General features: G+C 45.1%; 2 protein-coding genes and 3 non-coding genes across 5 annotated transcripts in view; 1 reads left to right on the top strand and 4 right to left on the bottom strand.

Moving 5' to 3' along the window:
• The window catches only part of GTF2F2 (general transcription factor IIF subunit 2), a 268,355-nt gene extending 252,148 nt beyond the window's left edge, over positions 1-16,207 (top strand). The window contains exon 9 of the mRNA XM_068265221.1: positions 15,881-16,207. Coding sequence (XP_068121322.1) covers positions 15,881-16,000 — 120 coding nt within the window. The 3' untranslated portion in view covers positions 16,001-16,207. The remainder of the gene's footprint in view (positions 1-15,880) is intronic.
• A 25,327-nt stretch (positions 16,208-41,534) lies between these two features.
• Positions 41,535-67,514, bottom strand: TPT1 (tumor protein, translationally-controlled 1). Its single transcript, XM_068267759.1, has 6 exons — positions 67,394-67,514; positions 56,714-56,787; positions 49,390-49,577; positions 47,200-47,305; positions 45,587-45,703; positions 41,535-41,734 (listed from the first exon to the last, which is right to left on the bottom strand). The coding sequence occupies exons 1-6, from the start codon at positions 67,419-67,421 to the stop codon at positions 41,732-41,734; spliced, it is 516 nt and encodes a 171-aa protein (XP_068123860.1). The 5' UTR covers positions 67,422-67,514; the 3' UTR covers positions 41,535-41,731.
• LOC137555103 (small nucleolar RNA SNORA31) lies at positions 44,349-44,480 on the bottom strand. Its single transcript, XR_011027802.1, has one exon. It is a non-coding gene; the product is annotated as a small nucleolar RNA SNORA31 (small nucleolar RNA).
• Positions 45,960-46,091, bottom strand: LOC137555104 (small nucleolar RNA SNORA31). Its single transcript, XR_011027803.1, has one exon. It is a non-coding gene; the product is annotated as a small nucleolar RNA SNORA31 (small nucleolar RNA).
• On the bottom strand, positions 56,944-57,075 carry LOC137555105 (small nucleolar RNA SNORA31). Its single transcript, XR_011027804.1, has one exon. It is a non-coding gene; the product is annotated as a small nucleolar RNA SNORA31 (small nucleolar RNA).
• Positions 67,515-72,089: the final 4,575 nt, after the last annotated feature.

Genomic DNA, 72,089 nt, shown 5'->3' with positions numbered 1-72,089 from the left:
GAGTAGTCTTGAAACCAAATGTTGCAAAATGACCTGTGAAATCCTAAAGGTACTCATTGGACTTTGGGCCTTTAGCGTACTTGGGGTGTAAAAAAGTGCCACACATGTGGTACCGCCGTACTCAGGAGAAGTAGTATAATGTGTTTTGGGGTTTATTTTTACACATACCCATGCTAAGTGGGAGAAATATCTCTGTAAATGACAATTGTTTGATGTTTTTTACACACAATTGTCCATTTACATAGAAATTTCTCCCACCCAGCATGGGTATGTGTAAAAATACACCCCAAAACACATTATACTACTTTTCCTGAGTACGGCGGTACCACATGTGTGACACTTTTTTGCAGCCTAGGTGCGCTAAGGGGCCCAACGTCCTATTCACAGGTCATTTTGAGGCATTTGTTTTCTAGACTACTCCTCGCGGTTTAGGGCCCCTAAAATGCCAGGGCAGTATAGGAACCCCACAAGTGACCCCATTTTAGAAAGACACCCCAAGGTATTCCGTTAGGTGTATGGCGAGTTCATAGAAGATTTTATTTTTTGTCACAAGTTAGTGAAAAATGACACTTTGTGAAAAAAAACAATAAAAATCAATTTCCGCTAACTTTTGACAAACAATAAAATCTTCTATGAACTCGTCATACACCTAACAGAATACCTTGGGGTGTCTTTTTTTCTAAAATGGGGTCACTTGTGGGGTTCCTATACCGCCCTGGCATTTTACGGGCCCAAAACCGTGAGTAATCTGGAAACCAAATGTCTCAAAATGACTGTTCAGGGGTATAAGCATCTGCAAATTTTGATGACAGGTGGTCTATGAGGGGGCGAATTTTGTGGAACTGGTCATAAGCAGGGTGGCCTTTTAGATGACAGGTTGTATTGGGCCTGATCTGATGGATAGGAGTGCTAGGGGGGTGACAGGAGGTGATTGGTGGGTGTCTCAGGGGGTGGTTAGAGGGGAAAATAGATGCAATCAATGCACTGGGGAGGTGATCGGAAAGGGGTCTGAGGGGGATCTGAGGGTTTGGCCCAGTGATCAGGAGCCCACACGGGGCAAATTAGGGCCTGATCTGATGGGTAGGTGTGTTAGGGGGTGAAAGGAGGTGATTGATGGATGTCTCAAGGTGTGATTAGAGGGGGGAATAGATGCAAGCAATGCACTGGCGAGGTGATCAGGGCTGGGGTCTGAGAGCATTCTGAGGGTGTGGGCGGGTGATTGAGTGCCCTAGGGGCAGATAGGGGTCTAATCTGATAGGTAGCAGTGACAGGGGGTGATTGATGGGTAATTAGTGGGTGTTTAGGGTAGAGAACAGATGTAAACACTGCACTTGGGAGGTGATCGGACGTCGGATCTGCGGGCGATCTATTGGTGTGGGTGGGTGATCAGATTGCCCGCAAGGGGCAGGTTAGGGGCTGATTGATGGGTGGCAGTGACAGCGGGTGATTGATGGGTGGCAGTGACAGGGGGTGATTGATGGGTGGCAGTGACAGGGGGTGATTGATGGGTGATTGACAGGTAATCAGTGGGTTATTACAGGGGAGAACAGATGTAAATATTGCACTGGCGAATTGATAAGGGGGGGGGGGGGGGGGGTCTGAGGGCAATCTGAGCGTGTAGGCGGGTGATTGGGTGCCCGCAAGGGGCAGATTAGGGTCTGATCTGATGGGTAACAGTGACAGGTGGTGATAGGGGGTGATTGATGGGTGATTGATGGGTAATTAGTGGGTGTTTAGAGGCGAGAAGAGATGTAAACACTGCACTTGGGAGGTGATCTGATGTCGGATCTGCGGGCGATCTATTGGTGTGGGTGGGTGGTCAGATTGCCCGCAAGGGGCAGGTTAGGGGCTGATTGATGGGTGGCAGTGACAGGGGGTGATTGATGGGTGGCAGTGACAGGGGGTGATTGATGGGTGATTGACAGGTGATCAGTGGGTTATTACAGGGAAGGACAGATGTAAATAATGCCCTGGCGAATTGATAAGGGGGGGTCTGAGGGCAATCTGAGCGTGTAGGCGGGTGATTGGGTGCCCGCAAGGGGCAGATTAGGGTCTGATCTGATGGGTAACAGTGACAGGTGGTGATAGGGGATGATTGATGGGTGATTGATGGGTAATTAGTGGGTGTTTAGAGGAGAGAATAGATGTAAACACTGCGCTTGGGTGGTGATCTGATGTCGGATCTGCGGGCGATCTATTGGTGTTGGTGGGTGGTCAGATTGCCCGCAAGGGGCAGGTTAGGGGCTGATTGATGGGTGGCAGTGACAGGGGGTGATTGATGGGTGGCAGTGACAGGGGGTGATTGATGGGTGATTGACAGGTGATCAGTGGGTTATTACAGGGAAGGACAGATGTAAATAATGCCCTGGCGAATTGATAAGGGGGGGTCTGAGGGCAATCTGAGCGTGTAGGCGGGTGATTGGGTGCCCGCAAGGGGCAGATTAGGGTCTGATCTGATGGGTAACAGTGACAGGTGGTGATAGGGGGTGATTGATGGGTGATTGATGGGTAATTAGTGGGTGTTTAGAGGAGAGAATAGATGTAAACGCTGCGCTTGGGTGGTGATCTGATGTCGGATCTGCGGGCGATCTATTGGTGTGGGTGGGTGATCAGATTGCCCGCAAGGGGCAGGTTAGGGGCTGATTGATGGGTGGCAGTGACAGGGGGTGATTGATGGGTGATTGACAGGTGATTGACAGGTGATCAGGGGGGATAGATGCATACAGTACATGGGGTGGGGGGGGGTCTGGGGAGAATCTGAGGGGTGGGGGGGTGATGAGCAGGGGGCAGGGGGGGGATAAAAAAAACAAATAGCGTTGACAGATAGTGACAGGGAGTGATTGATGGGTGATTAGGGGGGTGATTGGGTGCAAACAGGGGTCTGGGGGGTGGGCAGGGGGGGGCGGAAATCAGTGTGCTTGGTGCAGACTAGGGTGGCTGCAGCCTGCCCTGGTGGTCCCTCGGACACTGGGACCACCAGGGCAGGAGGCAGCCTGTATAATACACTTTGTAAACATTACAAAGTGTATTATACACTTTGTATGCGGCGATCGTCGGGTTAACATCCCGCCGGCGCTTCCGTATGGCCGGCGGGATGTTGCGGCGGGTGAGCGGCGCCAGGCGGAGGCGGTGGATCGCGTCACTGATGACGCGATCGCTCCGCCCATGCCCCTACAAGGACCACCGCCATTTGTCTATACGGCGGTCCTTGCGGGGTGCACTTCCCGGCCGCCATTTGTATATACGGCAGTCGGGAAGTGGTTAAAGCTGCAGTGGCCTTAATTGAAAAAAATAGCCTGGTCACTAGGGGGGTGTAAGACTACGGTCCTCAAGTGTACCTGAGATAAAATAAAGACAAGCATTTATACTTATCTGGGGCTTCCTTTAGCCCCCCCCCCCCCCCACTTTCGTAGGCCTTGGACTCCCTCGTCGTCCCCCTGGGCAGCTCCACTGTCCTGCAGTCAGGTCTGAATTCCACAGTCGTGCTCCACTGTGCGGTCGCAGCCGAGCACGCCTACTGATCATTGTACCTGCACAGTTACAGTATTGGGGAACTGTGCATTGCAGAATGCTTCAGGCACTGAGAGTGTGATGGGGGGGTGTACAAGGCCAGGGCCACACATGCACAGTAGAGAGCAACTGGGAAATTCACAGGAGCTCACTGCGGGACGACAGAGTGGCCTACAGGGTGTTAGAGAAGCCCAGGTAAGAATAATTGCCTGTCCTTTATTTTATCTCAGGTGCTTGTCTAGTTGTGCTGCTGATCATCTGCCTCTGATATTCTTAGCCATAAGGCACGTACACACGCCATACTGTAGTAAACGACGGGTCCGTCAGACCCTCCTGCTGGGCAGACTTTCTGCCAACAGTAGCACGTGTGTACTCGCTGTCGGCAGACTGATGAGACAGATTCGCTTAGCAGATCTGTCAGAAACAGTCTTATCAGTCTGCCGACAGTGTGTACACACGTGCTACTGTCCGCAGAAAGTCCGCCCAGCGGGAGGGTCTGACGGACCCGTCGTTTGTTACAGTATGGCGTGTGTACGCGCCTATAGGCCCTGAACAAGAGTGCAGATCTGACTCAAGTCTGACTGGATCAGCTGCATTGTGATTCACGCTACTGACCAGAAAGATCAGCAGGACTGCCAGGCAACTGGTATTGTTGAAAAGGAAATAAATATGGCAGCCTCCACATCACTCTCACCTTGGGCTCCTTTTAAACAAACGGTCGGTGATAATGATCCTGTGACATGAGTGACGGTGCGTTAAGCTCCACTTCCCATTATCTGAGAGGGACTGAGAGAAGAGAGAAAAATTGCCGCCATACTAAAGCACCACAGAAATCTGTAAACATCTGCTTTTCAGCATTGTTAGCATGTCAACTTAATGTTATATTGATCAGCTACTCTTCAATGATGCATTCTAGATTGTACAGTCTTACCACTTTTATGTAATATGAGGGATCCAAAGTATAATTCATTCAGTTTACCCTTCTATTGCACAGATTTGGTAAGATTGTACAATCAAGATTGTATCATTGATGAGGACCTTATAGGGAACCCAAGGTGAGAGGGGTATGGAGGCAGCCATATTTATTTCCTTGTAAACAATGTCAGTTGCTGGGCAGCCCTGTTGATCTTCTGGCATGAGTAGAGTCTGAGTCAAAACCCTGGAACAAGCATATCATTAATCTAGTAAAACCTGAGTTGTCGGAGTACCTGATCTGCTGCATCCTTGTTCAGGGGCTATGGCTAAAAGTATTAGACACAGGATCAGGAGGACTACCAGGCAACTGGTATTGTTTAAAGGGAAGGTTCAGGGAGGGTGGGTAAAAAATAAAAATCAATTTCCACTTACCTGGGGCTTCCTCCAGCCCGTGGCAGGCAGGAGGTGCCCTCGCCGCCGCTCCGCAGGCTCCCGGTGGTCTCCGGTGGCCGACCCGACCTGGCCAGGTCGGCTGCCAGGTCGGGCTCTTCTGCGCTCCAAGGCCCGGAACTTCTGCGTCCCACGCCGGCGCTCTGACGTCATCGGACGTCCTCCGGGCTCTACTGCGCAGGCGCAGAACTACTGCGCAGGCGCAGTAGAGCCCGGAGGACGTCCGATGACTTCAGCGCGCCGGCGTGGGACGCAGAAGTTCCGGGCCTTGGAGCGCAGAAGAGCCCGACCTGGCAGCCGGCCTGGCCAGGTCGGGTCGGCCACCGAAGACCACCGGGAGCCTGCGGAGCGGCGGCAAGGGCACCTCCTGCCTGCCACGGGCTGGAGGAAGCCCCAGGTAAGTGGAAATTGATTTTTATTTTTTACCCACCCTCCCTGAACCTTTCCTTTAAAAGGAAACAAATATGTCAGCCTCCATATCTCTCTCACCTCAGGTATCCTTTAAGAGTTAAAAGACCACTACCTCTTCCTCTGTAATTAACGTGCTGTCTACACCACCTACTCTATGCCTCATGCCAACCACCTCACTGTCCTTGCCTGTGATCTGTTACCTGTAGGGCTGCACTGTATCTAACACCCCCTTGCCAGCAAGCCTGTGTGATCCCAGCATTTTCTCTGTCATTTCGTAGCTACTGCTTGGCATACATTGCCATTTGATTTGTATTCAGCTGGTCTCTTGCTTTTTCTGTTGCCGATGCTCTCAAATGCTGGATTTGATGGCTCTAGAGAATTTCCATCAAAATTCCCCAATGCCCTTTCCTGCCTGCTATGTAATGCCGAGCGCCTGATCTTAATAGCAAAGGAATACATATCACTTTCCAATGTTTCCTTTTGAAAGGGGATTTAACTTTTTTTTTCCTGGAGCCCAGTCTCTTACAGCATAAATATAAGCAATCATTTTTTCAAGTACTATTTAAAGTAACAGATATCCAATTACAAATGATTTATTATACTTCAAAATCACTGTTTATCAATAGGTTTGCTGAAAATATACACATTTTTTGTATTAGATTCAGTCAGATTGAAACTCCTAGTTGTAGATACCTCTGACTTGAGATTTCCTGTAATTTTCATAATTTTGTCTTGATTTTTGAAATCAAGCAGTTCCTACTGCTTTCAGCATTTGTATGAATGCCTATGGAGTGTACTGTGGATCTTATACGTGTCTTCGCTTGATCAGAAGGAAATAGGCATATGAAAATGTTCAGGCCTGATGGAGATCCCCAGAGCCCACACTATGTAGTCTACATTTCATGGGCCATACAATGCTCCCTACCACGCATACACACATGGTCCATGTGACATGGCTCCTCCTTTTCCCTCCATGAAGACAAGATTTTACTCAGTAAGGGTAACCAAAAGCAAGGCAGGTAATTTGGGTGTCACCATAGACCTCAATGTTAATTGTGGCTACAGCGGTACCTTTTGTATAACTTAGGGGCTGGACAAAGCCAGAACCCAAATTTAAATCAAGAAGGGATGAGTAGGGTTTACAGTAGGAGTAGCTAAGGGGATGATTAATGTATAGACGGGGTACAAGCCTTTGTAGAATATTGGCAGTATAGCCAATATTCTACTAGCAGCTTCACCCAACGCCCTTTTTACAGTATGCAACCAAAAATACCCAGTGTGGCTAATGAAATGCTTAAGAAAAAAAAAACTATGGCAGAAGAGGACAAGCATGAATTGTTATTCTACCTCCATAATGTGAGCAACCACCACCATGGGCTAGATTTCCTGCACATAGATGTTGCAATATGGGCATTACTGATCACATGTGGCATTTGCTACCAGTATTTCTGGGAGTGTCTAAGTTGGCCAAGGATGTCATTATAAACCCCTTATGGCAGAAAACTTGCTGATATCTCTCAAGGTTCTATTGCTAATCTGACTTTACATGATCTTCTGCTCCCATTGCTTCTCCTTGCTTATACTGATCTTGACCTGTCATTGTGAGAGACCAGGATGCTGCAATGTCCTGAAAGTCTATGGGAGTCAAGAAATCGGTGGTTTGTTCAACTGATTGAAATGACTGGCTGTCCTATGACTATCATGTTAAACACTGAGTCTAGTCTGCAGGGAAACTGCTGATTTTTGTTTGGTTACTGGATTTTTTTTATTTTATTTATGGTGGAACTTGGAGGTTTTCTTTACTATTTAGCACTCCTAGGTTTCTGGGCAGGTTGACTAGTAACTATGGTTGCCACCTACAGATACTGTATGCCCGCCCTTTAACTCCAGCGTCTTACATTGGATGTGGATTTAGAATGTTATCAATCTGCCTCCTTGTTTTGAGTAACCGCTATGTCATTTTTAAGTTTACTCTTTTTTTGTGCTGGAAAATAATCCCTCCCATTATCAGATTCTTTTCTTCACCAAAATCTCAGTTTTAAAGTGGACCCGAACTCTTGCACAGGACTGAAGAAATTCATAGAGAAATGCACCCTGTATGTATTTAGAGAGTTTAGCCTGTCTAATTCCCCCTCGTTTGTGTCTAATCTCAAGTTGTAAATTAATCTTCCCCCTGTGTCACATTACTGCCTATAGCAGATAAGCCCATTTGAAGGCACAGGCTGTAAACAATATGTCTGCTTCCATGAATCAGGAAGTAGAAACTGTGCAGATTTATTTTAGGATTTGTATCAGCTGTAACAAAGAAATGTTTTTATTTAAAAGTTGTTATGCTATTGTGTTTCTTTTAGAGCAGAAATGTCGGAGTTCAGGTCCATTTTAAACAATTATCTATTTCCTCTCCTCCCATGGTTCTGTCTCCCATTATTTTTATTCACTGCTCTTGCATTAAAATTTTCTTTAATAATCATCACATCGTGACTAGAGATTCTTCTCTGCTGTCTGCAGACTTCTGCAAACAATCATCTGTGTCTTCTTCCCTGCTTCAGTCATCGGTACATAACAGGTCAAGACTCTTGAACATCAGATAGCTGGGGTCCACATGCATTTTGATGGTGACCTTCAGAATGACTGAGCCATCTTTTTAATACCAATAACTTGTTTTTATGTTTAGTCATTTGCTGGTCCTTTCATAAGTGCCGTGTCTTCACAGCAGCAGCCTCAAATGGATGAGAATGACAATTTCCACATTAACAATCAAAAACCGTTTCCACAAAGAGATCTGCGTTTTCTATGCAGGTCATGTAGCAGATGGCAGCAACCATAACATTGATTCATTAAAGTTAAATCTCCTGTGGAATTGACTTTTGTGGCACCTGCATATTGTAGTTCTATTAGTCTGATAAACCAGTTATTAGAGGCACTTGTGGAAAGTAAATTATATCCATAACTATGCTGATATTTTCTTTTTAAAGTACACCTAAACTGAGCGGGGCATAGTGGCTGCCATATTTATTTCCTGTTAAACAATACCAGTTGCCTAAATGTCCTGATCGCATTAGCATCTGTACATATAGCGATGCTGATGGTGAGATTTGCATTACACTTGATATGGGGAGATTACTTCTCGATATAAATCAGGTAACAGACATCACTGACTGCAAATATAGTCAGCGCTATGTAAGGGCCTATCACAATTTCCACTGTCCAGTAGTAGAATATCAATAATTTTACCAATATTCCACTAACAGCCATGTTCGGTTCACAAATTACGGCAGTGCTCTTTTTAGATGTACGTATGTTTATTGCTTAGCTCAGGGCCGGATTTACCCAAAGGCACTCAAGGCACGTGCCTACAGGCGGAACCATCTGTGAGAGGTGGCTCGCTAGTGCCCTTCCCTCCCGCCCTGCAGAGTGCGAGCGGAGCGTTAGGTATGAAAAGACTCACCAGAATCTGACATGCCAGCGAGGACCGCTTCTCTCCCCGCAGCGCTCCCAGCGTCATCTCCTAGGTAACAGCGTGTCTCCTCACTGTGACGCTCCTGCACGTACTGGCGGCAGCGCGTCACATTAAGGAGACACGCTGTTACCTAGAAAATGACGCTTGGCGTGCTGCGGGGAGAGAAGGGCTCATTGCTGACATGTCAGGTCCCGGTTAGTCTTCTCATACTTCACGCTCCGCTCACACTCTGCAGGGAGGGAGGCTGATGTTATACCTCTCGCCGCTGATCTGAGGTCTGCTATCATGGCACCCAGCTGCACCTTACCCAACCTGGCGACCACCCAGCCCTAGCCAGCCTGCAGCTTACCCACCCTGCCCCAGCCAGCCTGCACCTTACCCACCCTGCCCCAGTCAGCCTGCACCTTACCCACCCTGCCCCAGCCTGCACCTTACCCACCCTGCCCCAGCCACCCACCCTGCACCTTACCCACCCTGCCCCAGTCAGCCTGCACCTTACCCACCCTGCCCCAGCCTGCACCTTACCCACCCTGCCCCAGCCAGCCTGCACTTTACCTAGCCAGCCTGCACATGACCGACCCTGCCCCAACCAGCCTGCACGTCACCGACCCTGCCCCTGCATCTTACCTAGCCAGCCTGCACCTGACCGACCCTACCCCAGCCAGCCTACACCTGACCGACCCTGCCCCAGCCACCCAGCCTGCACCTGACCGACCCTGCCCCAGCCAGCCTGCACCTGACCGACCCTGCCCCAGGCACCCAGTCTGCACCTGACCGACCCTGCCACAGCCACCCAAGCCTGCACCTTACCCACCCTGCCCCAGCCCCAGCAAGCATGCACTCAGAACCAGCCTCAGCCAGCCTGCACCCATACCCAACCTGCACCGTGCCCCTGCCACCCCACACTCAGCCTGCTCCCAGCCAGCCTGCATCCATACCAAGCCTGCACCTGGCCCCAGCCACCCTGCCCCTCAGACCCAGCCTGCACCCTGCCTTAGCCACCCTGCCCCAGCTCCAGCTAGCCTGCACCCTGCCCCAGCCTGCACCCAACCCCAACCACCCTGCCTCCATAACCAGCCTTCACCCTGCCCCAGCCACCCTGCCCCTCAGACCCAGCCTGCACCCTGCCCTAGCCACCCTGCACCCAGACCCATCCACCCTGCACCCAGACCCATCCACCCTGCACCCAGACCCATCCACCCTGCACCCAGACCCATCCACCCTGCACCCAGACCCATCCACCCTGCACCCAGACCCATCCACCCTGCACCCAGACCCATCCACCCTGCACCCAGACCCATCCACCCTGCACACAGACCCAGCCAGCACCCTGCACTCAGACCCAGCCAGCACCCTGCACTCAGACCCAGCCAGCACCCTGCACTCGTATCCAACCTGCACCTTGCACTCATATCCAGCCTGCACCTTGCCCCAGACCCAGCCACCCTGAACCCAGACCCAGCCTGCACTCTGTCCCAGCCACTCTGCACCCTGCCCTAGTCACCCAGACCCAGCCTGTAACCAGACCCAGCCACCCCCTAAGAAAAGGGGGCGTGAATTAAGGGGTGTGGCCTGTGTTAATGGGCGGGGTTTAGGGCGCCAGAGATGATGTGCCTATAGGCTCCTGAGCTGTAAATCCGGCCTTGGCTTAGCTTGTGTTTCTTGTGATTTTTTTTTTTATGAACTCATTATGGATAAATTGTTCTACAGAGTCTGTGTTTATCTATACAGTAATTAAATGACACTTCATCTCTGAAATATTTTTAGCCACGTTTTATGTTTTTTTTGTTATTATGGATAAGGAGTGTTTAAAATCTTTTTGTTTTTTAATCAGTGAACCAGTGTGCAGTTTCTTATTTTAGACGTGTGTTTTCTCACTGTCTCCAGCCCTGTTGCCATACATGCATTTTAGGGAATTTAGCAAGCTGTGCTGCAAATGCTTAGCATCTGCTATGTTGTCCATACACTCGTCTATTCTTCAGTCACTTTGAATTTGCCACAAACATATCGACCTTAAAAAAAAATCTGTTGAAATACTAATCAGGCATAGTAATACATTTGTGCCGGGTAAGCAGGGATTGACAGGCACATAATATTGAACTGCATTGAATGGAACAACACTAGTGGGGATTAAATCTTAATACTTACCTCCAGTATCAGGAAGCCTTTGAGGAGTTCAGTGTCTTCCTATATCCTCTTCTAGCCCATGGTTCTAGTGCAGGACTCTTTTCTTCTTGTAGCCAATGTCCCATACATGTAGAACAAAGCGCTTTTTCACAGAGGAAAAAAAAGCAGTGCATAAGCGGCTTCGTTCTACTGGGCATGTGTTGACCCTACTTGCACATGCCCAGTTTGGATGCCCTTTTACACGCTGAGTGCAGCCAAGAGAAACATATTTGACAAGCTAGAAGGAGAATCGGTGAAACCTCTGGACTAACAAGAGCCTTTTCATTTCTAAGTTAAAGTGTACCTGTAGGAAGAAAAGTTCCCCTACTGGGTACTTACCTCAGGAGGGGGATGTCTCTGGGTCCTGGAGAGGCTATCCCCGTCGTTCTCCACCGGCTGTTCCATCACCGAGACCCCCGAAAAGTCGTTTGTCGACAGCTTGCGCATGTGCACTAGCAAGGATCTGCTCAGGCTCCGGGTGGAAAAAGCAGAGCTCGAACGGGTCTGTGATACGCTTCAGGGGTCCATGGCTGAATCAGGCTGGCTGAGGATGGGAGTACACTTTAAAGTCATTTAAATTATGTAGAAATCTTTGGAAATATGCTACTGGTCCTGTTGTATCGGAAATAAGACATTTTGGCAGTACGTGGCAGCTAAGAGAATATTTAAAAAGAGGCATGGCTATTGCTATAAAAGTGGATGTCCTATGAATGTGGGTTTAGCAAACACTGTAGTATTCAATAGACTTGTATCTTGTTCACCACCGAAATAGTGGATTTTTTCATTATAACAAGCACAGCACTAATATCTCTGTTAAAAAGCTGGTCATATGACTTTTCTGACTGAAAATTCAGCTGCATGCAGACTTTTATTGTACTTTAGGCATAAGTTGGTTGTAGCTGGTGGACATAGAACACCTGACCTGGAAACTGGTTGTGTCAGCGACTCAGATTGTCAGAAGCATGGAGACTCGGGAGCCTGACAATCTTCATTTTTCATGGGGAATAACGATGGTCGCATCTATATCCTTCTCACGTAGGATTCCCTTTAATTATAGGTTATCATAGAAAAAAAATCTCTGTTCTGAGCATGCCAAGCAAACACACATTTTCTCTTATGAGAGCAAATTAGTGGCAGTTTTTATCCTGTATATATTCGCTTCTAAGGACTGTTCCCAAGAAACTTAGCTGGGAAAATGTTTTCGCTCTATGGAAGTTCTAACATCATAATCAGGAAGAGATTTCAATTATTTTATTTGTAATAGTCGTCTGTGGTGGTGCACTGCCATCTACTGGATGAACAGGGAATCAGTTTGATTTTTAATAGTTTCAGAAAGTATGGAGGGCTACTAGAGAGATGTGTGAGAACGTAGAATTATTATTATTATGGATTTATATAGCGCTAACCTCTTCTGACTGTACTCAGAGGAGCTCACAATCTAACATAGCCATAGACTTATGTGATACCAAAGCCTGAAGCCAGTTTTTACTGATACCAATTTATACAAATATACATATAAACTCCATGCAGAACTGTACAGTCCCATCTACTGACCATTAGGTCATGATTAACTTTCTTCCCTGAACCTCCAGCTGGCTTCATCATATATTTTCATATCGGGCATTAAATACAAGTACTGTGGAAGCATAAATGTGAATATACAGTGTTAACAACAACTCTCACTTCGTCTTAGAGCATATATGTCAAACTCTGGCCTATGGGCCAAGTTAGACCCACAAGTGGTTTTCCCACTTTGCATTATGTTTGGCCCTCTCTAGAACAACAGGAAAGCTATTTTGGGGATGAAACCCTAGATCAACAGGGAAGCCATATGAAGGAGGAAGAGGCAAAGCACAAGAAACCAGGGAACATTATAGGGGATGGAGGGGGGGGGGTCACTGGACACCAGGGAGCTGTTTAGGGAAGGGAAGAGGACCCCTAGACACCAAATAACTGTATAGGAGGAGGAAGGGGGGGGGGAATTACACACCAGGGAACTGTATAAGGAAGGGAGGGAGGGACTAGAAACCAGGGAAATATATAGGGGAGTGCGGACTACTAAACACCAGAGAACTGTGTGTGTGTGTGTGTGTGTGTGTGTGTGTGTGTGTGTGTGTGTGTGTGTGTGTGTGTGTGTGTGTGTGTGTGTGTGTGTGTGTGTGTGCGCCGGTAAATGCCGGGGAACTGTATAGGGTGTGGGGGTGTGTGTGTGTGTGGGGGGGGCATACTAAACACCAGGGAACTGTGTGTGTCAGGGAGGGGGGGGATGCCACTAAACTGTATAAGGTAGGGAAGGGGGCACTAAACACCCGGGAACTGTAATGGGGAGGGGGCGATAGACTCCAGGGAACTTGATCGGGGAGGGAGGTGGCCACTAGACTTTGAGGTTAGCCCTCGTCTTGGTCCTAGTGTTTAATTTTGGCCCACTTTGTACTTTAGTTTGAACCTGTGTTAAAGTACAATACAGTTCCATGTGACATTTTCTGGAAAAAAATGATAATCATACAAAAAACATCTCAATTGTGGTCATTAATTATGCTGTAGTGATCTTTCAGGTCGGACAGGAGGTGACTACCCGGCTCCGAGTTTGTGGCTCAGCACAGTGGGATGTCCCTGATCTGACCAGTAACAGTGATTTTGAATCTGATTTAGTACAATTTGTTATATTGATGCATGTATGAATGTCATGACCAAGCTGGCCATACACTGGCCCGATTTGCGGCCGTTTCGACAGCAGATTTGATCACTGGGATCGAATCTGCTGCCAATCGTTCGCGCTAAATGCACCCGCCGATCCGATTTCCTCCCGAATCCGTCGATCGCCCGCGGGTAGGGAGCGCGTCGCTAGCGGCGGCCGATCCGATCAGGTATACATTACCTGACGCTGGCTCCCCGGGCATCTTCTCCGCGTCTTCTCCGCTCTGTTCCTGCTTCCATCCCAGCGTACATTAACCTCCTGTGTCACTGCAGTGACCAGGAAGTTCAAATAAAGGGCGCTCTATTTGAACTTCCTGGTCACGGAGTGACACAGTGTACGCTGGGATGCGGTGCGGGGTGCAGCGCGGAGAAGAGGACCCGGAGCCAGCTTTAGGTAATGTATACGGGGGGGGGGGGGGGGAGAGAGACAGGCGGCAGGAGCAGCTCAACAGATTGTGATCGGTTTCAGGCTGAAATCGATTCACAATCTGTTTGCAGTAAAGGCAGCCATACGATCCCTCTCTGATCAGATTCGATCAGTACATGGTTTACCCGTCCTAGGATCTTGGAATTAAGTCAGGTCAAGTGGTCTTAAGTAATATTTTTCACATAAGAAGCGTAAGAAGGGGTTTGAAGTCCATCCTTGCACAGCAAAAATCAAGCCTCCATACAAGGGAGAGGCCAGTAAACCATGTACTGGCATTTTCAAACTCACATATTGAGATCCATTGTGTGGTCATGAACTATGTTTAAGTGATACAAGATGCTGGCTCACTAACAACTTGCTTTGCCTGCTACATTGCTATTCCATTGCTGGTTCTAGCGTGCTGCATTGAACTAACTCTTACTGGCTTCTGGCTTGCTACTTTTGGGGATTCTGCGAGTGGGAATCATCAATGAACTGCCTGCATTTGGAGCCTATTGTGTTTATTTCAAGAAAGAGTTAATAACCTGCTTGGCTGTTTGAGCTGCATTATCTGGTATTCACGTTCACCTGCAATTAGGTCCGGACATTGTATTGTATCAGGTCACAACAAGTCCTCTGTTGGTATAGGACTCTTTGAAGTTATTTAAATCTATTTTTGGGTTATTTAGTCCTTGTGGAATTTGGGGACTGCAGCCCCTTTTCCACTTATTTTCCCTTTTGCACAGCACCTTTTTTGCCTCCATTTTTAATCAATGTGTCTATGTTATATGTTGTACATGTTTATTGATGATTAAGTGATTTTTTATTAATAATTATTAGTGTTAAAATAAAGTAATCTTTTCTACCTCACATGCACCCAAGAGTCAACTCTTTTCTTGTATATATATATTTTATATAGAGACACTGAGATGTTCTCAGAGTTATGATCACGTTGAAGGACGTTTAATGGAATTCTCAGAATAATTCAAAGTTAAAGTTTAGTTTTAATATTGTATGTTTAACATTGTTCTAAAAAAAAGAGACTTTATTGCATTTTTTAACTGTATGGTATCCTATTTTTTATATGCTAAATCTGTCTATCTTTTTGGGGATGTCATCTCCATATTTGGGACATGCCGAATCTGGCTGTTCATTTAAGCTAAAGAGGGGCTTGGGATTTTATCCAGAGGATTGAGGTAACTGGAACATGCAGATGAGTTGTTTAGTTATAAAGTTTAGTTACAGATATGATAATCATTAATATTATCAGTCGATCGTCAGCAAAATCTGATGACAGGTTCTAGATCAGGGGTGTCAGTCAAATACAAAGTGGGCCGATATTGAACACTGGGACCTAATCGTGGGCCAACCTCAATGTCTACTGGCCACCTTCCTCCCTTATTAAATTCCCTGGTGTCTAATGTCTCCCCTCCAACCCCTATACAGTTCCCTAGCGTCTAGTGGTCCTCTTCCCTCCCCTATACATTTTTCCGGTGTCTAGTGGTCCTCCCTTCCTCCCCTATACAGTTTCTTAGTGTCCAGTGGTCCTCACCCTCCCCTATACAGTTTTCTGGTGTCTAGTGCTCCCCCCTTATATGGCTTCCCTGGTATTTTAGTGCTTCACCTTCAATATAGCTTCCCTGGTGGTCTACAGTGGGCCAAACATAATGCAAAGTGGGGAGACCATATTCAATGGCTCTGAGGGCCTGATTTGGCCCGCAAGCTGAAGTTTGACATGTATGTTCTAGATAGAAAGATAGAAGAAACTGCTGGACAACATTACCAAATACATTTGTCTCTTGATTGATAATTTAGAAAAATTGACAATTTCAAAAATACAATTAAACTGTTTGTTCCTCCCGCAGGTATACCTGAAAGAAATTCTGAGAGACATTGGCTCCTACAATGTGAAAGGGACTCATAAGAACACATGGGAACTGAAGCCAGAATACAGGCATTACCAAGGAGAAGACAAGAATGACTAGTGTAATAATGTGTTACATGAAAGACACCAGAGAACTCACAAGTCACAGCCAGTATCTCGTTTTTGTTGACCTAACAGGTGGAAATATGCGGGATGACATTTTTTGGATAAGGGAAGGTTCTCGACAGTTTATTGCAAACTATGTGAATGGACATATTTTTATATTTGGGGCAGGGCATTTTCCCCAGCAATAAAACTTGTTTTATTCCTTGGCGTTGTGTACTTTTACCTCTACTGGTAAGATCTGTCTAAAGGTGGTCAAATGACAGAAGTGAAAATAACCCTAAAAAAGAGCAACTATTGCTATAATTTGGGGGGAAAAAAATCACAGTAGACTAAACATTTCCCAACTCTGGAATTTTTTTTAATGCAAAAAGTTCATATTGTTGCCTTTTGTGATCAATTCAGTTGTTATTTCACAGAAATCTTTATTTCTTATAAGCAATCTTTTTTTTTTTAAATCATATGAACATTTGTGACCAACAAACACGAGTGAAGAATGTTTTTATTTCATAGAGCCAAATTTCCTCTTTTGGACACGAGGTCCTCTGTCTCTTCAAGTACAATACAATCTCAGTTAGGGTCGCTTCCCCACTATAGCTCAAAACTGACTTTATTTTTGGCTGCAATGGAAAACTGACAATCGCCGGATCCTATTTTATAAACCAATGGATCCCCTGTGTTAAGCGGAAAGTAAATTTGGAACCTGCACAATTTTCCCCATAAAAGCTATGGTGGATGCGTATCTGCTCTGGACTCCAACCAGACCACAACACACCATTGGAGTGGACACTGCACTGTCTGCTCCTGCTGGCCGTTGAAGGTCTAAGTCAGGTGGGAACCGAGCCTTATCCAACACCTACAGTGATTGTTAAATGCCGGGGAAAAATGGGGTTTCTGGTTGCTGGACAGTTTAAAGGGATACTGTAGGGGGGGTCAGGGGAAAATGAGTTGAACTTACCCAGGGCTTCTAACGGTCCCCCGCAGACATCCTGTGTTGGCGCAGCCACTCACCGATGCTCCGGCCCCGCCTCCGGTTCACTTCTGGAATTTCAGACTTTAAAGGCTGAAAACCACTGCGCCTGCGTTGCCATGTCCTCGATCCCGCTGATGTCATCAAGAGCGCACAGCGCAGGCCCAGTATGGTCTGTGTCTGCGCAGTACACTCCTGGGGACATCAGCGGGAGCGAGGACACGGGCGTGCAGGCGCAGTGGTTTTCTGACTTTAAAGTCAGAAATTCCAGAAGTGAACTGGAGGCGGGGCCGGAGCATCGGTGAGTGGCTGCGCCAACACAGGATGTCTGCGGGGGACCATTAGAAGCCCCGGGTAAGTTCAGTTCATTTTCCCCCGACCCCCCCTACAGTATCCCTTTAAACAATAGGCCTAATACTGTACTATAGGTCTTACTGTACCCACAACAAAAACTATTCGTTTTTAATTACTGTATTTCAATACAGCTTTATTCCTGTATAAGATACTGTATAAAAAGCTTTGTGAATCCTGCAAGGCCTGGATTTTGTTTCTGGTTGCTTGAGAGCTCTGGTTTACTGAGTTCAGGATGACCGAGTCTATAGGATAAAGCCTGGTACACACTTTCAATTATGATTGGCCTATTACTGACAAATTTTACCACCTTCACCACCTAAGAATTATTTTATTTTATATACATTTTAGAGAGAGGGGCAGAGAGGGTTAATAACTAATAGGGGATTTATTTTTTTCATGTAATGTTTGTATTTTTATACAAACACCCTATCCTGTGTACTGTTAACAGTACAAAGCAAGTGTAGTGTATGTGTGTTTTATTTTCAGTTTGTGAATGAAGGCACTTTAATCAGCTTTGGGAACATTGTTCTCATTCACCGATCAGTGCTCAGTGGGACGGCAGCAAAAACGCAGAAACACGCAGAAACACACACAAAAAACACACACGTGCACACACGTGTTTGGGCAACCTTGTTGATTGTCATGATTTTCCTGTTTAAATCGTTGGTTGTTATAGTAGTTACATAGTTATTTTGGTTGAAAAAAGACATACGTCCATCGAGTTCAACCAGTATAAAGTACAACACCAGCCTGCTCCCTCACATATCCCTGTTGATCCAGAGGAAGGCGAAAAAACCCTTACAAGGCATGTTCCAATTAGTAAAACATGTCAGTTAAATATATCATATAGGAGACAGACACAGTGATATTTGAGAGGTGAAATGAAGTTTATTGGATTTACAGAAAGTGTGCAATAATTCTTTAAACAAGCATTAGGCAGGTGCATAAATTTGGGCACTGTTTTCATTTTATTAAGTTTTAGTTTTAGTTTTATCTGAAGAGTAGCAACATGGAGGTCTCAAAACAAATCTCAAACGTCCTAAATACAAAGACTGTTCACCATCATGGTTTAGGGGAAGGATACAGAAAGCTGTCTCAGAGATTTCAGCTGACTGTTTCCACAGTTTGGAACATATTGAGGAAATGGAAGACCACATGCTCAGTTCAAGTTAAGGCTCAAAGTGGCAGAGCAAGTAAAATCTCAGATAAACAGAAGTGACGAATGGTGACAACAGTCAGTCAACCCACAGACCAACACCAAAGACCTACAACATCATCTTGCTGCAGATGGAGTCACTGTGCACCGTTCAACCATTCGGCGCACTTTACATAAGGAGATGCTGTATACGAGACTGATGCAGAGGAAGCTTCTTCCCCACCCACAGCACAAACAGAGCCGCTTGAGGTATGCTAAAGCACATTTGGACAAGCCAGCTTCATTTTGGAATAAGGTGCTGTGGACTGATGAAACTAAAATTGAGTTATTTGGGCATAACAAGGGTCGTTATGCATGGAGGAAAAACACAGCATTCCAAGAAAAACCACCTGCTACCTACAGTAAAATATGGTGGTGGTTCCATCGTGCTGGGTGGCCAGTGCAGGGTCTGGAAATCTTGTCGAAGTTGAGCGACACAAGGATTCCACTCAGTATCAGCAGATTCTGGAGACCAATGTCCAGGAATCAGTGACAAAGCTGAAGCTGCGCTGGGGCTGGATCTTTCAACAAGACAACGACCCTAAACACTGCTCAAAGTCCACTAAGGCATTCATGCAGAGGAACAAGTACAACGTTCTGGAATGGCCATCTCAGTCCCCAGGCCTGAATATACTTGAAAATCTGTGATTTGAGTTAGAGAGTTGTCCATGCTCGGAAGCCATCAAACCTGAATGAATTACAGATGTTTTGTGAAGAGGAATGAGGAGAAAATACCATCAACCAGAATCCAGACTCTCATTGGAACCTACAGGAAGCGTTTAGAGGCTGTAATTTCTGCAAATGGAGGATCAACTAAATATTGATTTCATTTCTTTTTTGTGGTGCCCAAAATTATGCACCTGCCTAATTTTAAACAATTATTGCACACTTTCTGTAAATCCAATAAACTTCATTTAACTTCTCAAATAATACTATGTGTGTCTCCTATATGATATATTAACTGACATTTTTTTATCGTAACAACCAACAATTTATACAGAAAAATGACAATTAACAAGGTTGCCCAAACTTTTGCTTCCCACTGTTTACGCCCCTGATCTGCAAATCTGCAAGTGAAGTTTTCAGGGGCGTCTATGTATATCCGGGATTGGTTAATGGCCTCCTTACATATATGCAGCACAATCTCTCCCCCAAAATATCATCTTTTTCCCCAAGTGTCCCCATTACCTTATATGGTAATGTAAGCCTGCTCCCCCATCTCTCCAACCACCACGGCGTTCTGGGTCTCACGATCACAAGTGCTTCTGGGAGGAGGCTTCCTTCAGGAGGCTCCCAAAATCACAATCACGGGAAATCCTATACGTTTTGCTTTGTGTTTTTCACCATGGTGGAAGTCTGATGCAGGACTCACTTATCAGAAATGTTCAACAGTGGGTGAGGTTTAGCTAGGTTGTATTGCTGTAGTTTCTAACAGTAATGCTGTAGGTGCAATATACTCAAAGCCTATTTTTTTTTTGTTAAGACTTTTTTTTTTAATTTTGCATTTTACTTACAATAGCATCAGTCAAGTGGCTGACACAACAGAAGAAACAAACACCTTACAACATATTTACATGTCTTGATGCAGATCAGGGCCCGAACCCCAGTCAACATATAGGGACACATACTGTACATTTAGATTAGGAGAGGTGTTAATCTAAACATGTCAATCAGTCTAGCAGCAGTATTTCACAGTCTGAACTTGCCCTCTGCCACTGCTCTTCCAGACACATCACTAGACATAGTTATGTAGATGTTTATAATTCATAATCTGCTGGAAAAGCATTTTATTACCCAATTCCAAACAGTATTGCATTAGCATACAGGCCACAATTTTTGCGAAAATGCAGCTATAGCTACATGGAAAGCTACTATTTACTACTGATTGGAGGGCTGATAGTAGCACTTGGTACATGAGACGTAGTTTCAAGGCTGGGATTAAGTTTCCACACTGAATGATCTAGTGCAACCTTCCTGTTCCTGACCTTAATCCTTAACTTAAAGGGAACACTGAAGTGAGAGGAATATGGAGGCTGCCATATTTATTTTCTAATCCAAAGTGCCTGGCAGTCCTGTTAATCTCTTTGGCTGCGGTAGTACCTGAATCGCCCACCTGATTCGAGGGTATATGGCTATCAGCAAGATAGCCGGGCAACTGGTATTGTTTAAAGTAGACCTGAACTCTTGTACAGGACAGAATGAAAACAGAGAAATTAACTCTATGTATTTCGAGAGTTAGCCTGTTTAATTCCCCCTCATTTGTGTCTAATCACAAGTTTTAACCACTTGCCGACCGCGCACTCATACCGCGCGTCGGCAAAGTGGCAGCTGCAGGACCAGCGACGCAGTTCTGCGTCGCCGGCTGCTGGCTAATTAATCAGGAAGCAGAGCGGCTGCTTCCTGTCAATTCACGGCGGGGGGCTCCGTGAATGGCCTGCGGGCCGCCGATGGCGGCTCGCAGGCTAAATGTAAACACAAGCGGAAATAATCAGCTTTGTTTACATTGTACGGCGCTGCTGCGCAGCAGCGCCGTAAGGCAGATCGGCGATCCCCGGCCAATCAGCGGCCGGGGATCGCCGCCATGTGACGAGACGTCCTGTCACAGGCTGCACAGGACGGATAGCGTCCTGTGCAGCCCCGATCACCAGGGGGCCAGGTAGGAGAGGGGGAAGCGGAATTTTGCCGCGGAGGGGGGCTTTGAGGTGCCCCTCCCCCCCGCAACAATACAGCCAGCAGGAGCGATCAGACCCCCCTGCACATCATCCCCATAGGGGGGAGAAAAGGGGGGCGATCCGATCGCTCAGCATACACCCTGATCTGTGCTGGGGGCTGCACAGCCCACCCAGCACAGATCAGCTAAAACAGCGCTGGTCCTTAAGGGGGGGGGGGGTAAAGGGTGGGTCCTCAAATGGTTAATTTGATCTCTCCCATCACATGACTGCCATAGCAGAGATGGTCAGGAAGAGGTCGCTGCAGGCAAAGAGTAACAGTAAGGCAGAAAAGCACTTAGCTCAGAAGCAGTTGGGAACCAAATGGCTAACATCATGTGCTTTAAAATAAGCTTATCAGCCATCTCTGCCATGGCAGTCAGGTGACACAGGGGAGAGATCAAATAACAACTTGTGTGATGAGAGACAAATGAGGAGGAATTACACTAGGCTAAACTCTCTATACACATGCAGGCAGCTTTTCTCTCCTGTGCAAGTGAGATTGGGGTCCAGATGGGGGATCAGACAGGCTAAACCAGGCTTTCTCAACCAGGGTTCCTGCGCATTTCCCCCCATCATGGGGGAGGGGGGGTATACTGTAAAATAAATAAAGCACTAAATTGGGGGGTCAGAATAATAAAGAAGACATTAATAAAAAGCACTAGAGTAAGGAGACAGTATAATGAGTGGCAGTGAAATAAACAGACACACTAGCTTTTAATGACCATGCCTCCTGCAAAATAAATGCAGGGGTTCCTCCAGATAAAAAAAAAATATATATATTTGCAGGGGTTCCATGATATCCAAATGTTATTTACAGGGTTCCTCCTGGGTAAGCAGGTTGAGAAAGGCTGGGCTAAACTCTCTTCTTACATACAGGATGCATTTCTCTGTTTCCTGCTGTCCTGTGCAGAATGCAGAGGTCCAGGTGGGGAATCAGACAGGCTAAACTATACGTACAGGGTGCATTTTTCTGTTTTCCTTCTGTCCTGTGCAAAAGTTCTTGTCCACTTTAAATTTTGGTGTCTCCCCTCGCCCCGGATGACGTCATGCCGCCACCGCCGCTCCTATCATCTGATTGGCCACCGGGACCTGGAAGAAGAGCGGGGGCATGGGGATCCTGATGGCCTGAAGACTGAATCTGATAGCCGGGGAGAGAGGCTGGAGTCCCGCTGCGCAGCGCCGATCGCGCGTGGGACTCTAAAGCACTGCAGAAAGCAGATATTTCCCGAGCTGAGCTGGGGATTGCCTCTCTGGGCTATTTTTTCCTACTCCAAGCTCAGCTCGGGGTTACCGCCAGGGAGATTGAAGGTTCAGGTCTGCTTTAAAAGGAAATAAATATGGTAGCTCCATATTCCTCTCTCTTTTTGTTCCTTTTAGGAACGCTCCCAAATAGCCTAATATTAACCTCTTACCTTAACCACTTGAGGACCGTGGGCTTTACCCCCCTTAAGGACCGGCCACTTTTTTTCCATTCAGACCACTGCAGCTTTCACGGTTTATTGCTCGCTCATACAACCTACCACCTTAATGAATTTTGGCTCCTTTTCTTGTCTCTAATAAAGCTTTCTTTTGGTGCTATTTGATGGCTGCTGCGATTTTTACTTTTTATTATATTCATCAAAAAAGACATGAATTTTGGCAAAAAAATGATTTTTTTAACTTTCTGGGCTGACATTTTTCAAATAAAGTAAAATTTCAAACATGTTTTTGATTAAAAAAAAAAACCCATTCAGTGTATATTTATTGGTTTGGGTGAAAGTTATAGCGTTTACAAACTATGGTGCCAAAAGTGAATTTTCCTATTTTCAAGCATCTATGACTTTTCTGCGCACCTGTCAGGTTTCATGAGGGGCTAGAATTCCAGGATAGTATAAATACCCCCCAAATGACCCCATTTTGGAAAGAAGACATCCCAAAGTATTCACTGAGAGGCATAGTGAGTTCATAGAAGATATTATTTTTTGTCACAAGTAAGCGGAAAATGACACTTTGTGACAAAAAAAAAAAGTTTCCATTTCTTCTAACTTGCGACAAAAAAAAAAAATCTGCCACGGACTCACCATGCCCCTCTCTGAATACCTTGAAGTGTCTACTTTCCAAAATGGGGTCATTTGTGGGGTGTGTTTACTGTCCTGGCATTTTGGGGGGTGCCAAATTGTAAGCACCCCTGTAAAGCCTAAAGGTGCTCATTGGACTTTGGACCCCTTAGCGCAGTTAGGCTGCAAAAAAGTGCCACACATGTGGTATTGCCGTACTCAGGAGAAGTAGTATAATGTGTTTTGAGGTGTATTTTTACACATACCCATGCTGGGTGGGAGAAATATCTCTGTAAATGACAATTTGTTGATTTTTTTTTTTACACACAATTGTCCATTTACAGAGAGATTTCTCCCACCCAGCATGGGTATGTGTAAAAATACACCCCAAAACACATTATACTACTAGTCCTGAGTACGGCGATACCACATGTGTGACACTTTTTTGCAGCCTAGGTGCGCTAAGGGGCCCAACGTCCTATTCACAGGTCATTTCGAGGCATTTGTTTTGTAGACTACTCCTCACGGTTTAGGGCCCCTAAAATGCCAGGGCAGTATAGGAACCCCACAAGTGGCCCCATTTTAGAAAGAAGACACCCCAAGGTATTCCGTTAGGAGTATGGTGAGTTCATAGAAGATTTTATTTTTTTGTCACAAGTTAGTGAAAAATGACACTTTGTGAAAAAAAACAATAAAAATCAATTTCCGCTAACTTTTGACAAAAATTAAAATCTTCTATGAACTCGTCATACACCTAACAGAATACCTTGGGGTGTCTTTTTTTCTAAAATGGGGTCACTTGTGGGGTTCCTATACCGCCCTGGCATTTTACGGGCCCAAAACCGTGAGTAGTCTGGAAACCAAATGTCTCAAAATGACTGTTCAGGGGTATAAGCATCTGAAAATTTTGATGACAGGTGGTCTATGAGGGGGCGAATTTTGTGGAACCGGTCATAAGCAGGGTGGCCTTTTAGATGACAGGTTGTATTGGGCCTGATCTGATGGATAGGAGTGCTAGGGGGTGACAGGAGGTGATTGATGGGTGTCTCAGGGGGTGGTATGAGGGGAAAATAGATGCAATGAATGCACTGGGGAGGTTATCGGAAGGGGGTCTGAGGGTTTGGCCGAGTGATCAGGAGCCCACACGGGGCAAATTAGGGCCTGATCTGATGGGTAGGTGTGCTAGCGGGTGACAGGAGGTGATTGATGGGTATCTCAAGGTGTGATTAGAGGGGGGAATAGATGCAAGCAATGCACTGGCGAGGTGATCAGGGCTGGGGTCTGAGGGCATTCTGAGCATATGGGCGGGTGATTGAGTGCCCTAGGGGCAGATAGGGGTCTAATCTGATGGGTAGCAGTGACAGGGGGTGATTGATGGGTAATTAGTGGGTGTTTGGAGGAGAGAACAGATGTAAACACTGCACTTGGGAGGTGATCTGATGTCGGATCTGCGGGCGATCTATTGGTGTTGGTGGGTGATCAGATTGCCCGCAAGGGGCAGGTTAGGGGCTGATTGATGGGTGGCAGTGACAGGGGGTGATTGATGGGTGATTGACAGGTGATCAGGGGGGATAGATGCATACAGTACATGGGGGGGGGGGGGGTCTGGGGAGAATCTGAGGGGTGAGGGGATGATCAGGGGGGGGATAAAAAAAAATAGCGTTGACAGATAGTGACAGGGAGTGATTGATGGGTGATTAGGGGGGTGATTGGGTGTAAACATGGGTCTGGGGGTGGGCAGGGGGGGTCTGAGGGGTGCTGTGGGCGATCAGGGGGCAGGGGAAATCAGTGTGCTTGGTGCAGACTAGGGTGGCTGCAGCCTGCCCTGGTGGTCCCTCGGACACTGGGACCACCAGGGCAGGAGGCAGCCTGTATAATACACTTTGTAAACATTACAAAGTGTATTATACACTTTGTATGCGGCGATCGTCGGTTTAGCATCCCGCCGGCGCTTCTGTATAGCCGGCAGGATGTTGCGGCGGGTGAGCGGCGTCAGGAGCCGGCGGAGGATCGTGTCACGGATGACGCGATCGCTCCGCCCATGCCCTTACAAGGACCGCCGCCGCTGTGCGTTAGGCGGTCGGGAAGTGGTTAAAAGTCCAGGAGGAATTTACATTTTTCTTCTATTCATTGGGATATAATTATTTGTCCTGTTACAAGTGGTTGAATCATTGAATTTGGCAATATGAGATGAAAATATCCAATGTGCTACAGCCCTGCTACTTTCAAACTGAAATGATAAAGAGGGCAGATGTTCTCCTGTGAATAATGGGCACGACGTCATGCTGGAATAACCACCCTTGACAGTGGGAGTTGGCTGACAACAGAAAATGGAACATGGGTGCTGAATTACTGGGTGTATACTGACTGAATTAAATATTAAGTTGTACTTATACTGTCTGCTTTTAAGTAGCAGTAATATATCCGCTATATATTTCCCCTGGTTTTTATAGGCTAGGGTTTGGCCTTTTATACTTCTAGATTCAGCACACTTTAGTGGTAATATACAACAACTTTTCAATACTCTACTGTTGCTGTAACGTTTTCAGTGTTATGCCGGGGCACACTAGAAATCGCAATCGCTTTGTGTCAGCGTTTTGTTGGCAATTTGTGCTGCATTTTCTGATGATTGAGGTAACTCCTATATTATGGATTGGAGCCAAATGCTCACAAAATGCTGCACGTGTTGCATTTGTGATTTTTAAAATCGCAATAGCTCTAGTAGGCTCACACTTTCATTAGCAACGCGTTTTTAAAAGCGCTGGCGATTCTCAAAACTTCAAAATCCCTCAAAAAACCACTCCAGTGAGTCTGAGGCCTTAGGTAGATTTCTCAAATTTCTTGAATTGATGATTTCACAAACTTTGACATATCCAAGATGATCATTGTAGGTAATTTTAATGTGCTGTATGGGCTGAGGGTATTCTGCAGTATTAAAATGGGTGGACTGAGCTGCTCACCAGGGAGGACATAGGGCCAGTACACACCAAGAGCTTTTTGGAGCGTTTTTAAAAACGTTAACACTTTGAAAAGCGCTTGGCTAATGTATTTCAATGGGATGGTGCACACCAGCGTGATTTGTTTCTTGCAAAAACGCAAACTCGGTTCCTGCAGCATTTTTGCTGATGTCTGAGGCGATTCAGCCTCAATGTTAAGTATAGGAAAGTGGAAAATCGCTCTGAAAAACACTAGATCAGAGCGATTTTCCAAGAGTTTTTGTTACAGAAGCTTTTCAGATACAGCTCTACTGTAACAAAAAATTAAAAAGGCTACACAAAAACACTAGCCATGCTTACAAAATTGCTCTAAACATGCCTAGAATCACCAAGAAAAACCTCCAAAAACCGCTAGTGGCTTTTGATGTGCACTGGCCCATACTGTGCATTTACACCTAGAGCTGCAAACTAGCAACTTAACTACTAGCCGACCGTGTCACGCCGATGGTCGTGGCCACGACAGCAGCCCAAGGACTGCCTAACGCCAATTGGCGTAAAGTCCTGGGGCTGTTTTGCAGGAGCGCCGCTTGGTAGACTGTGTGTCTAATTACCCGTGTACAGCGCTGCGATCTACAGCAGCGCTGTACTGGGGATAGCCATGTTTCACGGCTGTCCCCTCCATCGGCTCAGAGGTGATCCGCTGACAGACGATCACAGTGATAGTCTGGCGGAGGGAGGGAGTGTGGGAAAATTTTAAATAAAATGCACATTTAAAAAAAATAAAAAATTAAAAAAATAAACGTCTGGGGGGCAATCAGACCCCCCCAACAGAAAGCTCTGTTGGGTGGGGAGAAAAAGGGGGGCTGAAGGGAATCACTCGTGTGCTGTGTTGTGCAGCCCTGCAGCTTGACCTCAAAGCTGGGGGTTTAACACTGTGGTCCTCAAGTGGTTAAAGGACAACTATTGTGAAAAACTGTAAAAATGCAAACATAAAAATGTTCATTTGTCCCACAGTAAAATGCACTACAACTTACGTTCTCCCTATAGTGACACTTACAATAGGTAGTATAAAGCTGACGGTTTTGACAATTTTTGGACTAGCTTAACTCCTTATTCACAGTATTACCCTTATTGTTTACAAAAGCACTTCCTGGAAAGGATCTTTGCTGCAGCTGTTTCAGATAAATTCCCATTGGAAAAGTCAGTCACATGACTCTGAGAACTGTGCACTGCCACCAGAGTAGGAGTTCCTTCCCCTGAACAGTGCCATCACTTGACAGCCCCCCCCCCCACACACACATACTTCTATTTCTGTCTCTAGAGCACACATGAAGTGGGTGCCGTTGCCTTTCTTTCCCAAGGAAAAGACTGACTAGTGCTCCCCTCCCATGCCCTTCTCTGACTACCTCGTGGGTGATGAGTGGACTGGTCAAGCCAAGCATCATCTGACATTAGCACAAGGCTGCATTGCAAACTCGCCCAGGTACTAGAAAAAAAATAATGCAAAATATACAGTGGTTTGCTAAAGTTATCCAGCCCCCTTGAAGTTTTCCACATTTTGTCATATTACTGCCACAAACATGAATCAATTTTATTGGAATTCCATCTCCATGTGAAAGACCAATACAAAGTGGTGTACATGTGAGAGATGGAACGAAAATCATAATGGATTCCAAACCTTTAAAAAAAAAAAAAATGCAAAATGTGGTGTTGCGTAATTATTCAGCCCGCTACTTTTCAGAACCACCTTTTGCTGCAATTACAGCTGCCAGTCTTTTAGGGTATGTCTCTACCAGCTTTGCACATCTAGAGACTGAAATCCTTGCCCATTCTTCTTTGCAAAACAGCTCCAGCTCAGTCAGATTAGATAGACAGCGTTTGTGAACAGCAGTTTTCAGATCAGCAGGATTTAGATCTGGACTTTGACTGGGCCATTCTAACACATGGATGTTTTGTTTTAAGCCATTCCATTGTTGCCCTGGCTTTCTGTTTAGGGTCGTTGTCCTGCTGGAAGGTGAACCTCCGCCCCAGTCTCAAGTCTTTTGCAGACTCCAAGAGGTTTTCTACCAAGATTGCCCTGTATTTGGCTTCATCCATCTTCCCATCAACTCTGACCAGCTTCCCTGTTGAAGAGACGCACTCCCAGAGCATGATGCTGCCACCACCATATTTGATCCATTTTGGTCTCATCTGACCAGAGCACCTTCTTCCACATGTTTGCTGTGTCCCCCACATGGCTTGTGGCAAACTGCAAACGGGACTTCTTATGCTTTTCTGTTAATGGCTTTCTTTTTGCCACTCTTCCATAAAGGTCAACTTTGTGCAGTGCACGACTAATGGTTGTCCTATGGACAGATTCCCCACCTAAGCTGTAGATCTCTGCAGCACGTCCAGAGTCACCATGGGCCTCTTGACTGCATTTCTGATCAGCGCTCTCCTTGTTGGGCCTGTGAGTTTAGGTGGACGGCTTTGTCTTGGTAGGTTTACAGTTGTGCCATACTCCTTCCATTTCTGAATGATCGCTTGAACAGTGCTCCGTGGGATGTTCAAGGCTTTGGAAATCTTTTTGTAGCCAAAGCCTGCTTTACATTTCTCAATAACTTTATCCCTGACCTGTCTGGTGTGTCCTTTGGACTTCATGGTGTTGTTGCTCCCAACATTCTCTTAGGGCTGGTGCACACCAAGCGTTTTCAAAACCGCTGCCGCCTGTGAAAACGCTTGGCTAATGTATCTCAATGGGCTGGTGCACACCAGCGGTTTGAGGTTTTTAGCAAGCCGCAAACGTGGCTCCTGCAGCATTTTTGCGGTTTGCAGATGCGTTTCTGCCTCAATGTAGAGTATAGGAAAAGCTCAAACCGCTCTGAAAAACGCTAGTTTAGAGAGGTTTTCCAGGCGTTTTTGTTACAGAAGCTGTTCAGTAACAGCTTTACTGTAACAATATTTGAAGTCTGCTACACAAAAACGTTCCAAAAAAACGCTAGGCATGTTTAGAAAATCTCTCTAAACATGCCTAGAATTTCTCTGAAAATCTGCCTCAAAACCCTCTAGCGGTTTGCGTATCTGCTAGAGGTTTTGGTGTGCACTGGGCCTTAGACAACCTCTGAGGCCATCACAGAGCAGCTGTGTTTGTACTGACATTAGATTACACACAGGTGCACTCTATTTAGTCATTAGCACTCATCAGGCAATGTCTATGGGCAACTGACTGCATTTCAGACCAAAAGGGGCTGAATAATTACACACACCTCACTTTGCAGTTATTTTTTTTTTTAAATGTTTGGAATCATGTAAGATTTACGTTCCACTTCTCACGTGTACACCACTTTGTATTGGTCTTTCACGTGGAATTCCAATAAAATTGATTCATGTTTGTGGCAGTAATATGACAAAATGTGGAAACCGTCAAGGGGGCTGAATACTTTTGCAAACCACTGTATATGTAAAACTGACTCAATTTTTCTGCATTGCAGATTATGTATGCATTAAAAAACATGTTTGACCTACGAAATATGCTTAAAGGGAACCTAAACAGAGGGATATGGATGTTTCCTTTTAAACAATACCAGTTGCCTGGCAGTCCTGCTGATCTCTTTGGCTGCAGTAGTGACTGAATCACAGACCTGAACCAAGCATGCAGCTAATCCAGTCTGACTTCAGTCAGAGCACCTGACCTTCATGCTTGTTGAGGGGCTGTGACTGAAAACATTAGAGACACGGGATCAGCATGAGAGTCAGGCAACTGGTATTATTTTAAAAGGAAAAAAAAATCCACATCCTTCTCAGTTTAGGTTCCCTTTAAAGAGACTCTGTAACAACATTTTCAGCCTTATTTTTTCTATCCTATAAGTTCCTATACCTGTTCTAATGTGGTCTGTCTTACTTCAGCCTTTCCTAGTTGCACAGTGGCTGTATTATCTCTGTTATATGATCTAATTTTCTTCCCTCTGACAGCTTTGTCTGGCTCAGGAACTCAGGCAGGAATGTGCTGCTCTGTTTGTAATAGGATAAAAGCTATACACACCCTCTCCATGCCCCCTGCAGGCTCTGTGTGAGTCACAGACTGAGCTCCTCTCAGCCGATCACATGCCATGTCTTTTGTTTGTAAACACTGCCTAAAACTGGCAATTACAAGTCAGGAACGCAGCAGGAAGTGGCAGAAACAGCACAGAGGGGCCCAGGAGAACATAATGAATAGAATGTTATTCTTTTTATTGTAAGAATTTTAGAGTACAGGTTCTCTTTAAGAGTTCAGTATATCCTGGATAACAATAGGCTGGCTATAGCATTTGGCATAATAACCCCCATGACTCACTAAGGCCTGAATTCACCACCTGCCAGCTGCTTACGTTCCATCAGCCAGGTGCTTCCTAGTTCTTGCCACAGGTACCCCCCAGCCTTGTGGCCAAATGAGCAGTTCAGCAGTCCATGGAAAAGAGGCCTAACAATCAGCCTCCCAACACCAGAATTACAAAGGATTCAACAATACTACCAATTAACTAAAAAAGGCGCAGACTAGAAATATGTGGCATAGTTCAAGCTCTTGAAGAACATCCTTATTAAGGCCGACTCTCAGACAATCAAATGCTAAATAAGAAAAAATAGATGTTATCTCACTTAATGTAGAAACTCAGAATAAGTACAGAACTTCTGAACTGCTTTGCAGGGAGGATTGTTTGCCTCACCCGCTATGTGTGCTCCACTCACACAAATGATAAGCTGACTAAGCAGCCTGCAGGGTTTTTATCATTTAAAAGTAAATCCAGGCTGTCTATACACAACTGTAATCACACAGCTACATCCCCCCCCCCCCAGTTATGAGCCACAGTGCAACTGTAAACTAGCCACCGAACAGCAGACACTAAGGCCTTGATTCATCAATACTTATAGAATCAATTACAGACAGCTCAGTAAAATATCGAACTCAATAAGTTGATTTCAGGATTCATCAGTTATCTACAGCCGTTAGCGAGCATTCGGTAATCATTCGGTAATGATGCGATATAACGGAAGTGCAATTCATGAAAATGAAAGTGGGCGTGGTTTAGCGTTAAATTTAGGATTAGTTATCTCCTTCACTGCTCTGTCTTTATTCCTGTCAGATCATTGCTGACAGAGAAGATGGAGCCATTTGAAGTGGTTATGTATCAGCTGAGAGTGATTCAAAGGCACAGAAGAGCAAAATATAAGGTCTAGAACCATATCAATTTGCAAGAGAATGGATTTATTTGCTATACCAGGACATCTGCATTTCTCTTGAATCATCTTGTAAGAGAACACAGGCAGTGCCAGGGTTAACGTTTTTCAGAAAAGGCTCCTATCAAGCCGTAGCTGGCAAAATTGTGGGATTGTCCCAAGCCACTTCCAGAATCCTGGTCCAGGTGTTAAGCACTATTCGGAATGTTGCTACATGGTGTTCAAAAGATTGCCTTTTTACCCACAATTCCACAGGAATCTTATGGCCTTGTGTTAAATTACCGCTATAAAATGGAAATATCGACACGTTACCGAATGGTTACTGCATTGTTATCGATTTCACACTGAATGCAGAAAAACCTTGATGAATACAACTAGAAATCAGAAAACTTCAAATTCGGTAATTTAACGATCTGGAAAAAGTTATCGCAAAGACACTGATGAATCGATACCTAAAGCCAGACCAGGATCACTCCAGATCTCCAGTGTCCCCTAACCTGAAGAGCCTTGGTCAGTCAGTTAGGCAGTCGCTGTATCCTTATATCTCGGCAAAGGTTTGTTGGAATGTGGATCATAGACATCACATTAAAGCGGTCTAACACCCAGCATTTCAACTTTGCTTTAAAAGATTGCTTACAGCTTAGAAACTATTATGCCAGATTTTTGTTTTAGCAGAAATTCACTGAATGGGTTAAAACATGACATTTTAGTGTTGCATTTAGCTAGAAATCCTCGTCTGCTGAGGTTTAGATACAAATGTATCTTTGTTTGGAATGCAAATAGACCTCTGAAAAGCCTGTCTGGGAAGCCCTTTGGCCTAGTGCACACCGGAGCGTTTCCGCTGCGGTTTGCGATCTGCTTGCGGGTGCGGATCCGCTAGGGTAATGTATTTCAATGGGCTGGTGCACACCAGAGCGGGAGGAGTTTTGCAGAAACGCATACTCCCGGGCTGCTGCAGATTTTGGATTGCGGATGCGTTTCTGCCTCAATGTTAAGTATAGGAAAAACGCAAACCGCTCTGAAAAACGGCACTTCAGAGCGGTTTGCCAGGCGTTTTTTGTTACAGTAGCTGTTCAGTAACAGCTTTACTGTAACAATACATGAAATCTACTACACCAAAACCGCTACACAAAACCGCAAAACGCTAGCTGAAACGCTGCAGAAAAATAAGAAAAAGCGTTTTAAAATCTGCTAGCATTTTGCGGATCTGCTAGCGGTTTTTGGTGTGCACCAGGCCTTTGTGCTCTCTGAGAGGTGTTTCTTTAGTTACATTGTAAATAGATACATTTGTATCTAAACCTCAGCACCATGCGGATTTCCAGCTAAATGCAACACTAAAATGTCATGTTTAACCCATTCAGTGAATTTCTGCTTTAAAAAAAATCTGGCATAATAATTTCTAAGCTGTAAGCAATCTTTTAAAGGAAAGTTGAAATGCTGGGTGTTAGACCACTTTAATGTGCTTCATTTCTGAGTTTGATAGATTTCTACATACAGGTGTACTTTATCATTGGTCATGAAAGCAGTCTTGCTTGGGGCGAGTGACATGTCTGGTAGAGTTTATACTTGGAATGTGTGTAATGTTGTTACAGGCCAGTCCCTCAGTGAGTGTTATAATGTGAAATAGTTTCTGTAGCTATATAGAATGCCTCTTGTGCTGTTATTTCTGAGCATCAGAGAGTTCATTTAGCTGCTGTATACTGTTACAGAACGATTGCAGTGAAGTAGTGAACACACAGGACTTGTCTTCTCTCCCCCACACATATAGGACTGCAGCAGTGTTGAGTGTTTTTCTGGACAGAAGATAATTATATATGCAACATGATCTACCCACATTGAATGATGGCAATTTGCATAGCACAGTCCACACAGGGACTCTATTTATAAAGAAAACAAATTGGCTACCCTCATTTCTTCAATATAACAGCACTTTTCAGATCACCACATTTATAAGTGGTCATTGACTTGTATAATTGCTACTTATATCAGATTGTCACATTTCCAATTGGGACCCTTTTTACACTGATAGTTATGTTGGGATAATTTGCCTTTAAAGTGAAACTGTCAGGCATAAAATCAATTCTTTATTTTTATCTGGTAAACTAGTAATAAGGATGCTATCCAGGCAATGCAAAAGTTAAAATAACTATTACTTTTCTTGTTGATAAATTATCATTCCCCAGTTTACCTGACTTATTTGGTACACAAAAAGGAAGTTGCAGGGCATGCTGTGTTGTGCTTTTTTTTTTCCTCTACTTCCCCTCAGACTTAACTAATACCTGTTTTCCCCTCCCACACCTCTGTTCCTATCTGATTGGCCAATATTTCTCATGCTGAGACAATGCATTTTCTATAGCGAAGGGTGGGCAAATCAGGCAGAGGAGACTAAGGGAGGAAATTACATCAGGATTGGCTTTAAAATAGCCACAGTTAAAATTGGAAACGCTAAGGAGTATTTTCTCTTTTTACTGTAGAAAAATTACTAAAATCAAAACATGAACCATGCAATACATGTTATATAACGTAAGTAGACCAAGTATTTATCGACTATGGTTTTTTTTTTCTGAGATAGTATGGCTGACAGCTCCTTTTTAAGACACACCATGCCTTACTGCTGCAGTGCAGGCATTCAGTACAAGGAAAGTATACCTCACTGCTACTATAAATGCATGCATTGCTCTGTTAACCACTTGAGGCTCCCCCCCCCCCCCAGGAGGAGATGGACTAATCCAAAACCTATAATTTCTATGAGATTTCTACTACCTACTGTGACAGCTGCATAAGAAAAGATTATATGGTTCATTTTACTCTGGAAGAAACATGCTTCTCATTTGTATGCATTTACATGTATTTTACATTTTCCTTTAGGCTACTTACACACCAGGACGTTGCGTTTAGGGGACGTTAAATGGCACATAACGTGCCCGTAACGCAACGCCTGGTGATGTTGGAACAGGACGCTACTAAGAGCCGCGTTACAAGCAGCTCTTGGTGCGCCTGCTCTGTCGGATGCGCTGCGAAGACCACATGAGCGGAGCTCTCCGCATCACGTGGTCCCGCCAGCCAATCAGGGGCCGCTCGAAAGAGTAAACACTGCAAGTGCAGTGAATGCCAAGTAGCCATGTGCCTGGATACGTAGCAGCCTCTCCCCGCCCCTAAAATAAAAACCACCCGTACTGAGCATGTGCAAACAGTCTAACGCGGCTTAGCCGCGTATAAAGTACTGCATGCAGTACCTGTGTAACGCGACAAGGGCACTGTGAACAGCCCATTTGATTTTTCATTGCTGTGCGGTGGGGGTGCGTTACAGGCTGCTCTAACGTGCGCCTGTAACATCCTGCTGTGAAAGCAGCCTTAACCTCCTTAGCGGTAATCCCGAGTCAGGCTCAGGATGGAAAGCCGCAGAACAGGGTGGTAATCTGAGGGATTTTCATGTAGGAGCTGCAGCAGACCTCAGAGGTACATTTTTCTTGTTTTGTCCAAAAGCTTGTAAAAAAAAAAAAAAAAAAAAAAAAAAAAAAAAAAAAAAAATTGTACGGCTTTTAGACCTTAAGTCTGTAAATCATAACTCCAGGGAGGTTTAGAGGAAGTGCTACAGCCCTCTGTAAATCTACAAACAAAGCAGGAAGCTGGCACATCCAATAATGTATCTTTATTTTGTGGTGTATCAAAATGCCCCAAACCAATAAAGATACATATTGGATGCACCCGCCTCTTGCTTTGTGTGGAAATAAACCTGAGATAAACCTCCCTGGTGTTCAATTTCCCCAGCATTTATGTACAAAAAGTGATCTAATTCCATTTTCATAACTTTTTCCTGTAACTTGCCAAAATGTGTCACGCAAGGGTGTAGTATACAGTGCAGGATAGTATTGACATGTATGCACGTCAATACTGTTCACAGCATGTTTTTTCATTGACGTGTATAACCGCCAGTACCGCTAGGGAGGTTTAAAAAAAAAAATCATACCTGGGGCTTCCTCCAACCCTCTACAGGCTGATCAGCCCCTCGCTGCCTGGATCTTACGCTAGGCAGCCTGCTAATTCTGCCAGTCAGAGCCTACTGCACATGCACAGCTGTCACCGGGAGAGTTCTGCACCTGCATAAGAATTTCCGTGATGGGAGCGTACGCAGGCAGACTGCACCTGTGCCGATTGACAGAATTACCAGGCCGCCTAGTGGAGGATCCAAGTGGTGTGGGAACTGACGGGGAGGGATCGATCAGCCTGAATGGGACTGGAGGAAGCCCCATGTATGTATAATTTTTTTTTATTGTAAATGCCTCAGGTATACTTTAAAGGAAACTAAAGCTGGATTAAATTAAACATTTTATACATACCTGTGGCTTCCTCTAGCCCCATGCACAGAGATCGCTCCCACATTGCAGTCCTCAGTCTTCTCCCTCTGGTACCGGGTCCCGTCACTTCAGCCAGTCGCAGTCAAGCTGCCCAAGTGTGCCCTCTATGCATATCTCCAGTGGCTGCTGGAGAGATACACAAAGAGCGCACTTCTCTTACGTCAGACTGGCCAAAGTTATGGGGCCCGGTACCAAAGAGGGAGAATACTGAGGACGGCAGTGTGGGAGCAATCCGTGCGAATCAGGCTCGGCTGATTAGCCATTCCATCACATGGCTAATTGGCCAATGTGAACAGTACCGTTACAATAAAATTATAAATATCTGACAATGCACCGCAACACCCTCTATGCGAACATAGCCTGACCGTTAAAGAGGCACTGTCAGCCATAAGCAAGCAAAATTCAGTCAACTCAGGAAGGCACTACGTTTGGTGAACTAGGATAATGTACTACAAGGGAAGGACACTGAAGGGAAATAACTTAAACTTATTCTCAATCAATATTGTAGTAAATATATCCCATATGGAAACAAAACATCTAGGAATAGATCGGGGGGGGGGGGGAGGGGGGGTTAGGCAAGAGGACAGACCCACGTCCCAACTGCAAACGCCCCACGGACCAGCAGTGGGCGCCGGACCGGTGGTTGGGGACCCCCCACTATACATGACTTCATAGTAGAAAATAATCTCATTTCTCAGCATGGGTTTACTAAAGCACCAGCATGGGTTTACTAAAGACAGGTCCTGCTGGACTAACATGCTCAGCTTTTATGAGGTATTGAATGCTAATGTGGATATTGGGAATGGTGTAGATGTGATATACTTGGACTTTGCTAAGGCCTTTGACACTGTTCCCCACAAAAGTCTGGTGCAAAAGCTGAGGATGCAAGGACTGGGGAAAAGTCTGTGTGTATGGATAGGGAACTGGCTAATGCAGTGTTCCCCAACCCTGTCCTCAATGCCCACCAACAGTGCAAGTTTTGTAGAAATCCACACAGGTAGTTAATCAGCTCAAATGAGACTAATTGTCCCACCTGTGCATGTTTGTGGTTTTCTGCAAAACATGCACTGTTGGTAGGCCTTGAGGACAGGGTTGGGGAGCTCTGCGCTAATGGACAGAAACCAGAGTTGTGGTCAATGGAGCATACTCAAAATAGGTGACTGTTAGCAGTGGGGTCCCTCAGGGGTCTGTACTGAGTCCTGTGCTCTTTACATTTATGAATGACCTAGTAGATGTAGTAGAAAGCAAGGTGGCCATTTTTGCAGATGATACAAAATTGTGCAGAATCAACTCACAGGATCTGGATAGGATGGCAATATGGGCACATAAATAGAGGAAATCCAATGTTGAAAAAAATGTAAAGTTATGCATTTTGGTCATACCAATGGTCTAGCACCATACAAAATAAATGGAATACAGTTGGGGATATCAAACATTAAGGACTTAGGAGTACTCAGACAAGTTAAATCATATTCAATGCCAAGCTGCTGCAGCTAAAGCTAACAACATTTTGGGATGCATTAAGAGGGAAATAAAAACTCAAGATGCCAGCATAATATTGCCCGTTTAGCTCTAGCAAGACCACATCTGGAATATGGAATGGAGTTCTAGGCACCACAGGAAAGATATTGCAGTTTTAGAGCAGGTGCAGAGACTAGCAACAAAATTGATACGAGGGATGGAAGGTCTCGCCAAGAAAGGTTAGATAAACTGGGTTTATTTAGTCTAGAGAAGAAGGAAAAAAAAAAAAAAAAAAAAAAAAAAAAAAAAAAAAAAAAAAGCCGCCTTAGAGAGGATCTAATTAACATGTATAAATACATCAGAGGCAATATAAAAGCTTGGCACATGAGCAGTTTGTCCCTTGGCCTTCTCAAAGGACATGATCTGCACATGGAGGAAAAACCATTTTAGCCATTTAGGAAAGTGTTCTTTACAGTAAGTGATTAAGATATGGAATGCATTGCAACAGGAAGTATTTATGGCAAATTCTATACCTGCATTTAAAGGTGGCTTAGATGCTTTCCTTGTGTTGAAAGACATCCATGGCTACAATTACTAAGTAATGCCCAGTGATGTTGATCCAGGGATTTTATCCTATTGACATCTGGGAGTCAGGAAGGAATTATTTCCCTTTTGGGGCCAATTGGACCATGCCTTGTAAGGGTTTTTTCACCTTCCTCTGGATTAACAGGGATATGTGAGGGAGCAGGCTGGTTTACTTTGTTCTCTGGTTAAACTCAATGGAAGCAAGTGTTTTTTCAACCCAAATAACTATGAATTTATTTTCGGATCCTCACAAACTGTACATAAGTACAGTAGATAATATATTGCATTGTCCACATTTTGATTTTAGTGTTTTTCTTAGGATTTTCTATTTTGATCTTGAAGCCAATCCTGACATTCTCCCTTGACCCCGTCTACACAGGGAAATGTGGAAGCGATCCGGCGGCTCGATTAGCCGCCAGATCACCTCTTCCGCATCCCTGCGCGTACCCACCGCGTCCCCGCTCGCCGGATTAGATTCCCTGCCGGTGCCGCTCAATTCCCTGCCATTGTCCCCTCACGGAGAACGAGCAGGGAATCGGCGGTAGCAAGATCCGACCTATCGGATCCAATCGAGCCGCATCAGCGGCTCGATTGATAAGCCACTTCACCGCCTCATCTACCCATGTGGATGAGCCTTTACTCTGTATGCTTTGCCCACCCTCCCAGTCTTTAGACACTCCCACCCAGCGCTGCATTAGAAAGTGCATTATCCCTCTGCGGCTCTACAGCTTCTCAGCCTGAAAAATATTGGCCAGAGAGAAACTGGTGTGGGAAGGGGAAAGAGGCTTCGGTCAATCAGGCTGCATTAGTTAGGGTTTGTTTCCACTGTGCTCGGAATGAGTCTTGCAAAATGCAATGGCAGCACGTCTGACATGTCGCGCAGCCGAATCCCTCTAGCTGCGCTATGCATGGCTATGGGATTCGGACAGGTGACGCGATGATTATGCTGCAGGCCGTTGGATTTTTCCCTGGCCACGAATTCGGATGCTCTGCATTTTCTTTAAGCTGCCAAATTCCATCTGAATTTTGTGGCCAGGGAATCGGCCATTTGCACACAAATTGAAACCTAGCCTTAGAGAACCCAGCATGCCCTGCAACTTCTTGTGTAACAGATGTACCAATTAAGAGCCAGGAAAAGTGGGGAATGATCTTTATAGATTAGAAAAGTAAGTGAGGATTTTTTTACCTTTTGGATTGCCTGGTTAGCATCCTTATTACTGGTTTACCACACAGCATTACATTAGCAAGCATTTTCAAATTCACAAGCACTTAGAAAAGTGGAGCTAATGGGTCCCAGGCTTATTCCCAATGAGTCTTGGTAGACAGATTCAAACAAACTGAATTATGCAGCATGAAAATTAGCACAAATCCAAAAATGTCAGAAATTAGAGCGCAGAGTGAAGCCGAAGACGGTCACACCAAAAATCTACAAACTGGCGGTTTTTGAAGCTATTTCTCAGGCATGTTTAGAGTAATTTTCTAAACATACGTAGCGTTTTTTGGGAGCTTTTTGTGGCAGATTAGCTTCTGTAACAAAAACGCTTGAAAAACCTCCCTGACCTAGCGTTTCAGCAGTTTTCCACTTATACTTCCCATTAAGGCAGAAACGCCTCAGAAAGCTAAAAAATGCTGCAGGACCAGAGTTTGCGTTTGGGGGAGAAACAAAAAAAAAAAAAAAAAAAAAAAAAAAAAAAAAAAAAAAAAAAAAAAAAAGCTGACTCTGGTGTTCACCAGCCCATTGACTAACAGCTAAGCGGTTTTCCAACCTGAAAGTTTTAAAACCCGCTCTTGGTGTGCACCAGCCCTTACCTTGCTTAAGCCCCAGCGGCATTAATTACTACTGCCCCCTCAAGGCCACCATGGACTCGGGGAAAAGATTCAATTCGGCTGCCACATTGAACTGTTTGCCTTTTCCCCTCCCTCATAATTTGGGCTGAGTCTTTTGCTGGCACCCAAATTGCCCTCTGAGTGCCTCTATAGCTGTAATTCACATTACAGCCTATGGCAGCACTAAGTGTCTGGCACCTTTTTGGCTGCCTCGGTAAATTACCATATGAAATAAAACCAAGGCGGAGTGCAATTGGAGCACTTTCAAGATGCGAACAGTTCCGAGTTGATGCTACATTTTTCCATCTCATTGAACATCCTTGATTCTAAAGTCCCTAAATAATTAAATGTCAAAATTAACAGCACTATCAAGGGGCTGTTAAACGTCAACAGTAGACATACCCCAGAGCTGTCACTGAACCCCTCCCAGAGCAAACAATGGAGGTAGCTGGATCAAAAAGTTGGGGCATAGTCCACTTTAGTCTATAGGGAGAGAGTTTAGAGTGCTTGAGAAAGACCTCTGGTCAAAACGGTGTGCTCTGCACTGTGGCCCTTGCAATAAAATTGGCCAGCCGGCCTTAAATCCAGGTAGAGACCCAGCATCTTTGTTCTATGTGTGGAAGTAACCCTATGGTGGATGAGGGGCTTTGCTGGTTGACTCCCTGGTGCTGTTAAATATTGGGTTGCAGCGTTGGGATATCTGTATTGCTTTGGGAATTAGAGAAAGGCATAACTCCACATACATACAATGTGCATTTCTATGCTTTCTTTCAGTCCCGAGTTCAGGGCCATGTTAAGGGTTTTGCTCATTAAGTCAAATGATAAAACACGAGGTAACAATTCTACTTTCCACTCAACAGGACTGCTTTTGGAATTGAACTTCAATTTTTAATATAGTTGGCTTTGTACAAGACAAACATTTATATTGCGCTTTTCTCCTGGCGGACTCTAGCGCCAGAGCTGCAGCCACTAGGACGCGCTCTATAGGTAGTAGCAGTGTTAGGGAGACTTGCCCTAGGTCTCCTACTGAATAGGTGCTGGCTTACTGAACAGGCAGAGCTGAGATTTGAACTCTGGTCTCCTGTGTCAGAGGCAAAGCCCTTAACCATTACACCTTCCAGCCACTATTTAATGTTAACACTTATCACATGTAGTGTAATGACCAGTTTTAATTCGGAATGCATGCAAGCATTAGGTAGCAAAATTGCACGTCTAATAATTCTATGCACACTGCTGGCTCAACTTCTGTTTCTGGTATTTGCAAACAACGTTTGGCATCAAGCAAGTGGACAGTTGACACTAGCAGAGCATCATGCAAACCAAAAGAGAGTGAGTGTGTGTGTGCGCGCGTGTGTGCTCCTGGTTTGACCTACAGAGTCACATGGCCCCTGCCAAATATTTCCAATGTCCCTAATGAGGAGGCTGTGGAGTTGCTACAAAAAAAAAAAAAAAAAAAAAAAAAAAAAAAAAAATTCAACGCAGACTTTGTTTATGAAAGCACCAACTGTAGGTAGCCAAAAATTGCTCTGACTCCACAGCCCTAAGAACACAAAGCTTTGTAGCAGAAGTACAAAGTATTTGTCCGATTGTTATGAGTCTAGCTGGTCTTACAAACGCACTTCAGAAGTTGAACATAGCACTGCATCTGACCAGATCTCCCATGTTATTTGCAGTCATTAATAAAAAGGTAGCCTGCAGGCACTTGAGGGACACTGAATTAGCATGTGGTAGAGCAGGATACAAACTTGTTCACATTTCAGCACCTGCATGAATTGTCAAGATGTTAGTTGAGATCCATTTTATAAAGTTTCTACAACTGTAGAAAAGTACATTTGGGTCAGAATAAAAGAGCACCTGGAGTTTCTTCAATTCACGCCATCAAGAAGGACCACATGGAAGCATTAACTAGAGTGGATAAGAATTACTTTATTTGGACTAAATGGCAAAAGAATAGTTTAAAAATAGGTCTCCACTCCAATAATTTAAGGTTGAAATAAATGAAGCTCAATGATAACAGTCCAGTTTTAGTTGGTCAAGAGTAATCCTGGTGTGGTATGAATGGAAATCAGCAGCAGTTGGTTGTGACAGACGATCCGAGATCCATTACTGTAACAAGAATGTTAGAAAAAGTCTATTAATTGAAATAAAAGCATCAATTATGGCACATTTTGGTCACTGCTTTATCTACATTAACCACTTTCATACCAGCAGTCTGGCCCCTTAAAGGGAAGGTTCAAGCAAAAAAAAAAAAAAAAAATGAGATTCACTTACCTGGGGCTTCTACCAGCCCCATGTAGCCATCCTGTGCCCTCGTAGTCACTCACTGCTGCTCCAGTCCCCCGCTGGCAGCTTTCTGACCTCGGAGGTCAGGGCCACATTGCATACATTTTTACGCATTCCAGCTAGTGCAGGAACAAAAATTTACGCGTTTCACCACTAACGCGTAAAAATGTATGTGTTAATGTTCCTGCACTAGCGGGAATGTGTAAAAATGTACGCAATTTGGCCCTGACCTCCGAGGTCAGAAAGCTGCCAGCAGGGGACTGGAGCAGCAGTGAGTGACTACGAGAACATAGGATGGCTGCATGGGACTGGTAGAAGCCCCAGGTAAGTGAATCTCTTTTTTTTGCTTGGACCTTCCCTTTAACCTCCCTGGCGGTAAGCCCGAGCTGAGCTCGGGCTATGCCGCGCAGGGGGAGATCTCAGCCCCTAGTGGGGCGATTTTCATTTTGTAAATTGCTGTGCGCGCAGCCAGCACTTTGCTAGCCGCGCGCACAGCTTGATCGCCGCCGCTCTGCGGCGATCGGCCGCACGCAGCGGCTGAAGAGGGCCCCCCCGCCAGAGCCCTGCCCGGATCAATGAGTTCCGGGCAGCGCTATGGGCTGGATCGTGTGTCCCTGACGTCAGGACGTCGGCTGACGTCCATGACGTCATCCCGATCGTCGCCATGGCGACAGGAGAAGCCAAACAGGGGAACGCGTTGTATACGCGTTCCCCTGTTTGCTATTGTTGCCGGCGGCGATCGGACTAGAGGGCCACATGCGCCCTCTAGTGGTGTTTCATGTAGCTACCACTCTGGTAGCTTTACATGAAACTTTAAAAAAAAAATATAAAAAAAAATTGGAATTCTGCAATTTTTGCAGAAAAAAATTACCCGCCAAGGAGGTTAAAGAGAATCTGTACTCTAATATTCTTACAATAAAAAGCATACCATTCTATTCATTATTTTCTCCTGTGCCCCTCTGTGCTGTTTCTGCCACTCTCTGCTGCAATCCTGGCTTGTAATTAACAGTTTTAGGCAGTGTTTACAAACAAACTAACCAGCTTCTAATAGGCTCAGCTAAGCATAGTGTGTGAGTCATTCATAGTATGCAGGGGGCCTGCAGAGGGTGTGTATCGCTTCTACCAATCACAAGCAGCCCTGCACATTCCACACAATTAAGCTTTAGCCCGACAAACAGGACAGAGGAAAGATACATTGATTTATTACAGAGACAGTGCAGTTAGGAAAGACTGCAGTAAGCCAGAGCAGATTAGAACAGGCATAGGAACTTATAGGATAGAAGAACTAAGGCTGAAAATTTTGTTACAGAGTCTCTTTAAAGCAGATCTGAGATGAAAATCTATAACAAGTAACTTGTCTATATATCTTATCTAAAGTTTAGATTGTTTACACAGCAAATCTAGCTGCAGCTTTAAAAGAATACAATTATGTCTTCCTGTGATACAATGATAGCAGCCATGTTTGTAAACATTACACAGAGGAAGGCTTATCTGTATCTTGATCACTCAGCCTGTGAAAAGGCCTAATCCCCTATGAAATCAATGCCTAGTAACATCTCCCCCTCCTGCCCAGACTGAGCTCCCATGAGCCCTTACGGCCAAGGCTCTCTGAAAACCTGTGGGCGTGGCTTATTTAGTTTATAGGGAATTAGTATTAAAAAAAAATGTATTTGATTGAGGAATGACCTATAAACAATAGGAAAGGAACAATTATGCAATGAGTAAAAGTTCCTCAGATCCACTTTAAGGACCAGAGACCGTATCAAAAACTGGCTGCTACCAACAATTCATTCTGCATTGCTGCAGTCCCCTTGCAATGCCATCGCTATGGTGGCAGAGCTCTGTGAGCTAGTCAGGAGCAGATTTAATTGGCTCCAGTGATTAACGTGAGCCAATGATATTTATAGATCAATATGATCACGGTCAGGAGAAAATAAAGTAGGCTCCTGACCAACTTAGAGCTTGAAGGGCCTGCGGCAATGGCAATGAGTGAGCGGCATGATGGGGGACTTGTGCGAGCGCAGTACTTGATCTATGCACTAGCAGAAATAAGCTGGCATAAACAGTGCGTAGATATCAATTACTGCGGTCTGGAAGCAGTTAGGTTGCAAGTTTAGTAGTAATCCACTGATCAAAATTCTACTCTGCTGTATATAGCTTTCCAGACCATCAGTGGATCACATAAATCAGCCTTGACAAATTAGCAAAACCATGAAATTGCCATAGCTTTGCCTGAACTTCCATAATCCACATTTAAAAGAGAACTCAGACTAGAAACCAGAGAAACCTGAGTATTTAAGGTACTGTACAGCTGCAATTAACCATCCTGCACAAGCTGCTTATTGTAATTGAAAATTATGCAACAAGCAGAAATTTCATTTGACCCCATCTCAGCATTAACCTACAATCCATCCTGGCAGTGAACACAAGAAAAGCAATGTGTACTCCTTTATTCAAACTGGACAAGCCACAAAGTCTGCTAGACAGAAAGCGCAAGGAGATTTCTTTAGCATCTGAGTGCAAACCATAAAGCAATAGAAAGTTGCTTAAGGTCTATCAATAGATGCACAAATGGTTGAAAGTAGTTATGGAGGTGCACTAATGCCTAGAGGAAGTGGGTGTATAATGGCCATCAGTCGCTTTAAAGGAAGTCTAATTAGAATAGGGATACTATATTTCCTTCCAAAAGCTCAATTCTAGGCACAAACCTTGAATCGAAGCACCTTGCAGAACTTCTTAAAGGACTTACGAGGCCAAAATGGCTAAAAAAAGCCAAGTACCTTTAAGATGTTTAAATGCACGGAGGACACCGTCCGTGCCCTCCGTGCAGTTCCGCCGGGTCCCCTTCCTGTGATCGCCCCCCGTGCCGATCGCGACCCCACAGGCTGGGTCGGGCTCTCGTTCCGCTCCCAATATGGCCGCGGCTGCGCAGTCCGCCTGGCCGCTAGTGCGGCTGCGCAGCTCTACGGCCAACCCCTCCGATCCACGCTACAGTGCGTGGTTCGGGGGGTTGGCCGTAGAGCTGCGCAGCCGCACTAGCGGCCAGGCGGACTGCGCAGCCGCGGCCATATTGGGAGGGGGGGGGGGGGGAGGAGATCAGTGTCATCCAAGCAGGAATTAGTACATGATGCCTTAGGTGATGAGCACTGCTGCCGGGGAGAATGAGCAGAAGGGGGGGGGGGGGGGGGGGTGTTGTGAGCAATACAATCAGACGTCAGGGGATTGCCAAAGAGGAGTGTTTGAGTCATGATTCTCAGTCGAAGCCATCCCATCATCCACCACACCAGCGTGCGTTTGTAGTTTTAGCCATTAGATTAATATATCTATGCATAACAGTACCGGTTACCCAACTAATATGATCTTATGGTTTAGTATCATGAGCTACTCAAATGCAAAATGCACAGCCAGTAGTTACCACCCGAGTCAGAAATTCAGGAGGTATTGGAAGAACAGCAACAGGGTAAGTATTCTCAAAGATATACAATGGCTCCCCTACAAATAAAAAAAAAAAAAAAAAAAAAAAAACACACATCCCTTTGAAGGTTTAAAGTAATCAGAAATAAAACCGTTTAGAAAGAATTCACCCCCAGCTTGCTCCTGCATTCTTCCCAACCACAAAGGCAGACCAGAAAATGTCTCCATTTTAAGGATATTACACTGTGAACATCAACTTACACATTTTTCAATCTCCAGCCCATCTTTGAAGACAATCAAGAAAGGGGTTATTCCATCCTCACGGTAATCCAGTAAAGCCACCATACCACTTGGGTTCATGGATTCACCTGTAAAAAACTGCAACAGTAGCACAGTCAGGATTGTGTATATCAAGAAGGTATGGCATCAAAATATTTGGAGGCACTGATCAGGAAGAAATCCAGACTAGAAACCAGAGAAACCAGAGTATTTAAAAAAGGTACTGTACAGCTGCAATTACTCATCCTGCACACTGCTTATTGTAATTGAAAATTCTGTAACAAGCACAAATTTCATTTGACCCCATCTCAGCATTAACCTACAATCCACCCTGGCAGTGGACACAAGAAAAGCAATGTGTACTCCTTTATTCAAACTGGTCAAGCCACAAAGTCTGCTAGACAGAAAGCGCAAGGAGATTTCTTTAGCATCTCAGTGCAAACCATAAAGCAATAGAAAGTTGCTTAAGGTCTATCAATAGATGCACAAATGGTTGAAAGTAGTTATGGAGGTGCACTAATGCCTAGAGGAAGTGGGTGTATAATGGCCATCAGTTGCTTTAAAGGACGTCTATTTAGGGATACTAGGTTAGTCTAATTAGGGATACTATATTTCCATTAGACCTGGGCTTCTAACAATGCAGACAGGGTGACTTGTTACGGCACACCTTGTATATAACGGGGGGGGGGGGGGGGGGGATATGTAGATTGCCTGGTTGTGCTGATAATCAATTGCCTCTAATGAAGCAGGATAACACGAAACAACCTGTCAGGCTACACTTTATGCAACTTTTATCTGTCATGTCAAGGATGAAATAGGTGACTTTCCCCCAGAATCTTTTGCCTTTTGTTGCACTATTGCATCTTCACGTCAGGAGGCACAGACTGTCAGTCATCTAGTGCCGATCTAGCCTCTCAGGCAGGGAACACACTTGACTGTTTTCATGTGAGTTTTCTGCACAGAAAAACTGAGAACTCATGTTAACCAATGGGCTAGTACGCACTTAATATTTTGTTTACGCGCAGAAAAAAACAAACCTGACATTCTGCATCATGACTGCACATTGTCAGTTTTCTGTATCAATTACATCAGCTGCTGTGAAAACGCGTGTGGCTTGCTGCAGAGAGACACTTTGTGTGCAGAAAAAGTTTGCAGGAAAACTGAAAGACAAGTGTGTTCCCTGCCTTACAGTTTTAGATCCATATACTACTTGGTAAACTTGTTATATAGATTGTGATAAGTAGTGATAAAATTATTGCCAAACAATAGCAATGCTGAAAGGTGAACATGCTTATTTTAAGAAAGGATAAAAACAGCTTGTGAGGTGGTTAATTTGAAGCCATCATCCTAAAAGGCCATATTCAGACCTTTATGTGAGGCAGCAGATTGTGGAAAGACTTGCTTAGCTGCTTTAACGCTATGACCTTAGTTTATCTTTAAACATCTGGCAGATTTTTTTTATGTACAGGTATAGCTAATGCACCATATTGCTGTGCCTCAGTTAATTTCAAAGCTAAGCTATGAATCTGATTAAGTGTTAGATAGTATAGGCCCCTGGTTGGAGACACCCTACTGAAAGGAAATCTTTGACAAACCTGATAATTTTTGAAGTTTGAAAGTATTTGTTTGACTTTCTCTGCTGCGCCACACATGAAAGGCTTCACTCTGTCAGGATTATTGTTCTCAAGTTGAGTTTTGATTCTGGAGAGGGGAAAAAAAAAAAAAAAAAAAAAAGTCAAAATACACAGCCCTAGTCTTAAGGTGGGCACACACAGATAAGTCTTTGGAAAATGAAATATAGACCAATTTTATCCCCATTTATGTAGTATGAGAGCATACTTTACACAGCCTATTCTATTGAGCTGAACTCCCCATCAGATAAAAATCATTGCAAGACGCACATACAAAAAGATCCATTCCTGCAAAATGCATTTAGTCTATGGTATCTGCAGATCTCATACACACCTTGTTTAATGGACAATTATCTGCAGATCAGATCCACCAGGATGGATCTTTGGATCGGCAGATGAATGTCCGTTAAAGTGATCCTTAAGTCAGGAAAAAAAACAAACCAATAAAAAAACCCCACCTTTTACTCACCTGGGGCTTCCCATAGCCCCCTGCAGCTGTCCGGTGCCCTCGCCGAAGAATCATTTGCGTTCCCAGCCTGTAATCTAGCGGAGAAACCGGAAGTGGCTGCCGGCGGGGACACGAGGATCAGAGGGACACGGCGAGGGCACCGGACAGCTGCAAGGCTGGAAGCCCCAGGCGAGTAAAAGTCTTTTTTCCTGATTTAAGGATCACTTTAAACAAGGTGTGTATGAGATCTGCAGATAGACTATGAATGCATTTTGCAGGAATATATAATATTTCATGGAGGTTGTCTTGTCAAAACGCAAGTAAACCTAATGAGTGCAAAATGTCAAAAAAAAAAAAAAAAAAAAGAACTGCTTGGCAGTAGATGTTCACATTCAGGACAAATAGGCTGGCAGGGAAAGGGTTAAATGCATAATAGGGAAACCTGTAGTGAATACTTCAGCTTCCTGCACTCCATTTAAGAGAATGGCAGCTGCCTGTTGATCAAGATGGCTTTGCATCTGGGTCAAAAATTACTAATCAGGAAGAGAAGCAGCAAAACAGCCTAGCAATATATAGAATCAATAAGGGCTTGTTCACACTAGTAGTTTTTTTTTTTATTTTAGTTAAAGTGCTTACACTAGGCTTTCCAATGAGATAGTGCTCATTGGGGTGTTCCGTTTGCTTGCCCCCGACAAAAACGCTGCATGTACCATTTTCAGAGCGATTTGCCCTGAATGGAAAGTATAGGGAAATCGCAAAGTGCTTGAAGAAGCGCTTTGTATAGCAATTTCTACAGTGCTTTAATGAATACACACATTGTATTTATTAATTCCTGGGGCAAAGTAATCACTTCCTGACTTACGGCAGGAAGAGATTTAAATAATTGCTCCGCTAATGCGCTTACAAAAGTGCTTCTAACACGCAGATCATTTTTGAAATAAAAAATCCACGTGCGCACGAGCAGAATGCAATGTGAACGAGGCCCAAGTCTTACTACATTTTCAATAAGCAATTATGTTTGAGCAAGGATTTTTTTTTATATATCTGGAGTTCATAAGAAACACTGCCCTGACTATAGCAAATAAGAGCTTCAATAATGACAAATTGTACGCTTGAAGGGGCAGGGACATCCTAGTGGCATTAATTTGAAAATCGGCGCCAGTACATTTAGGCACAGGATACAGCCGGTATATGGCTGATCCTGCTTTTGCACAAGTCCCGGCCGCATTACCATTACCCCTCCAGGCTGCCATGGATGGTGGGGGATATAATTTGGCTTCCAGCTATTGCTGGAGGCCGAATTATTGTGTTTTGAAAGCAAATTCAGCTCCGTCTGACGGCGCTGACGTTACTGAGCGTCGCTATAGCTGTAATTCCTATTACAGTCTATGGTGGCGCCGGCTGCGTCCAAATCTTCCTACGCTGAAAAGCACTGCTCCGCCTCTTAGTGCGTTTCTTATGATATAATGTATCATATGATTGGTGAAGTTTCAAACCCCAGAGCACATGTGCAATGTAGCATGTACGGGTCAGAGGTCACCGACCAGGAGGCAAAGAATGGCCAAATTGGAGCAGAACGGAGGGGGATGCCGGAGCACAGGAAGTGGTGTAAAACTTTGCATAGCTCCCCATACACATCCTTTCAAATCTCAGAGCCAAGGTATCCTTTCAGTAAACTGTGTGATGCATAATTTGTACAGACTTACGCTTTCAAATACTCCTTAATGTATTGTTTGTAGGACTCCTTAGAGAAGCCAGTTTCCTGGAGTTTGTGATTCATCACTATATCAACCCCACTGACTGTTGTTGCTTCTGAACCTTCATCCTGGTACTCAGCTGATGCATTTCCACCAATCAGAGCATCATCAATGTCACCCTCTCTTCTGGTGATAGTCTAAAATAAAAAAAAAATCAATATGCATACACAGGTGTTAAAGCGTGCCTTTAGAAATATGTGACAGGCATAATTCAAAGCTTTTTCACCTTATTTGTTCCTTTAAGCTCCCAGAGAGCAAAAATGTAATACAATTAAGGTAAGGAAAAGTAATATCGAATTGAAGTTAATCAGGAACAACTTTGAGTGAATATTTTCCTTGTAAATGTGCTGAAAGGTTATTTTATCAGTTAGGTTATAAATAAGTCATGTTTGAGAAGTTGTGTATAGAGCCCAATCATGGGTACATATAGTACCAGTCCTACTTAGGAAGATAGAACACAGGCAGATTCTAAGAATGAATAAACCAGTGCTTTATATTTGCAGTTAAAAAGTCAACTGCGGTGGTAGCTCTCCTGTAAGACCTGGTACACACCATGTAGTTTTCCCCTCAGATTGATTGCTCACAAAGGATAATTTCCAACATGACCAATCAGCTCCCAATCAATAATGGGATCAACTTTGCGCAGTGGTGATCAGAAAATAGATTGTTATAGATCGGGAGCCAATCAGCCCTTGATTCAATCCAGCAGAATGTATGTACCAGGCCGAAAGTACATAGAAGCCAAATCACTTGTATCTAGCTGAACACCCTCTAATGGACCGTGATAAAAAGTTCAAAAAGTGGTTGTGTAGCAGTGAAAAGCACCATAGTGTATGTTACACTGACGTAGCTGCTCCCAGGTCAGACTAACTAGGGCTTTGCACTGCATGTATGTCAGTTCAGGTACGCTACTAACCAGTTAGAGACCCCCGGGGCGGGGCGTAAGCCTCCAGATCCTATCAATGCTTCCCCACCTCCTCCTTCTGCCCCAATGCCTAGTACGCAACATACAATTTTCTGTTCGATTACTTTCTTTAAAGTACTGGTAGAGACTGGTCATTATCTCTGGTGCATGGTCTTCTGGTTATCTCCTGCTGAGTAGAACACCTAATTGCTAGGCAGCTAGATGGTTAGATAGATATTTCCAACATGTTGGAAATTATCTACATGGCATGTAAATCTAACTGAAAATTGTATGGCGTGTACCTAGTATTAAAAAAAGGCACAGCTGACAATTTGTTAGGCTGTTCAATACTTACCTTCCCTGGCTCCAGCAGGTGGCGCTGTTGCGGCTCTCTGCCATCCCAGTTGGGTCCGCTCTACTGCGCAGGCGACTTGTGCCAACTGGGTTTGGCTTATTCCGCCTATGTCGGAGCAGAAAGCCACTACTGCACTGAAGCGGGAAGATAATTTACATCCCCGCAGTTAGGGAAGCTGTATCGCCACTGCCGTGGGACAGAGGAAGACTCAATAGGATCCCCCTCCCAAGGGGAGTACTCCTCAGGACCGTTTTTTTCCTAATACCGATTTTCTTTAATGCAAAATGGATGCATAGAAGTACTATTTGTGCACCAATTGGTACAAATAGGACGTTTAACACCCGTTCTGCTAAAGGGAAGGAACACTAAGCAGAATCGCATATGCGTTTTCCACTATGTGCTATGGAAACCGCATACGAGATTCGGTCTAGTGTGTTCCTACCCAAGGTGTACACATGCCACATGAGCACGCACCCATGTTAACCCCCACAATGGATGGCACCAAGTGGATAATGTCCCTGCATTACTTTTTGTATTTAAAACCAAAATACCATGTTCTCGTAAAATAGGAGCTTATACAAAGTGCACCAAGGCAACCAACATGCTAGTGTTAATGTGCCAACACCCTCAATATGGGAAGTATGCAAAAGCCAAGCTTACCTCGGGTAATGTCTTTTCCAGTAGTCCGAGTGACAGCACCCCTCCTATGAGACTTGTCTCCCTCCTAAACTTTGGACAGGAAGCTAGAAGATACAAATTTGCATAACAGGCAGGCAGGAGTAGTATATAAAGATGTTACCCACCAAAGGTATCCAGTTATAAAAAAAAGACACGGACAACATATGCTGCTGAAACAATACTTTAATTATCCCCTCTAATAGGGTGGGCCGGAGGGGTGCTGTCACTCGGACTACTGGAAAAGACATTACCCGAGGTAAGCTTGGCTTTCCCAGAACGTCCTCCTGACAGCACCCCTCCTATGAGACGATAAACAAGAACATTATACACTAGGGAGGGACTACTGCCTGCAACACTTTTCTTCCAAATGACAGATCAGTATTGGCTAATAAGTTTAGTCTATAATGTTTCACAAACGTATTTTGGCTGGACCAGGTGGCCGCTCTGCAAATCTGCTCTATCGAGGCGCCTGCCCTCTCTGCCCAAGATGTTGATACGCCTCTTGTGGAGTGAGCTTTAATTGAGGTTGGTAAAGGTCTCCCTTGAGCCCGATAAGCCGCAGTGATAGCTTGTCTGATCCATCTTGCAATTGATGGTTTAGAGGCTTGCCTTCCTTTGAATTTCCCCGCAAACAGCACCAACAAGGCATCTGATTTTCTCAAAGATACAGTCCTTTCCAGATAATGAAGGATACACCTTCTAACATCCAAACAATGAAGTTTCTTCTCCTTCTCATTCGTTGGTTTATCACAGAATGATGGCAGAAAGATCTCCTGAGATCGATGAAATTTTGAAGACACTTTAGGAAGGAATGCAAAGTCTGGACGCAGAGTAATCCTATCCTCTGAGATAGTACAATAAGGTTGCTTAATGGATAAGGCCTGAAGTTCGCTGATTCTCCTGGCTGTGGTGATTGCCAGAAGAAAGGCCGTTTTCAACGTCAGAAGTTTATCCGGAATCTGATCCAGAGGCTCAAAGGGATGTTCACAAAGACTCTGCAACACGATATTCAAGTCCCAAGGAGGCACCTTAGATATCACCACCGGCCTGAGACGTTTAATTCCCTGAAAAAAACGAAGAAAAAACTCTTCCTGAGCTAATCTTCTTTCTAAATATACACTTAAAGCTGCTGTCTGAACCTTAAGAGTACTGGCACTTAATCCCATGTGAAATCCATCCTGAAGAAACTCCAGAGCTGAGGCGGAAAGTGTAGGATCATTCTCCTTTCTAGTACACCATTCACAGTAAATGTTCCATGTTTTTTGATAAATCTGCCTCGTAACCTTCTTGCGGGATTGTATTAACGTCTCAGAAAGTCCATCCGAAAACCCCTTTGATTTCAGGATTCCCCACTCAACCTCCATGCTGAAAGGTGAAGGCGCTTGAGGTCCGGGTGAAGAACTGGGCCCTGCGACAACAGATCTGTTCTGAGTGGAAACAATATTGGTTGACATATTGCTAACTTCTGTAACAGAGCAAACCATGGTCTTTTCGGCCAGAAAGGTACTATGAGGATTACTTGTGCTCTGTCCTGCATAATTTTGTTCAGAACCCTTGATATTAGAGGTATTGGAGGAAATGCATACACCAGGTTCAACCTCCACTCTATGGAGAAGGCGTCTATCTGCCACGGATTGTCCTTTGGATACAGGGAGCAAAAGTTTTGACACTTTGAATTTTGCCTCCTTGCGAATAAGTCTACTGCAGGAATGCCCCCTGCCTGACTGATCTGAACAAATACTTCTGGATTCAGAGACCACTCGTCCTGTAATATCGCTGACCTGCTGAGATAGTCTGCTACAACATTGCAAGTCCCCTTCAGATGAATCGCCCTGATGGAAGATAAGCTGTTCTCTGCCCAATGCAGAATTCTTGCTGTCTGAGACCACAACCGAGGACTTCTTGTCCCTCCCTGATGATTCAGGTAAGCCACTACACTGCTGTTGTCGGACCTGATCAGGACGTGACAGTGCTTGATCTGATCCTTGAAGAATTGAAGGCCTCTCCATACTGCTTCCAGTTCTCTGCTGTTGGAGGATCGTCTTGCCATTGTACTGGACCACTGACCCTGTGCTGGAAGAGAGTCCATGTGAGCGCCCCACCCCCATGTACTGGCATCCGTCGTTATGATTCTTTGAACTGGAAAAAACCACATGCGACCTTCTGACAGGTGAGACAGTTCCTGCCACCAGTTTAATGACACTTTTACACTGTATGGGATCAGAATCTTCCTTTCTAGGGCTGAAATAGTCCTGTTCCAGCTCCTTAATATCCACAACTGCAGGGTCCTGGCATGGAATTGACCCCATTGTACTGCAGGGAAGACTGAGCTTAACAGACCGAGTAATGCCCTGGCTTTTCTTATACTGATGGCTCTTGATTCCTGAAAAGAAAGAACAGAATTAAGTACTGCCGAAATTTTCCTTTCTGGGAGAAAAACTCTTTCTTGGCGGGAGGAAAAAAAAATAAATCCCAGATATTCCATAGACTGGCTGGGTATTAGTGCAGATTTTGACCAGTTAATTAACCAGCCTAAAGACTCTAGACTGTCAATGCATAATTTAACCTGATCACTTACAGACTGTAAAGAATTACCCCAAATTAGTAAATCATCTAGGTAAGCAATGATGTTAATGGATCTACACCTTAAGACTGCCAATACTTCTGCCATCACCTTTGTGAACAGCCAAGGGGATGAAGCTAGCCCAAAAGGTAACACATTAAATTGGAAATGTCTTACCTCTTCTTGAAGGTGAATTGCAAATCTTAGGAACTGCTGGGACTCTAGATGGACTGGCACATGCAGGTAGGCATCTTTGAGGTCCAGAGAAGCTAGAAAACAGTCTTTTTGCAACAGGGTTATTACAGAATTCACATTGTCCATTCGAAACTTCCTGTATTTCACGGCCTTGTTCAACCCCTTTAAATTTAGAATAAATCTGAAGGCTCCCTGAGGCTTTTTTATCAGAAAAACTGGTGAGTAGAACCCTTGGCCTCTCTGGCAGGATGGTACTTCTCTGATCACTCTTTTCTCCAGAAGGGAACCACTTCCTCCTGTAACGCCTCTCTTTGGTCTGTTGACCTTGGTTGCGGAGTTACCACATACTGCTGGGGTGGGGGATATTCGAATTCTATTCTGTACCCTTCCAATATTATTTTCAAGAGCCACTGACTTGTGAACCGCTGGCACCACGTTTCGTAGTAGTGGGAAAGCCTTCCCCCTACTGGAATACTGGCGTCATTGCTTATTGGGTTGGTTGGGCCGGGGAAAAAGAGCCTTCCCTTTTTGGTTTCTACTTGGAATCCACTTTTTCCTAGGTGGGATCTTTGCCTCAGGTTCCCTGTTGCCACTGCGAGCTGGGCCCTTGTACTGAAAAGCTCTCTTTTTTGTCGGAAAATTTTTCTTATAGTCTGAGGTTCTTTCTAGCGTCTGGTCTAGCTTTGAACCAAATAACAGCTCACCTTCACAGGGTAAACCACATAACTTGGAGCGAGACGAATTGTCCCCCTGCCAAGTCTTCACCCATATGCCTCTCCTTGCCGAGTTAACAAGGGCAGTTGTTCTGGCTGTTAATTTAACCGTATCATCCGCTGCATCTGTTAAGTAATTAGTAGCATTAAATAAATTTGGAAAGTCCTCTAAAATCTCTTCTCTGGGCACCCCCGAAGCTATCTTAGACTGAGTCTGCGTGAGCCAAGCTTTAAGGGATCGTCCCACTGCCGTGGATGCCACTGCTGGCTTAAATGTTAAAGATGCTGACTCCCATGCCCTACGCAACAGATTGTCCATCTTCTTATCAATCGGGTCTTTTAAATTGCCAAAGTTCTCAAACTGCAAATCGGATCTTCTGGACACCCTTGAAAACGATGGGTCCAGTTTGGGAACCGGACCCCAGAATTTTTGATCATCAGGACTGAAAGGATAACGACGAGAAAGAGACTTGGGCCAAAACGCCCTCCTTTCAGGGTCATCCCACTCCTTCCCAATCATTGACTTTAGAGAGGAATGGACTGGGATGAAGCAATTCTGGGGTTCCGCCAAACTCACGTACATCTGATCCAAGGGGGTCAAGGATTTTCGCTCCACTGTTATACCCATAGTGCTCTGCATAGCAGACAACAAGTCCTTCATTAAGTTAGGTGCAAAAGCGAACTTCTGAGGAACCTCTGGGTTCTCCTCCTCTTCTCCAGAAATTTCCTCTAAAGATGAAATTTCTCCTTCCTCTCCTGATAATTCTGAATCCCCTGACTCATTATCCTTCCTTTTACGTTTAGCTGCAATTTGATGCGGTGAAGTGGGAACCTGTAAGGCTTCCCCCACCTCAATCACCAGGGCTGGAGGATTTCCGTCTAAAGGAGCAGGTATAGCACCAGTAACAGAGGCTGAAGTAGAAGGAACTGCAGACTCCGCCAATGTAGAATCCTTTATCTCTTTAATGGCCGAGGCCATCTCAGACCGCATCCACCCCATCAAGTCCTTAAACACCACTGGGGATTCCTCTTTGACTACTTTCTCTCTACATGACTGGCAAAGTTTCTTTGTAGAGGAAGAATAGAAGCGTGAGTTACACATAACACAGCGTTTCTCAGTTCTGCCCGAAGCTTGTCCACCTTGAGTTTGCTGAGACACCGATTTCTCCTTATCACTTTTTGAGGGTTTAGGCTAAAAAAGAAATAAAGAGACTATCAGCCTTACAAGGTGGACCCAGACACTTACAAACAGCCCTCTCAAAGCCTGATAACCTCTAGCTCACCAGAGAGGGGATAGCGCCAGACTCCGCAGAAGTCAGAGGAGAAGGGCCTACAGCGTCCTCCATGATCACCGACAGCAATGGTGATCGTGGCTCAACATATACATATATATACCTCTCGGAATTACCTGCAGCTGAAGTCAATTTTCTTTCCCCGCCGCGGCCCCTGCCGCTGCCGTCAGCTGACACGTCATGCGGGACGCATGCGCATGACGTCACATCCGCCCGGAACTTCCGGTATGCGCTCCTGCCGCCATAAAGCTTCTGCATCTCTGGGAGAAGCCTCCTCCACGCTGTGCGCTGGACCAGCCGAGTCCCCTGCTCAGCCTTAGTATGCCCGCGCTGCACCGCTGCCCTCGCCGCCTGACGTAGTAGCACTGGAGACCTCTCAAAGCGTCCCGTCCGGGACAGGAAAAACAACTGGATACCTTTGGTGGGTAACATCTTTATATACTACTCCTGCCTGCCTGTTATGCAAATTTGTATCTTCTAGCTTCCTGTCCAAAGTTTAGGAGGGAGACAAGTCTCATAGGAGGGGTGCTGTCAGGAGGACGTTCTGGGAAATGTAGGTTAGTTCTTACACACCTTTCCTTCAACTTCAAAACAAAGGCCTTCGTTAACTTCCTTGATTTTGTAGATGTCTGAGAACATTTCATCTCCTAAAAACAAAAAAACAAACCATTACTTAAAGGGGAGAAAACAAACACTCAAAATCCAGCAGAATATATGCAAACCACCCAAAAAGGATCGGATTACAACACTGATTTTACTATATTAACCTACAAATCACCCAGGAAGTGAATGCAGGAAAAGCAATGTGTACTCCTTTATTCAAACTGTTCAAGCCACAAAACCTGCTAGACAGAAAGCGCAAGGAGATTTCTTTAGCATCTCAGTGCAAACCATAAAGCAATATAAAGTTGCTTAAGGTCTATCAATAGATGCATTAATGGTTTAGAGTAAAATGTAAGATGCACTAATGCTCAAGGGAGATATGCCTGCCATCTTGGTGTGTTAAAGGACTTACGAGGCCAACATATACCCAAAAATATAAAAAATAAAATGTAAAAAGTGAAGTACCTGCGTCTCTTTAATAGACACGGAGGACGCCATCCGTGCCCTCCGTGTCGTTCCGCCGGGATTTAATAGCCCCTTGGCCGGTCACGACTGCAGGGCCCAGGTCGGGCTCTCCTGCCTCTGCCAACATGGCCGCCGGAGCTGGTCACGGCTGCGCAGCTGCGGCCAGCTCCGGTGGCCATGTTGGCAGAGGCAGGAGAGCCCGACCCGGGCCCTGCGGTCGTGACCGGCCAAGGGGCTATTAAATGGCAGGGACCTGGCGGAACGACACGGAGGGCGCCCCCCGTGTCTATTAAAGAGACGCAGGCACTTAAAGGGAAGGTTCAGGGAGGGGATTCAAAAAATAAAAATAAATTTCCACTTACCTGGGGCTTCCTCCAGCCCGTGGCAGGCAGGAGGTGCCCTCGCCGCCGCTCCAGTAGTTCTGCGCATGCGCAGTACAGCCCGGCGGACGTCCGATGACGTCAGCGCGCCGGCGTGGGACGCAGAAGTCCCAGGAAATGGAGCGCAGAAGAGCCCGACCTGGCCAGGTCGGGCACCGGAGACCACCGGGAGCGGCGGCGAGGGCACCTCCTGCCTGCCACGGGCTGGAGGAAGCCCCAGGTAAGTGGAAATTTATTTTTATTTTTTAAATCCCCTCCCTGAACCTTCCCTTTAACCTTTTTAGCTTTTTTTTGGTATATGTTGGCCTCGTTAGTCCTTTAAAGGTATAGTTTGTTTTTTTTTTAAATCCCAATTCCAGACAAAAAAAAAAAAAATAAATCTGTGTAGACCTCATGTTGATCTTTACTTAGCCAATATATAGGAGCTAACAGATGTCACATCAGGTACAAAAATATCTCGACAAGAGCCCTTGTGTGTCAAAGCGCAACTGTAAGGCATAAGATCAAAAATCAGTTTTTTATTTTTATCTGGTAAACAAGTACTGTAATTAAGATGCTAACCAGACAATTCAAACGTTTAAATAACTTTTCTTGTTGATAAATTATTCCCCAGTTTACCTGACTTATTTGGTACGCGCAAAGGAAGTTGCAGGGCATGCTGGGTTGTCCTTTTTTGCCTCTACTTTCCCCTCAGACTTAATTAACACAGCCTGACTGGCTGAAGCCTCTTTCCCTCTGGGTTTCCCCTCCCACACCTGTTCCTCTGATTGGCCAATATTTCTCATACTGAGACAGTGCACTTTCAATAGAGGGCGGGCAATGCATACACAGACAGGGGAGTAAGGGAAGAAATGACATCAGGATTGGCTTCAAAATAGCCAGTTAGAGACTCTCGCAAGTCTCAATTCGCTTTTTAACCTGTATGCACGTTAAGCCCCAAAAGCCTAGCTAAACTGCTGCTATCCCGCAGCAAAACGAGGTGTTAATCCCCCCCCCCAAATCCGCTCCATGGCGCCCGGGGAGCGCTTCCCGAGTGAGGCAGAGCTACAGCCATAAGCTCTGCCTCAAGCGCGCCAATCCCCCCTCCTCTCAATCTGCCTTCACAGAGCGGGGCAGGGAGAAGCGGAGAGCCGTGCTGCGATTGACACGCATGGAGGCAGAGCTGCGGCTCATAGCTCTGCCTCCATGAGCAGCAAAATCCACGACCAATAAAGTAGTGGATTTTGCAGGGGGGATTGGGGGTATTAACCCCTCATTTTGCCACGGGGATGCAGAGTTTTAGATAGGGCTATTAGGTTAAACACATTTAATAAGGTTTTTTTTTTATAGACACTTCAGTGTCACCACTGGAGGATTATCCCCAGTTCCATACACAGCATCCATGATAAACTGAGAATGGAAAAGCTATTCTGGAATTACATAAGTTGCAGTAAAAAAACCAAAAAAACAATTATATTGCGCTTTTCTCCTGGCAGACAAAGCGCCAGAGCTGCAGCCACTAGGACACGCTCTATAGGCAGTAGCAGTGTTAGGGAGAATTGCCTAAGGTCTCCTAGGTGCTGGCTTACTGAACAGGCAGAGCAGAGACTCGAACCCTGGTCTCTTGTGTCAGAGCCCTTAACCATTACACCATCCAGACCAAAAAACCCACAAGGATAGAATTTGATCCTTCAGGTGACACTGCAGGCCCCAATTCTGTACTGACATCACTAAGCAACAGCCAAGCACATCTTATCTCAACAAAGGTTGAACTTGGACTGATATCTTCTTTCAACCAAACTATGCAAGTATAACCTCCTCGACCCCACCCTTGCTACGCATGGACTCCCAGAACACATCAAACAAGAGCTTGCCATTCCAGAGGGTACCAACAGCATTGGTGGATGCAAGGAAACAGAAAGCCTGTGGAAAATTCATAGACATTCTGCTTCCTATGCAAGCATCCATCTTGTGTTCCAGCCCACCTTGAGTTTTCTTTTAAAGCTACCTTGGGACACCTGTACTGATGCCAGAATCCTGACCAAGACAGCCCTAGCACCCCTCCATAGCAAGACACTTTGCTAGACTATACCAACAAAGCCCAGCAACAGTAACTGTGTTCAAACCCGAACTAGAGCTGACTGCAGCACAACTAGTACAGGTAGTCCCCAGTTAACAAACGAGATAGGGACTGTAGGTTCATTCTTAAAGAACAAGCGACACCCATGCTATCCTAGTAATATAAAAAAAAAACATAGGGCTCTATTCTCAAAGAGCAAACATTTCCGCAAAATTTTACCGCTATATTTCCGCCAGCGGTAAACCCCGAATTTTTTCCACATTCACCAATATTTTCCGCATGCGGGAAAAAAAAGATGCGGAAACAGCTATTCATGCGGGAATCATGCAGTAAAAAGGTCGCATGAAAAAGTGTTAAAAAAAAAAGACCACTTTACTTACGGTAAAGTCTTTTCCAGTAGTCATGAGGACAGCACCCCTGGATGAGACTGGTCTCCCTCCCCACTGTGGACAGGAAACTGTTAAAAGAAGAATTTGCATAAGCAATAGGCAGCCACATATAAGATACTACACCTGCCACAGTACCTCAGTTAATAAAAAAGATGACACGGACATTTAATGATGCTTACACAAACTTATTTCTCTCTCCTACCCAAATAAGGGCGGGTTGCAGGGGTGCTGTCCTCATGACTACTGGAAAAGACTTTACCGTAAGTAAAGTGGTCTTTCCCAGAACGTCATTTCGGACAGCACCCCTGGATGAGACGATATACAAGAGTTAAAAACCTTAGGGTGGGACCACAGCTTGCAAAACTTTCCTTCTGAAGCATAAACCTGCAGACAGATACATTAAGGCGATAGTGCTTTACAAACTTATTGTGACTTGACCAGGTCGCAGCTCTGCAAATCTGATCTATAGAGGTCCCTGCCCTCTCTGCCCAAGAAGTCGAAATTCCTCTTGTGGAATGAGCCATGATAGAATTGAATTGCTCCCCCTGTGTCTGATATGCTAATGAAATAGCCCAAACAAATGTATAATCTGTGTAGGATTTAATTAAGGAAGATTTTTCCCAATCAATGATCCAACCTAGATCTTGTAGTAAGACTATTGTCGTAACAATCTGATCTCTTACCGAATTGGGAGATGTCCCCCAAAACAGAAATTTAAGGTAACCCAAAATGTTAACCTTTCTCTGTCTAAGTATAGCTAGAACCCCAGACATTACCTTCATAAACAACCCTGGAGCTGAGGATAATCCGAAGGGCAAAGCATTAAACTGATACATTCTTACCTCTCCCTCCATTTGGAAGGCAAACCTTAAGCATTATTGAGAAGCCAGATGTATCGGTAATTGAAGATACGCATCTTTTCAGTCTAGAAAGGCTTGGAAATCATCCTTCTGTAAGAGATGAATAATAGATCAAATCCATCCTGAATCTTCTGTATTTTACCTTCTGGTTTAGACTCTTTAAATTTAGTATGAACTGATAATTTCCCTGTAGCTCCTTTACTAGACAAAACACAGGGTAATAGAATCCCTGTCCTCTGACATTTCGGTACTTCTCGAATTACCCTTTTTTCTAAACAGGGAAAGGACTTTCGATTGTAGGGCTGAAAACTTTATTTGGTCCTGCAAACGGGGAGTAATGCAAAAGCTCTTAAAAGGAGGCTGGCTGAACTCTATTCTGTATCCCTCCAAAAAAACACCTTAAAGGCTCTTTCCCACTAAGACGTTGCGTTAGATGCGACGCTAAGGTCACATAACGTGCCCCCAACGCAACCCATGTGAGCTTTGAAGTTGGATGCTATTTAGAGCCACGTTATGCGTCTCCTGATGGGTCTGTGATGCGTACTTTTTGACGCCTACTATCGGACGAAAACGGCGCATGCGGCAAAAGACTGTGGAGAGCACGTGATCGGAAAACTCCGCATCACCTGCCAGCCAATAAGCGGCCGCTCCAGGACGTTAACACTGCAGTGCATATTAATTAGTCATGTGGCTGGCCACAACAGCGGACTCTCCTTCTGCAAGAAAAAACAAAAAACACACATTATTGAGCATATGCAAACAGTCTAATGCGGCTAAAACCGTGTATAACGCACAGCATGATGCACTTTCTTTAAACGTCCAGCGTTAGAGTGTAACACAACGTGGGCACTGTGAACAGCCCATTGATTTTTCATTACTGTGAGCTGGGCTGCGTTACAAGCTGCTCTAACCTGCGCCTGTAACGTCCCACTGTGAAAGAAGCCTAAATAACCAATATTTTGTGCACTGTAGTTGCCAGGTTTTGAAATTTGCAATTCTCCATCTCACTGGAATACTAGCGTCATTGCTTATCTGACTTCTTGGTAAAAGTGAAGTTGGACTTAGGGCCGGTTCACATTACAAACGCGGACGGCCACGCATGCGGAACGCAACGCGTACGAACGCACGCCATCCGCGTTTGCATGCGTTGCGTGGCTGATCCCATCACTGAAAAGTAAATGGGACAGCCGCGCGTTTTTGCTAAATCTGCGTGCAGCATGCGTTCGGAACGCATGCAGTGTGAACATCAGACAGTGCACTCTATGCACTGTCTGATGTCGTGCGTGTTGGCCTTCTGCACGCGTTTCCAAAACGCAGCTGGAAACGTGTGCAGTCTGAACAGGCCCTTAGGCTTCTGTGACTTGTAGAGAGCCCATCTCCTGCCCTTAGAGGACTAGGGATCTGACTTATTCTTAGAAGGAGGGACGAAAGGACCGTTTACTTTGAAAAGGTCCTTTCTTAAAGGAATACTATCGATACCCAAGTGTTTTAAAATGACAATGTACAAATAATGTCTAAGTTGCTGTGTAAACATTTTCCTACTTTTCATGTTAAATATCAGAGGCAAAAGCTGTAATTTACTGAGGGTAGGATTAGCTATATTGGGACAAATCAATTGCAGAAGGGGTGTCTACTTCAATGCACAGCCAGAGTTGCATATCGGACTACAGAAAGCAAATATCAAACAAACTCTGAAAGCAAAAAAACAGTATGAAAAGCTGTAACAATTAGTTACATTTCCTCTGCTCTCTACAGACACTTCAGTCCGAAACAGGACACAGAAGCTGCAGCTGTTCTCTCTGTCACACACAGTTACACAGAGTTATCTGATCAAGTGTGAGGGAAATTTCCCCTCTCCTCATGGCTCAGAGTCAGTTTTGTCAGTAAAGTTTGAAAGCATTTTGATAACAGTAAACAAAGAGGTTGCTACTAAAATGTATACACCAGTACTTAGCAACACTTCCCAAACAATTCCTGTGTCAATTGAAAATATGTGAATCGATAGAATTCCTTTAACAGGAATACCTTTTCTTTTTTTTTTTTTTTTTTTTTTTTTAATGTGTGTCTGCCGTTCTGTCTAGAGGGTTGTCTAACTGACTCAAACAGCAGACCCCCTTCACAAGGTACACCACATAACTTGATTTTGAAGAATTGTCATCATTCCAAGTTTTTACCCATACACCTCTTCTGGCTGAATTAACTAATGCCGTAGTTCTGGCCATAAGTTTAACCGTATCATCTGAAGCGTCCACTAGATAATTGGAAGCATTCCAAACTTTAGGGAAATCATTCAAAATTTCCCAGAAAAGCTCAAAAAAGTAGGTCAGTTTTGTTTGATACCCTTGAAAAATATGGATCTAATTTAGGCGGGGTTCCCCAAAACCCTGATCTTCAGGAGAAAAACAACATTTAGATAATGATCTGGGCCAAAAAAAAAGCAAAACTTTTCCTAGATTATCCCACTCCTTAATCCTAATCTTAAGAGTAGAATGGACTGGAATAAGCCGAGAATGAGGATCCGCCAAACTCTCATACATTTGATCCAAAGGTGTCAAAGATTTCTGCTCAGACTTAATACCTATTAGTAAGTCTTTCATTAATTCAGGAAAAAAACATTGCGGTTAGGGCTCTTTTCTACTATGAAATGCGATCGCAACCGCATTTGCGATCCCAATCGCACTTCAATTTCCACTATGCGATTGCGCTACTATACTTATAGTACAGCTCAATTGCATACAATGCAGGAGGATGACGATTGTGCTTTGTCCAAATCGCATCGCAATCAGATTGCACTAATGGAAATTGCTGCTGCAGTTTCCATTAGTTTAACGTACCTCGTGATCAGAATCAAATCGTAACTCGCAGAGTAATGAAAAAAAAGGCCCTTAGTCAGTTTTACTCAAATCTTCCTCCTAGTTTGATACATTTTCTCTGTGCAGAGAGAGTTACTATAAAGGAGGCAGCCCCAGCATTCCTTTACATGTGCATTTTTGTTTAAATTGCCTCTCCTTGCCCTGAATCTGTCTAGTTCTTTTAAACAATCTATTTAATTGCTGCAGCTTAGAAGAACTTCAAGAATGTTACACATGCAGGCTTTCTGATGTGAAATTTATCTGAAAACAGGTACCCAAGGGGTTAAAAACACAGCCTGGGTATTCCGGGATGCAGTTTGTTCTGCTCTCACTGCAGCTGCCTGGGAGGTCTGTCTTTAACCTTCAGTGACCTGTGTTGTGATAATCTCCGCACAAGGTGTTAATTTCTGGCACCTGCTCAGGAATTATAAATTTTCATGCGGACACAGGTTTTATGAATGCACAGTTTACTAAATGGTGGGTAAAGTCAGCTGTTTTGAGCATTACCGCATGCAGGAATGCTCAATAAATAGAGGCCTATGTCTCTTGGAAGCAGGAGGCATAGTTAGAGGTGCAGACAACATAGGAGATGATGGATTAGCTATAACAGGTAGATAAGCCATAGCAGTACTAGTCCCAGGCCCATCTGAAGCAGCTGAGGCGGTAGAAGCAATAGCAGAATCTTTAATTTCCTATTGCTGTGGACCTTCTCTGTACAATACTGGCACAATTTCCATTCAGAGTTGCCAATCCATGCTGACTGGACTGAGTAGAAGATTTTTCAGACTTTTCAACCTTCTCAGTCTTATGTCTTTTGGGGTATAAAACATAATAAACGATAGCCAGCCATTAGACAAATCCCTCTATACATAACATACATCCAGCCAAGCAGAAGAAACATAATCACATCTACTTGCCAGAGAGGGATCCTGGGCAGATTCAGCAGATTGTGCAGGAGCTGACCCAGAGGCGTCCTCCATGATCTCAGCCACAAACCAGAGTGCATCATGGACTCTACAAACTTATACCTGTGCTGCTGATTTGATGCAGCTGATCCAATTATGCATGCGGCCCCTGCCGGCTAAGCATATGCTTAATCAGCTTCTTACCTTAAGGAATCAGCTGTATGCCGATTCCTAATCACCGCCGCGGCCCCTGCCGCCCGGCTCAGACTTCAGATCACGCGGGACGCCAGCGCGTGACTACCTCCGGTTCAACCGGAAGTGAACTCTCTCCAATGCACGCACCTGCGCGCATAAAGTTGCTGCCTCCAATGGAGAAGCCTCCTCCACGCTGCAGGGCTCCGACTGTTCACTGAACAGTGCTGCTTGGAGCCCTGGAAAACGCTGCCCCTGCCGCCTGACATGGATGGCACTCCTGGAGACCTCTCCCATGCATCCCGTCCGGGACAGGAAACTAAACTGAGGTACTGTGGCAGGTGTAGTATCTTATATGTGGCTGCCTATTGCTTATGCAAATTCTTCTTTTAACAGTTTCCTGTCCACAGTGGGGAGGGAGACCAGTCTCATCCAGGGGTGCTGTCCGAAATGACGTTCTGGGAAAATGAAGTCAAGCAAGCACAGCCCTTAAGCCTCCAGACTTCATTAAAGTCAATGGGATGCGGAATATATCACCTACTATCTGTAGGTGATAAAAATCGGTAAATAACGACAAAATGATGCGCCTGAAGATTTTTGAGAATTGTTTTATTGCAGAAAATACCGACTTTTGCGGAAATTTTTCCGCATGAATCCCGCACTTTTTCCGCATGCGGAAAAAACATGCGGAACACTTTGAGAATGTCAACTTGGCAGTATTTTGGTCGCAAACTTCCCACATGTACTTTACCGCATGCGGGAAGTCTTTGAGAATAGAGCCCATACAAGTAGATAATACTTCTACTTACATAACAGATGTATTGTGTTATCCACGTAATTATTCCTGTGAGTTTTATAGGAAAAGCAGAAAATCCTATTGCAGGCAGCGGCCATTTTGCCAAGCTAATGCTGACATCATATTCTTCCTGACTTGTTTTCCCCCCTCCCTTCTCTTGCTCATTGTGTATTCATTAGCTGCCCTCCTCCCAGAGTATTTTTTTTAATTTACACATCCAAATCACTGAGTCACCTCAGCCTTGCTTGTAAACACAAGTGATCAGCTAGGCAGGGAAAGAAATGGAAGAAGAATATAGATAAAAAGAACTCCCAGCATTCATCTTTTTGGCACTAGGACCAGTGCTTCTAAAGTATGTGATAACTCCAAGCCATAACAGCAGAAAAAGTTTTGAATGCAGGATTAGCATCTTTATCACTTAATACACAGACCAGTTGTTGAAATTTGATTTTATATGGTGACAATACCGATTTAAGTCAGAACATTGTGCCATCTGCCCCCTGTACCTCCAGTGTCCCCCTGTGTACCTGCTTATACAAGTTTAAAAGCCTTTCTTTGAATTTTTTTTTACAACTATTTTCTCAGAAACAAGTTTAAATTTGAAAATGTTTTGACTTGTTCCCATGGTAACAGAATCCATGCTGTTCATATCAGTGGGACATTCGAAAGTAGGGGGGGGGGGGGGGGGACTACCTGTACTTGCTCACATTGAATGCTAGCATAGGTATAAGGTTTAATCAATCTTTTCAAGTAAACTGATTGTGGCACACAGTAGTAAATTTGTATCTCCTTCCTGCTCAATTAATGGTGCAGAAGTGATCATCTCCATTTGTCCTGGTCTCGTCTCAGTTGCTTCCTGGTCAACTATACGTAGCAAAGGCGTAAAACATGATCACATCCAGACACTTACTAGTCAGCAATCAAACTGAGAATCTGCTTTAAAAGCAATTTCCACACTAAAACTTTTTGCAAATAGATTATACTGCTTGTTTAATGTTACATTCACCCTAGTGCCAGAGAGCACAAATAAGCAATATGTCACCATATATACTCCAGCATTTTTGTATGGCAATTATCCTTTCTGGAAAATATCCACATTGCAAAACCAACTAGGCACTCCAAGCACATCCAGGCATGACAGCAATCAAACACCAGTGTTGATGCAATAGAAAGCCACCATCCTTATTTTCCTCAGCACTAGCTTGTGCCCCATGAGCAAGTTACCTCTCCACCCATAGGAGTGGTTCCCTAGAGCTGCATAACATTAGCAGCCAGCCCAAGACTGGCAGCAGGGAAGCCATTGCACAAGCACTGCTGAAGCCTCTGCCACATATGGGCATCCGTAATAAACTTCTATGCAGAACTCCTCCCCCAACTCTACCTGGCGACGCCCCTCGCCCCAGCAGCCGCATCTTCCCGCCCATTTTCCGGGATAACGAAGTTCCCATACGTCACAGCAGTTTCTAGCAGTGACGATAACGTGCCGCATTGCCCATCTGCGAGGCCTAGCCATGTGTCTGCCCGGGCGGCCCCGCACATGCGTGGGACAGCCTAAACGTGCCGGGTAGGAAATGGCGCCCTGTACTCAGTGACTTAACACAGCGCGCTACATCCTCCCCTCCCCCGCCACATAGAATGGACCAGCCCTGGGCCGCGAATCCGCCTGCGCTTACACAAGGCGAGGTACCACGAGCCGCACGCTCACCGGACTCAGCGGCGGCAGCCCCCTACCCCGAACGGCTGACTACTCACCGGAGATGATGTCCCTGTAGATAATCATGACGGCGGATACGGACTGGGTGGTGGCGTCCCGGAGGGTCTGCGGGAGCTGCTACGCCGGCTAAGGGTGGAGAGAAAAAAGGAGCGAGTCACCGCCTCACTTGCTTCATATAGGGGCGGCGCGCATCCGTGACGTCTACTGAGCATGCGTAGTTCATCCTGGAGAGGCCCGCTAGCTGGACGGGGAGAGGGAGGGGTTCGTGCACTGCACTTGCCCCACCTCTCTGCGCTACATGCTGGGCTGTGGCTTGTTCACGTGTCTTTGGCGCCATCTGCGGGATATTTTGGAGATTAAAAGAAAAAAGTTTCTCCAGGCTAAGGGCTCTATTCATAAACTGTTTCAGAATCAATTTATTTCGCCAAGTACAACGGGAGTTGTACCCGGAATTATTTTTGGCACATACAGGGTCGGTGATGGTACGGTACAGTATCAGACATGCAGCAGATTGAAAGGCATACACATTTCCGCAAGTTTTCCGCTCAAAGGGCTCTATTCATAAAAGGTTACCGCAAGTTTTCCGCTCAAAACAGCGGATTTTCCCGTTCATTTAGCAAAGTGTAAACATACATATATCCAGGCACATCGCCTCTAGTTAGGACATTAAATAAATTATTAGGGAAAGGGAGGTGCTGAAGGGGGTGTGGCTAGAAACAGCAAAAATCAATTAACCCTTCGCACACTCACATGCAAATGTTCAAACAAATGCATTCACAGATTTACTCATCCAGGCACAACTGTTATCCCTACAGCTAAATTAAAAGCCAGGGTTTTAGTTCACAGAAGAATGCATTCTTATGCTTAGTCACCTATACTGCGTAGAAGTACCCAGGTAAACATAGGTGTCCTAACTCTGGCCCTGTAACATGCATAGTGCAGACATGCAAACACATTCATTGCATCAAACCTATCAATGGATTAGGAGCACACATCCTAACTTCCTCTCCTGGGAAAGACAGTGCATCTTACCAATCGCACAAGGGAGCTAACGTTATGTGTCCATTGTTATAATTTAAGTAGGCCTCAGTTACTTGGCCTGAGTTTTATGTAAAAGGCTTGTCCGCAGTGTATGCCTTTAAAATAGATAGAGGTTTGGTGATGCAGGCAGAGGCATCTCAGGGTCTGCGTGTAGCAGAAGATACACGCAGATACTGAGAACATGTTCCTAAAGAAGGCCATCGGACTACTCTGACCTCAACCACAGGAACAGAAAACATTGGCCATGTTTACTAAACATCCACGGTCCTGCATCTGGGTCAAGTGCCTCATTGATTATTAATCGAGTAGGCGGGTATGATGACACCATGAGTGGGTCCACCAATAGACTGATATAGAGGGTGGCGAAGATGATGTCATATTTAACTCTTTCCTAGTCGGTATTAAATCTGGAGCGAGCAATGGAGAAGGCACTTCTGCTTCTTCCTTCCTCACTAGCTCGCAATACTGACTGGAACCCAATTATTTCTCTAAGCATGTTCTTCTTTTATGTAAGCTGATATAATGTATGCTATGTACATACGTAGTTTAGTGTAACGTAGGTAGGAAGAAGGTACCTGATAGACTTTGGTAGGGAGTCTAATCAAGAGCTTGTAATGCAACATGAAGATCGGCATAGCTAGGATAGGATGACTGTATCTATCTGTCTTTCTGTGACTTGAATAAATAACGGAAACATTGGAGAAGCCTGAGAAAGTCTATTTCCTGTTTGCTGTGTGGAGAGTCAAGTGATCTCACAGTCTGTGAGACGATGGTGTCGAAGCAAGGTGATAAGAACAGTTTATAACAGTGGTGCCTGAAATCCTTCCCTGCCTAGCAATACAGGCAGACGGGGCCGGGGCCGAAGGAAAATGGTTTCAAGATATTCCACAGCAAAACAAGCGGAATAGACGGACACGGACTGTAAAGCTTATCAAGCTGAGACTGATAAGCTGGTGTGAGTAGTGTGTGGGAGCCGAGCACACACGGGCTGCAATTCGAGAGAACCAGCGGCGACACTCGTGGATGTTAAACTTAGACTGAAAGTGCACATCAGTCCTAGCCTAAACCGGATCGCAGGTGTCTGGAAGCTCCGAGGCCGGCTGGCAGCTGCCGCTGGAGATTGATCCGCTGAGCCAGTGTGGGTACACAGAGCTGACGCTCAGTAGTTCCAGAGATCCACTCAGTGTCGTGGAAAGTTGCCAAAAGCTGGTGGAATTCGCAGGCTTACAAAGTCTTCTGCTCAGGCAAGTATGTTTTACGTTGTTGTGTTGTATTATCTTTATTGTATGAGAGGAGGATAATGTGTTAATGTGTATATTCTGTGTTAATTGCAGCATGGTGGCTGCGGGCTGTTGTATATTTACGTAGTGGTTATCTCTGCATTTGTCGCAGGCATGTTTTTGCTGGAAAGAAGTCGATTGGGTTTTTTTTTTCTCTTCTCTTCTCTCCCCGTCTCTACAGAGGCTGGGAAAAAGGGGGGGGGGGGGGGGGCCCGCAGCAGGAGATAAGCCAGCGGTGCTTCTGTTAGTACTGGATGTGAGGGAGAGGTGATAGAGAGGAGTGGAGTGAGAGGTGCAAGCTTATCTATTTCCAGTCAGAGCTGCTAACATGCTTGTAAATATCTGCATCTGTTATGTTGTTCAGCCAGCTCGTCTGTTGTTCTGTTGTTCTGATGTTTTGTGAGGAGGGAGAGGGTTCCACGTTCCTGGGTGATGCTAGGATGTAAAATATTTAGCATTGCAGCTGTGACGCGGTTTGTCTCAAGTTTGGCAAGCATCCCAGAGAGTATAGGTAGCGGAAGGCTGACTCTCGGTAAAATGTATAGATGCTGTGTAACTATGAATAACAAATGTTTGTTCTGTCTGAGGTTTGTTTTCTTTCCTAAGGTTATAGGAACGAGAGGCTGCTATGGGAGCAGCCATCTTGGCTGGCAGTCCAGGACTCAAAATGGCGGCAGTGGAGAGAGCCCGCCCCCGTGAGTCATGGCCCCCACACGTCATGGCAGGGGGGGAGGAGGGGCTGGGGGATCCACGTCACGTCAGGCTGTGCTCGCGGCTCCGGGCAGAGCAGCTGAAAGGAAGGGGGGTAGAAATACAGAGACATTCTCCTGTGTGTCTCGGTTCTCAAAGTATTTCCCCATAGCTTTTCCCTGGGTCCATGGAAAGGAATGCCAGAATAGGAAGTGTTTCCCAGCTAGGTGCGGGGACACACGTAGCAGTGCAGATCAGGAAAGGGTCTGTACTGGGTTGCTTATGGGATTATTCCTGTAAGTGGGGCACCTTAATGGGTGGTGCAGCATGAGTTCCCAATAGAGTATGGGGGGGACAGTGCATCAGGGGGGTGCCGGAGTTGGAAAAAAGGGAGTTGACCAATTCGGGTTTCCATCGCCGCTTCTGCAGAGCGGTAAAGTTTTTTCCGGTTTTGTCGTGAACAGGGCCAGAGCTGGACTGAGAGGTCTATGCTGGGCTGGAGCTGTTTTTGTGTGCGTTTTTTTTCGTCCACTGATTGGTCAAATATGTTTTTTCCAGCTCCTATCAATTGTAGCACAAAGAACAAGGACTGACAACAGTTCATGGGGCAATTATACAGATGATAAAATTGCCGTTTACAGAGTGACAGTGTATCAGTACAGTGTTTGCCATGTGACTACCTACCAAGTGGGCATTCAGGGATCTGCATACAGGCATGTGACGCTGGTATGCTTAGCCCTGCACCCTGTGTAGTTTAAGTGCAAAGATTCTCCTTCCTACAGGGAGGCAGCCGTTTTTTTTTGTGAAGTCTGGGGGTAGTGGCACGGCAAACATGGATCAGAGGGTACAACACACAGAACTTCTAGCAGAGCTGGTATCGCGATGAAGTTCTAGATAAGTAAATGCGATAATGAGTAAGAGCATTGCAGGCTCACCTGCAAAGCAGCATCAGGTGTGGCATCCGTAATCTGTGCATGCGACGGCCGCGCATGGACAGATAAGGGGGGATGTGGAGTGAGCTGCAATGGGGTGAGAGCTTCCAAAGGTGAAGCGAGCTTCCAAAGGTGAAGTCCGCGGGAGCATATTTAAAACAGGTAAGTACTGAGGATAGTACGGAGGTAGGGGGGTGAAGTTTAACTCCAATCTACCAATAAGAGTAAACAGAGTTCATGAGAACCATAAAGCAACGAGATCAATTACGATATATATTGATCAATCTAAAGTGTAAAGAGTACAAGCCGCAGGGCGAATCCCAAATCATTAATAAGAATTGATTTGTTTGTATTTCGATTTCAGGTGTTTGGCAATATGGATTTGAGACAGATGCAGTGCTGGCAGCAAAGATGGAGATGTCAGTCGGATAAGCGAAAGGTTCCAGATGCCGATCTAAGCTTGGAGGAACACGAGATTCCTGAAATCGGAAAGAGACTAAAACACGAGATTCCTGAAATTGGAAAGAGACTAAAACACGAGATTCCTGAAATCGGAAAGAGACTAAAACACGAGATTTCGGAGATCGGAAAGAGACTAACAAAACTGTCGGAGCAAAGCATACTGCAAAGTGCTAATGTTTTTCTTTCCCAGGGTGGTGCTTTTATAATGAAGAGTACCATGCTGATGGTGATCCTAGGTTGCCATTCCGTCCTAGGAGAACGAAGAGAGGACATTCTCATGTATAATAAGGGGTTAATGAGAATGCAAGGCCCAAGCATGTTAATGTTGG

The sequence above is a fragment of the Hyperolius riggenbachi genome, chromosome 2 (genome assembly GCF_040937935.1).
Source record: "Hyperolius riggenbachi isolate aHypRig1 chromosome 2, aHypRig1.pri, whole genome shotgun sequence".
NCBI classification, from domain to species: domain Eukaryota; kingdom Metazoa; phylum Chordata; class Amphibia; order Anura; family Hyperoliidae; genus Hyperolius; species Hyperolius riggenbachi.
Note: the sequence above shows the minus strand (reverse complement) of the source record. Positions and strands in the feature narration are given on the sequence as shown.

Excerpts from the sequence above, each read along its gene's own strand:
- TPT1 (XM_068267759.1), bottom strand. The coding sequence starts at position 67,421 with ATGATTATCTACAGGGACATCATCTCCG. Across the intron at positions 49,578-56,713 it reads GTTTTGAAGTTGAAGGAAAG|ACTATCACCAGAAGAGAGGG; the intron begins GTGTGTAAGAAC and ends TTTTTATTTTAG. Across the intron at positions 47,306-49,389 it reads ATTAAGGAGTATTTGAAAGC|AATCAAAACTCAACTTGAGA; the intron begins GTAAGTCTGTAC and ends TCCCCTCTCCAG.